At 36.8% G+C, this 72,089-nt stretch overlaps 4 protein-coding genes across 4 annotated transcripts; 3 read left to right on the forward strand and 1 right to left on the reverse strand.

Annotated features, from left to right (window-relative positions):
• Nucleotides 1-17,208: 17,208 nt before the first annotated feature.
• Nucleotides 17,209-18,657, reverse strand: LOC102227508 (CCAAT/enhancer-binding protein beta-like). Its single transcript, XM_005798896.3, has one exon. The coding sequence runs from the start codon at nt 18,603-18,605 to the stop codon at nt 17,616-17,618; it is 990 nt and encodes a 329-aa protein (XP_005798953.2). The 5' UTR covers nt 18,606-18,657; the 3' UTR covers nt 17,209-17,615.
• A 9,085-nt stretch (nt 18,658-27,742) lies between these two features.
• On the forward strand, nt 27,743-34,426 carry LOC102227768 (transmembrane protein 189-like). Its single transcript, XM_005798897.2, has 6 exons — nt 27,743-27,950; nt 30,310-30,429; nt 30,508-30,599; nt 31,369-31,513; nt 31,620-31,832; nt 33,512-34,426. Exons 1-6 carry the CDS (start codon nt 27,815-27,817, stop codon nt 33,625-33,627), a joined length of 822 nt encoding a protein of 273 aa, XP_005798954.1. The 5' UTR covers nt 27,743-27,814; the 3' UTR covers nt 33,628-34,426.
• A 4,263-nt stretch (nt 34,427-38,689) lies between these two features.
• ube2v1 (ubiquitin conjugating enzyme E2 V1) lies at nt 38,690-44,483 on the forward strand. The gene is made up of 4 exons (XM_005798900.2): nt 38,690-38,767; nt 40,335-40,483; nt 41,447-41,572; nt 43,559-44,483. Exons 1-4 carry the CDS (start codon nt 38,746-38,748, stop codon nt 43,703-43,705), a joined length of 444 nt encoding a protein of 147 aa, XP_005798957.1. The 5' UTR covers nt 38,690-38,745; the 3' UTR covers nt 43,706-44,483.
• Nucleotides 44,484-48,487: 4,004 nt separating this feature from the next.
• Nucleotides 48,488-57,715, forward strand: slc52a3 (solute carrier family 52 member 3). Its single transcript, XM_005798901.2, has 4 exons — nt 48,488-48,640; nt 49,304-50,338; nt 54,612-54,735; nt 54,886-57,715. Exons 2-4 carry the CDS (start codon nt 49,338-49,340, stop codon nt 55,096-55,098), a joined length of 1,338 nt encoding a protein of 445 aa, XP_005798958.1. The 5' UTR covers nt 48,488-48,640; nt 49,304-49,337; the 3' UTR covers nt 55,099-57,715.
• The last annotated feature ends 14,374 nt before the right edge of the window (nt 57,716-72,089 follow it).

The following is a 72,089-nucleotide window of genomic DNA, read 5'->3' on the forward strand; positions in this document are numbered from 1 at the left end:
TCCATTCTCAGACGAGTTACCACAATTACCACAGGCTTCTTGGCTGATTCTCAGATTAATGCTTTCCTTATTCAGCCTGTGAGCTTAAGTAGGAAGTCATGTCTTGGCAGGTTTGCTATTGAGCCATTGTTTTCTAACCTAACCCTTTTAAAACTCTTCCACACCTGTATTCCTGACCTGTCTGTCGTGTTCCTTGGTCTTTATCGTGCTGTTTGCTCACTAATAAACTCCGTACTCCTTCACAATACAACTGGATTTATACTTAAGGTGTTTTCACACCTGATAGTCCGGCAGATTCGGTTCAACTGGGGACAAGAGTTGCAACATTTGTTACATTTTCAGCTGCTGTGGTTTGTTTTCACACTGCACTGTCAAACAAACCAAACTAATCAAAAAACCTGTTCACTCCTTCACCTGTGGTGGCACTGCACCAAGAACTACAGAAGAAATCGACAAAAAAAACCTCTGAAGAAGACAAGAATGCAACTTCCTTTTTCACAAAATGTAAACAAAAATGGAGTGGCCTCAAACTTTCGAGGTTGTAGGATCTCTTTTTTGTTTTTGGCAAAAGACCACAAGCCAATTCTCAACCTTACGCTAGATTTGCAAGTTTGTCTTGGTTGTATTTACCCAGAATGCTCGCTGCTTCAGTCCACTTCCTGTTTTTTAGTGGTCCCTGGTCCACTTTGCGTTGATGTGGATTCAAACTGCACTAGAGTTCACTTCAGGAAAAGACCAAAGTTTTTAGTTCACTGCCAAAACAAGTACTTTTGGTTTAGTTTCTAAAGCAAATATCTTAATAGACTTGAAATAGGACAAAACTAACATACAAGTAACTTCTCAGCGAGAAATTGTTTTAAGTCAATAATTCATTATTATTGATGAAAAAGGACTAGTTCCACTAGGAGATTATTTCACTTATAACATGAGAAAAATGTCAGGTTATAAGCTAAATAATCAGAAAGTGGAACTAGTACTTTCTCATCAATAATAAGGAATTATTGACTTAAAACAATTTCCTGCTGAGAAGTTACTTGAAATAGGATGAAACTAAGATATTTGCACTAAATCTAGACCAAAAATACTTGGTAAGATTTTGTGTTGTTGCAGTGCTGGTCCGCATCGGAGTTTGGTTTCACATTCACACCTCCACAAACAAACTAGACTTTGATTAAAGCAGACTAAACAGGACTGTTGTAAAATAAAATGTGCCTTACTTTAAAGTACAAATCTGTACATCTCTTATCTATACTCAATTGACTTCATATTAGTTTTTGCTGATATTTCCCTCCAGCTCTGGCAGGAAGTTTGGTGAATTATCCCAACTACTAACTACACACCAGTCTGATGACGGTTTATGCTAGCTCAGCATAAGGGCATCATGATTAACGCTACAACATGATGAGCTTTTAGTCACGGGAAACATTTTTCTGCAAAACAAGCAGGCCGGGCCGTTTCTGAGCTGCGATGGAAAAGCACTGAGCTGTTCTCATTGGGCTGCAGTTTCAGATACCGATGTCTTTGGTTTACGTCTGTTGAGACATTCACTCGTGAGCAGTTCCTGTTCCTGTTCCTGCCCCCCTCTGGTTGCTGCTTTGAGGACCAACCGTCACACACGCACACACGCATACACACAGACTGCCATAGCATATGCTATCGCCTGTGACAAACTAAGTTCATGCATGTAGGTCAAAGCATAAATACTGACAGACTTGAGCTGGTGGTTCCCCGTTTCGAGCGCACAGCACACCGATGACGTTTGTCGACATGCATGTAAACAAAGTTTGGTTGACCTCCATGGCTAACCGCAGATGTCATCACTGTGTTCTTTTGGTTTGGTGTTGATGTTTTTGACTCCAAACAGCGGTAGAAAGTAAGGCAGGTAATGGATGCATTTCTTGTGACGACTTTGAGTTTGATTTCCTGACGCACTACAAGCACGCCAGCTCCGAGTCTGAACCAGCTCACACCTTGGAGGACAAGATTCAGCGAACGTGAGGATGGCCACATAGTTTAAAGAGTGTGGGTGGTGACATTTTTTTCATTGTTGCCACCCGCAACAACACACCCTGCTTCCTGTTGAGTAATCTGTACATGCCTAATACTGAACATCTCTTACGAGTATTTTATCTTTTTGTTCTGTGATTTCATAAGTAAATGACTAAAACACAGCTTCCTACCGCAGTAGATCAGCTGCAAATGTTTGACGTTTTTGTAAATATTTTCCCTCAGGTTATGATCATGTAATCACAAGATGAAATCGGTCAACAGTTCTTCCTATAGAAGGTATTGGATTACAAAATCCATCTTTAATCTGCTTGTTTATCAACACCTTCCTTTGGCTTTAAGAAGAAAAGCTATAATTTATTATAAAATATCCAGGCATTATCCATTTTCCTCTCCAGGTTTTACAGCTGGAGGAAGTGTTTCTTGAAAGTAATTAGAATAGCAGAGGACAAAACTCTCACTTCCATAATATTCAAATATTGAGGACCTGGTTGTCAAAATAAAACGGGATGTTGGCCTGATCGGCGCAGAGAGTCAGATGTCTGGTAATCTAGGAAAGTTTTGTAGGCAGAGCTTTGAGGAACAGAGCAGTGGGTTGAACTTTCAGTATTGATAGCCAAGCGGCACCTTGAAGACGTTCTGTTTCTCATGAAGCAGGTGATGAAATTAAAGGAAAATATGACCTGTTTGATTTACGAGCATTTAAAAGAGTAATATTACCATTTACTTGCTGAGATTTACAATTAAATATGAAATTTATGCATTTTTTCAATGGAATTTCCTCATAGTGGGACAATGAAGGAACTTCTATTTTATTTTATGTTGTACGAACGAACAACTCAGATCATCCAACCGTTTCGCATTTGATGTTCCTGAGATTTTTAACAGCTGAAAATAGATATTTACATACACCGAATAAAAAGACTTAACATTTCTTTCCTCACTTTCTGAAACGTTTGCATGTGACGTCACGCTGTCCAGAACTCCGCCCACTCCGCCATGACAGACGTCAAACCAACCAATGCGCTCCTTTAAAGTTAGCCTAAAAACAGACATCTGTATACTTAGTATGGCTTCTATTTAGTTGATTTCACTTTAAAAATGGTCACAGGATGCTAAGCGGTCGGCGGCACAAACGGACAAGGACACAAACCAAACTTGTCGTTTTATTTTATAACTTTCAATGAGAAAAGATGCGGCAACGATGGATAGCTGTCAATCATAGTGACTGTCAGCTCTCGGTGTAATCGCGGATTTGCAGAGAACACTTTTTACAAAGTAAGAAGACTAACGTTCATATAATTTATAAAGTAAGTATGATTAAAAAGATATCAAATATCGCATTATGGATAATGGTTACTAACCTTAGCAACCATGGAGACAGTGCCGCACAGTCATGTAGCCTAGCATATAAGGAAAAAACTGGTTAGCATCTCGTCTTTCGTACGTTTTTAAGTCCGATACGGTTTAAGGGGAAACGCCGTTTATGACATAGTGATATAAATCATGTGGTGTGAATTCAGGAAAAGTCGGTAATTTGATCAACACACCAGGAGTGAGGAGGTACGGCTCAGTTTCTAAGCTAGCCATTTCCTACGTTTGTAAATACCGCAGTCTACGAGCCCCAACCAGGTGTGTTACGTTCACAGACAAATTAGCTCGACTCAAACAAGTAAAATCCATAAATTAACTGGTCAAAAACGACTTTGGAAAACTATTTCAGTTGCTCTGTTCAATACTTCCGTCTCTCACTTCCAACGTCCGTCATGGCGCCTGGAATGATTAAGTGACGTAGTTGCAAAGAGTTTGGGGTAAATCTATGGAATGGATTAAATGGTGAGCTGAGACATAGTAAAAATACATGGACAATATGTTGTATAGGATGGCTGCTGATATTAATGATGTGTAAATAATTGTAGTTTCAGTGATGAAAATGTCTGAGCGTCATTTCACATGTGAGTATTTTAAGGGTTTATCTGGTGTGGGGATTTCAATGATTATATGTTGATGTGTATCAGAGGGACAGGAAATTATAAGAGCTTTCATTTTCTACCTGCTCCTTTTCAATCAAATTGTATAAACTAGCATGTCAACTGCCATGACTATTTCTCTTTCCCCCCCGTTTTTTATTGTTCGAAATAAATTTCAATAAAAATAAATTGGGTTCAACTTTTCTTGTTTTAGGTTAGTTAGAACTACCGAAATTATTATAAACTTTCTTGGAATTCAGAAGTTTACATACATTTAGTTAGCCTAGTCGTTTCCATCCTTCGCGATTCTCATCTCCGTTCGCTGCTCAGTCTGGGATTTCTCCCATTCACTTGGATTCCTGTGGTAGAATTTCAGCCAGGCCAATCAGCGAACAGAAGGAAAAGTTGAGTGATGATGCTGATTTTCTGTAATTTTTATAATTGCAGTTTGCCTGTAGTTTTAGTAACAACAACTGAGGAAGTAAGAAAGGCAATGCTTCCAAATGTTGTATTAACATCAACAGTTGTTAGCAGCTAACAATTATTTTTAGTAAGCGAGAATTCAATCTGACAACTAATTGAGTAATTGGAAAAAAACATGTGTGTGAGGCTCTGCAGAAACTGCTTAGGCTTATTCTGTGAGTATTACAAATGCATAAAAAGCACATTTAACTAAAACCATTACTTCCTTTTTTAAATAGACATGTTATTGCTTAAAATGCAACAGCAGCATATCAAACTGGGTTCCACTGGCAGATCTTTTCACTTAAAACGCGAAAGTAAAGTTTTAAAAAATCCAGTTAAACTTGTATTTTTTTGTCAGTAGTCAAGAATTGTTGACTTGAAACAAACTAGTGTCTTGCTATTACTTGTACTTTAGTCTTATTTCAAATATTCTAAGATATTTGCACAAGAAATTCTATGAAAAATGAGATACGAGTAAGATTTTGTGAATTTGCAGTGGAGTTCTGTTAGTGTGCAAAATGTTTCTTTAACACTATTTTGAATTACGCAAACAGATATAATCTTTAGGTCAGCGAGAAAAAAACCCACCAGTTATGTGTGTTTATGCAGTGCGTGTAAATATCAAGTTTCTTCTGTTTCTGCTTTTTTTGTCGCAGCTAAATATTTCAGATCACTAAACAACCTTAAAGTCAGACAAAGATACAAAAAGCAGTTTTCATAACTTCATTCTAGTTATGAAGGGTTTCAAACAAAGAGCGGCATGTTTAAGGTCACATGATTGGGTGTTTAAGAGCAGAATATTGTGTTTAAATGCTTTTTAAGCTGCAGCATGGTGTCAGCAGGTCAAACAGTTAAAAGTTCTTTCTCCTCTGCAGAGCATTTCCTAAACCATGTGGTGATGCAGAGCTGGTGAAAACACGCTCCATTGCATCGAGCCTTTTCTGTCTCCCAAAGAGGTGAAGACATTCCTACATTGTTTTGACAACTGAGCTGTTTTTGGTGCTCCAGGTACGGCTGATGGGGAATAGTTAAAGGGTTTCAACGTTATCATTATCATTATGCTAGGACACAAGTGTCAAACTCAAGGCCTGAGGGCCAAATTTGGCCCGCCGTAGCTTTTTATGTGGCCCTCTAGACTCCAAATTACGTCAATAAGTTTTTCCAGTTTTTCACAAATCTGCAAAATTCACACAAAATCAAAAGTTTTTTTCTGATTTTACTGCAGATTTTCTCAAAATTGGTCAAAAACATTGAGTTTAAGTGACTGCTGCCTCAGCCTTACTTCATGTCAAGTTGTAGTCCATAACTGATACAGCGGGTAACAAAAAGTGACATTTAACATTAGTGCAAATATTACAACAATTCCTTACTAATATTTCTAAATTGGCACCACAAAAGCTGAAATTTTGATTGTAAAAAAACACTAAATCGAGGAGGACCTGCTAATTATTGATATTTTAACAGTTTAATTGGTTTTATCAAGATATTCTGGCACAACTGGCCCTTTAAGAACATTCATATTTTTAATATGGCCCATAAAAACGAGGTTGACAGCCTTGTGCTAGGAGGTAAAAAACAAAACATTGTGTTGCAGTGGCCAAATTACAATGGAAGATTAGAGCCAAGCTAAGAAAGAAAAAGTTAATATTACAAGAACAAAGTCATAAAATTATGCCTTGATTCTTGTATTATTTCCACTTTATTCTCATGCAAATTTATTCCCTAAATATTGTGACTTTATTCTCCAACAACTTTATTCTTATATTATGACTCTATTCTTGTAATCCTATTACTTTATTATCAAAATATGATTTATTTCTCATTATTATTTTGACTTTATTCTCTAAATATTATGATTTTATTCTTGTAATATTACAACTTTATTCTCTAAATATTATGATTTTATTCTCGTACGACATTATTCTTGAAATGTAACAACTTTTTCTTGTAATACTGACTTTATTCTCATACTTGTATGTCTTTATTTTTGTAATTTATTTTAATTTCTTATTTTGTCTTAGTATTGCCATAATGCTCTGTCGTTGAAAATAAAAGGAAGTAATAAAAATTGCAATCCAGGTTAAAGCTAATAATGCTGTTATTATTAATTAAAGGCAACTATGAAGAAATTGGGTTTTTAGCCTTGATTTAAAGGAACTCTGTGTTTCAACATTTCTGCACTTTTCTGGACGTTTTCTCCAGATTAGAGGAGAATAAAAACCGAATGCTGTTTCTGGTCAACAGTTCTCGGTTAACTTTGTGCTCATTTCAAGGCGGGTTGTAGTTCAGGCACTAGCTCACTGGGCGTTCCTCCTCCTCTCTTTGTGTGGACCTTCGTCATTATCACCAGTGACAGACGGCAACTTTATCGGCAATCTACATTCGGACTATGCAGGGTAGTAACGAGTGACCAGCAGGAACAACAGAGTTCTTAACACACAGCCCTGAGGGACACCTGTACTCAGCATGATTGCATATGATTTTAATCATGCTTTAGGTTAATCAGCATGTAAATTTGTCAAAAGTCACTCCATCCATTTTTTAGACTGATTTTATACATGATGGATGGATGATTGTGAAATTGTAGTCTTCTTGAATTGGTCTTCTTGAATTGGTTTCCTCAAAAGAAAAGACGTGTTGCCAGTATCAATGTCTTACATGTATGAAAAGGAAATCACACCAAACAGATTGGACTTCCATGGAGAAGCAGCATTCAGCTTCTATGCACCACAAATCTGGAACAAACTCCTAGAAAACTGCAAAACAGCCAAAACACTGACTGTCTTCAAAACTGGACTTAAAACCCACCAGTTTGAACATTAACCAACATTTTAATTGGAACAATAATGGCTCCTGACAATTGTTCCAGTGTTCTTCAGCTTTCTTTCTTTTGTAAATGTGTTTTTATGATGTGAAGCACTTTGAACGGCCTTGTTGCTGAAATGCGCTATACAAATACACTTGATTGATCCCAAATCTTTAAAATACCAGAGTAAAAAGTGACCAATGGCGTCCAACGATGGCCATCAACTCCTGAAGACACTTCAGTACGAAAAGTGTCTTCAGGAAAAGCATCAAAGAAATCCTGCAGGAAGTACAAGGATGGACAGCAAAGGATTTCCTCTAATTAATATATATTTTTTAATTATTTAGGACATATAAAATATTATTTGTTTGGAGAATGAGCAGTGAGAGCCACCATGAATCTGGTGTTGCACAAACAGTTCAAATGTGGGGCGGCTTCTTTCTCAGTTTTACCACTGCTGCAAAAAACCCTCCAATAACGGCACAATTTGGTGACTAACGTTTGATTTTCCATTATGACAGAGCCCAGTGTTAGAAGGTAAAAGGGATAACAAAGAGCCTCAAAGACCAGAACACTGACAATTTTAACCCGTCCAAGAAACTTTCCAGGTTTTACCCGCATCAAGAACTTGTGGTTAGGTCTCAAAAAGCAAGAAGAAGAATAAAAGACAGGAAGTTGTGATCAACTATAAGGACTAATAAGACGAGAAGGAGTCACCATCAGGCAGAATTTATCTAGAAGTCAACACAACCAGAGACTCTTCACCCAAATTTAATGTATATGGCAACTAAAGAACCTTAAAACTCATTAAATATTTAGATTATTTTTCAGTTTACAAAAGAAACCTGCAAAGAAATGAGAAAAGAAGAAAAGACCTAAAGTAATGCGTTCAACACATAGTCAGTATATCCTCTACCTCTGCCTGCTCTTATTTGCATTATTTTTGGTTTTGTTTCTAGTGCAAATATCTTTATACACTTGAAATAAGATGAAACTAACAAACAGTAACCTTTCAGCAACAGCTTTTTTAAAAGTAAATAATCTCTTAATATTGATGAAAAAGTACTAGTTCCATTGCTAGATAATTTCACTTATAAAAAATAGTTTTGCCTTGTTATAAGTGAAATAATCTGCCAATGGATCTGGTACTTTTTCTTCAATATTAAGGATCTACTTATTTAAAACAGGCCGTTAGATCTGATGAAAGGTAACTTGTAAATTAGCTTTGTGTACTAAGATATTTGCACTAGAAATGAGACCAAAAATACTTGGTTAGATTTTGTGTTTTTGCATTGTAAACAAGACGTGTTTGATCAGAAAACCATGAATAAAACTTTTCTGCTGATAATGAAGTTGACATTTTTTTAAGCTTTTTATTGTTTTGGCACGAAAAGGAGCTAAGAAACGCCACCACACTGACTCAAATTGAAATTAATAGGAACATTTTGTGAAGTTTTATCAGGTGTAAACCACATATTCATTTGAAAGTTTTACTGCTCTGCTTCACTCTTTTGCTCGAGGACAAATATTCCTCCCATAATTAAGGCAGCGGTCGTTGTGCAAAAAGATGGCGTGGCGTTTCACAACATCTGGCCAGTGATACTTGCTGCGTAGTGACCACAAGTTGCTTCCGCACGTCAGCGTGTTTTTTCACAGTCATCTACGGCGAAATAGCAGAAGTGAACCAAGATGTTGAAATTCTGGTTCACTTTAAGGCAGATCATGTTCTAGTCGTCTTACGGTATTTCAGCCGGCCCGGCTTCCCGTCAGAGCCAATGGTCCGGACATCCGGCGGGCTTTTCCTTTAATGGAGGAGCTGGGCGGAAATCTGAGGCAAAGTGGCACAAAATGGCCTCTGGTTTTAGGACGAGTTTGGCAAGTTTCAGTCACTGCATTGCAAAAAACACAAAATGTTGCCAAGTATGTCTGGTCTAGTTTCCAGTGCAATATTTTTTTTTAGTAAATTAGAAATAAAAGTTGAAAGTGACTTTTGAGCAACATATAGGAGCTTGTTTTAAGTCAATAATTCCTTAATATTGATTTTAAAAAACATATTTAGAAATGTGTATTTTTTCCATTGCTATAAGTGAACAAGGTATTTTTTTCCATCAATATTAAGCAGTTATTGACTTAAAACAAGCTTACATATGTTGCTGAAAAGTTACTTTTAAATTAGTTTTATCCTATTATTTGAGCTCAAAACTGGACCAAAAAGAGATTTTGTGTTTTTTCAGTGTTTCTGGAGAAGCTTTAAAAAACAGTTAATCTTTCTAATTATTTCCTAAATTTACATCCATAGTGGCATCTGTACAACTTTACTGTTGCACAGTTTTTATTGTCTGCAATTGCAAATAGTCTGTCTATTAATTCACATTTTGTACATTTCTTATTTAACCAACTCATTTATTTGGACCAGAGGGAATTTTTTTTTATATAACTAAACGATATTTGTGATGAATTTTTCCAGTTATAATACAATATTTTTGTTCTGAATTCTGTTTTATTTTTACATTTATTTTGTATTTTACCTCTGTGTGAGTCTATTTCCTGTGACTCTCTGTCACTCTGCTGCTGCTGCTGCACAGAAATGTCCAAATTCAGAGACAATCATTCAATTCAGTTTATTTATATAGCACCAATTTTGCGACATATATCTTCAGTAAAGGATATTCCTAATGTATTCTAAATAATAATTAAAAACATGCATTACAACATATGTGAAATTTGAAAAAAAGTTAAAATACACGGAGAATAGAATAAAAATATCTTATTGTTCGACAACATGGAAATTATGGTGTATTGAGGTGTGTAGAATTAAAAATGAATTTAAAAAGTATTTTAAAAAAATATAAAAACAGACGAAAATTAGAATAATATCTTGTACATTAAGGACGTAAAAATATATAAACAGATGAGTAGGAATATCTAAAAAGTGTGCATGTGTTTTTCTGCATTTTTTTATTTCATCCATTTGTTTCTAATAAAAAAGCATAACAGTATTCTGCTCTTTATCCTTTCATTTTTAAGGTACATGCATGTGCAACTATCAGACCTAAAAACAATTTTCTTGTTTGATTTATTAAAAAAAGAGAGAATGCGAAGTAACTGGTATTTTAGGATGTCAGTTTTTAATCTTGAATATCGAGGAACTACCAGAAAGTTGCTTAGGTTTAAATGTATGCAGATGATGCAGCTGAAAAAACTCCACAGCAGAAAAAGTCTTTTTTATGATCAGGCTCTAAGTTTGTAACAGTATTCCCTCTTTCCAAAAGGCAGAAGAAGTGAAATATTAGGACGCTGTCTTGGTTAAATTCGAGGCTGAACCTGTGGAAAACCTCCAGCCTCCGGAGGGAAATGAGCTGGAAGCCGGGGTTAGCGTCGAGACGGTTTCAACACCACCTAAATGGTGAAGATCATCCCCTGGATAACAGGATGGATTATTTACAGCTCTGAGTACGCACGTCGCATTTACACCCACGGGCACCAGGTTGTTTGTTTTTTTATTTTGGGCCGTTTCCGTAGAAACAGCTGGTGGCTGACATCTTTCCATGTCAACGACAAAAACACTGGGGTCCGCTGCGTGACATCCTGGTTGCTGTGGCACCGATTTGGGTCACAAACCCAAAGAACCGATAGAGAAAGCGGAGACTTCGGCTGCTGGTTACCATGGATACGGAAAGCAGGCCGGCAGAGAGACGTTACACAGACTTGTCATCCTGTTGTTATCGTTAGAAACACAATGAAACATATCGTTTCTGGTACAGCTGGGGGATAAATTGATTTTATTGATTAATCAAATTTTTGGTTTTTGAAGACTTAATTTTTGGAAAATCTGGATTTTTTCCCCACTTCTTCGGAGTGATGTCAGTAAGTCCAGAGCAGCCATCTTGTTTGACAAGCGTTTTTTACACCTTCTATTTATTTACACTTTGAATTCAGGACGCTGTTTTGGTTAAATTCGAGGCTGATCACAGTTAATCAGTGTTAACTATGATTAAATATAACACAGTTAATATAATGTTACAAGAATATAGTCACTGTGTTTTGACCCAGCATGAGAAAAGTATTTTTGTCAAGGTGTGTATTATGTCTTTTATGTGATTGTTTAATTTTGATGTTTTTATATGATGTCTGTTCAGCACTTTGGTCAGTTTTGCTATTTTAAAATTAATTATAAATAAAGTTGGTTTGGTTGGTCATAGTAACATAAGAATAAAGTTGTAATTTTAGGAGAAAGAAGTAATTTGATGAAAACTCAAACATGAAAAAAAAAACATCATCCAAGCTCTTTTCCTGACTAAACCAACTTTTTCTCCTCATAATTTTAAGATTTAAGTTTTTATTCTGCTAATATCATGGCTATATTCTTGTAACTAAACAATAATTCTCGTAGCCTGGCCCTAATACTCATAGATTGAAATAAAGGCAAATCTTTGAAAATACTTTGTCATCTATTATTTATCTTTTAGTAAATAATAAAAAAATTAATTGCAATTGTAAATGTTGTAATTTCAATTCCTATAAGCATAACCGGGGACTGAGTTTACTAATTAGCCAAAAGTCCTACAGGACAACCGTTACTTTACTCAATTTGTAGCAATTTTTATATTCAGTTCCTGTAAGGGAAATAATCTGGAGGTACAACTAAAACTTTTTCATCAAAATTAAGGGATTATTGACTTAAATTAAGCTCCTATGAAAGATTATCTGTAAGATAGTTTTGTCTTATTTGAAATGTACTAAGATATTGCACTAGACCAACTATACTTGGTAAGATTTTGTGTTTTTGCAGAGTAAATACAAAAGTGTCTGTTTAGCTTGAGATAAGGAAGCATCTCAGCGATAATCTTCTTCCAACTGAAGCCCACAGGTTTTGAAACAACGTGCCGCCATGCGAAAAATAAAATAACATCGCAAAAAAAAATCCCTCTAAGATGTTAGATGTGCTTAAACCGACTGACTGCCACCCAGCAAATCTGAAACTGACTCAAAATATTTGGAGTTTTGTAATTATAATAGTGCTGAATTACAATAAATAATAATAATAATAATAATTTAAATGGGACAATATAAAGCTCAAACATAAATGTCACCATCAGATGTGCAGTACCAGATTATAGCATAAGCTAAATCATATCTGCAGTCTGCATGGGTTATAAAAATAGATATGAATCGAAAATATGACACTACAGGTTACTTTATAATCACACACACACACACACACACACACACACGCACACACACACACAGTTAATGATTGCATATCTAAGTTGATTTTAACTGATTTTTCAAGTTAGATTTTCAAAAATGTAGGAATTAAGATACAGACTGACTTGAGAAAAGAGAAATATTTGGCTTTTGTGACACGTCAGATTTCAAATATATTTATAAAGATTTGTTTTTAAGGCCACACAAGTCAGAAAGAAAGATTTAAACTTTTTCCTGGCATTAAACGTTAAAATTTGCTGTTTCTAACAAGTTGCATTATAAGTCAGTTTCAACATCGCTAACTTTTTAAAGGATGCAAAATACATATTGGTTTTAACACCTGGATAGGCAGATATTTACCAATATATTAACCAGTAAGTAAAATTGAGTCGATATTAATTAATAATATGTAATATGGTATTTGTTGTTTTATACGTTATGAAAGATTCTGAATGTATTGATGGTTTTGACAATGGCACTCGTCCACATGATGTTTATTATTTGGTTTTCTCATTTGTTAACTGTATGGAGTCTTTTATTACTTTGTGTTTTTATGATGTAAGGCACTTTGTACTGCCGTTCTAGTTAAATGTGCTACACAAATAAACGTGATTGATTGATTGATTGAATTGTCTAAAACTCAATATTTGAGACTAAAAACAGGAATCTAAGATGATGAAGTCAGCAAAGCAGACGCTATGATGATGCATTTTTTGGAGATTTTATTCAAAGAATTTTGAAGAAGACAACTGGCTCTAGACTAATAATTACAAGATTATGAAACAGTTCAGAAAGAGGAGTTTGGCTTAAACGTTTTCCCTCGACGTGAGGCAATACATCACGAGATGCAGAAACATTGCAGGCGGCTCAATTGGAGGCCTGTATTACTAAACAGAGCAGGGTGTTATTCTGTCTTACCGTATGTCAACAAATCCAATGTGGCAACCGACCAATTGGTGTAACAAGTTATATCTGTGCAGCAACGCTCCAAACAGTCGTGTGTGCAACGCTTCCTAAAAAATAGAGCATGGGTTACTTCATAAAAGTTTTTTTTAACACTCCAGACCCAGATATTTTAATTTCTCTGTGATTTTTTTTATGTCAATTTTTAGTTAAAACACTCAGTATATAGGTTCATACAATGTTTTCTCATTGTTTGTATGCTACAAAGAGAGAGAAAACTATTTGTACAAAGAATTTGCACTCAAAAATATCAAATGAAAAGGAGAGGTGAGCAAAAAGCAAAACAAAACGGGAATTCAGGAACCAACTCTTCTTGCTTGTAGCAACTTAGATTAGCTTCTCGGTTTTACATACACAAGGGCCGTTATAAAAGTAAAAGACATTTTAATTTAGGGTTACCTTCAATAAATTCAACATTCAATTTGCATATTGTTTGTTTTACTTCAGCTGAAACAAATTTGTAAAAATAAAGTTGAAGAAAGTAAAAGTGCATGAAAGTCCATCTGTCTGAGTACATTAAAAAGCACAAAAACGACCAAATGACAAACTTAGTTCTTGATGGACAAAAACGTAACATAATTTGTATCAATTATCTAAAATTTTCTTTTCAGATAAAAATATCTTTGGCAGGAGAAAAGTGTGTCTATTGTTTTTGTTTTCATAGGTATGCAAATTTTGATGTTATGAAATGCATATGTTAGGAGTGATGTAGTTAGATGGTGAAGGATAAGTAGGTGTTGATGATTTGCCAAAACAAGATCCTGATGTCATCTATAAGACTAATTCTGTACAGAAACGTTCATGCTCATGAATCCGTTTGATTTTGCTCCATTTCCTTCAGCTTCACAAAAATATTATGCAGAAACAACATGTTTTACCTGTGTATTCACATTTTAAATTAAAATAAATACAGCTGATGAGGACAAATAGTCTGATATATCGTTTGTACAATATGGATAAAATGATCTCTAAGAAATAGCCTTCAATGTAGAAGCACTTCTGTAGTTTCTTTCTAGAAACTACAGAAGTTTATATTATATATATATATATTATACATACATAATCTTGAAGCTAATCTCGTTAAACCAAAGCATGAGTCATTTGTTTCTTGTATTATATTTGCTTGATGTTTTTAGTCTGTTTTAAAACAGTCAAAAGATGCTTTAACACCTGATAGTCCGGAAGAATCGGTTCGATTGGGGACCAAAATTGCAACATTTGTTATATTTTCAGATGCTGCAGTTCACTTTCCCTGTGTTGTTGATCCAAACCTTCTGAAAAACCTGTTCCCCTCCTCGCCTGTGGTGGCGCTGCACCACAAAAACGACACAAAAACCTCAGAAGAAAATATGAGTGCAACTTCCTTCTTCAGAAAATGTAAACAAAAATGGAGCAAATGTCTTTGGTGAAAAACAACAAGTCATTTCTCCCACTAGCGTTAAACTAGCGTGTTTGTTTTGGTTGTATTTACCCAGAATGCCGTGCACTACAGCCCACTTTATGCTTCTGGAGGGATCTCTGGTCGGCTTGGTGTTCACATATGCATTTGAACCGCACCAGAGTTCAATGAAACCAAGCTGAGGGCCAGACTTGTAAGTGGTGGGCCAGAGTTCACATTTTTTATTTGTAAAAAATGTGTTCGCTCCTCTTTCTGAACTGTTTCATAATCTTGTAACTCGCAGAGTTCGCAATTTTGGTTTGTAGTCAGACTGGAGTTTGCATTTCTGGTTAGTAGGTGGACCAGAGTTTGAATCTTTGGTTAGTAGTTGGACCAGAGTTTGAATCTTTGGTTAGCAGCTGGACCAGAGTTTGCACTTCTGCCTTGCGCCGGAGTTTGATTACGCATTCTAGGAAAACAACCAGAGTTTGATTAAAGCGGACCAATCAGTGTGAATGGACTCTTTTTCTCATTTGATCAGCTATCTAAAACCATCTGAGGGTTCATCTTTGTGTAGATACAAGGGATTAATGGTGGATGTTTCCTTAGTTAATGATAACAATAAATCTAGTTGTGGTTTTATATCATCTGCCTGAACAATGTGTTCCTAAATCAGCACAGCAATGTACGCCAAGGGGTTTTGAGGAACAACTTATTACATGATGTTGTGACTCATAGGAGGAAAACTCTCCTCCATTTCACAACTGGCACAGAGACGACCAGACAATGGGTTGACAGGTGTGTGTGTGTGTATGTTTTTGTACTGGTTTAACAGAGGAGCTTTTAGCAGCAGACCAGTTTGAAGGGGATGTGATGCAACAAGGAGTTTTTTTTTTCTTTTCTTTTTTTACGGACAGGCACTGCCCATTGACGGTAAAACGAGGAAAGAGGGACGGACTGAACTGAGAAGAAGAGAGGTCATCTTGTGTGGGAATTTCCCCCTTCGGCCTGTGAGCCTGAGGAGGTTTGGGGGGGAATGGGATGGCTTGTGGCTGCGCTGGGGGGGGGTCATCGAAGAAAGAATGTGCAGAATGTTTCCAAGAACCTCCAGACTGCGCCGAGGAGAACTTGGAGAGGCAGAAATCTGACTCTAAAGAGGGGTTTTAATGATACATGTCATTCGTCTTGTTTCGTTTCGTAGCGGGCCTGGAGCCAAACCACAGCTTCTTGCAGCTATTGTTGAGCAGGATAACAATGTGCTTTTTAAATGTGGGTGGGTGTAGCATTCTTCTAGTGGTGATGAGTTGGAAAAGGGAGGACGTTGCACAACTCATAAAAGCTAACCAGATCATCATTGACTGTGTTGAAACATCCAAAGTGTAATCTCCCACTGCACAAACAGCAAAGCATTGCTTTTCTGACACGACTTTTCACTGCAACTGTAGTAAATTTTCACTCCCCACAGTGGCTTGTTGAAATCACGTCACACTCCTCGTCTTTATCTGCCCTGCCTGGGGTTTTGCTTGCTTTTAGATACGATTCAGAGTAAAACTCAGGCTGAGGAGCTTGGTAAATTCCACCATGAAGCTACTTTGTCAGCTTATCTGCTGCCTCCTCTCCGGCTTTAAAACTTTTAGCGTCTCGCCTGTCGGCTGTTCAGGTGTGACCTCAGCAGGTAGTGCGGTCGGGTTAGTTGCTGATTAATTTCCACGCGACCTTGAACCCCTCTCTAGACCAGTGGACCCAGCAGACTATTGACAGAGCCGTGTGCTAAAGATAAAACGACCATTTCTGTGCTGCGTGCAGTGACCGAGTCTTTTTTTTTTTTGTTTGCTTTTTGCTGCTCTCAGCAGTATCATTTCTGTATAAATTGGCTGGATTTATTTTGGGATCAGTGCACTTTATGTCAAATCATTAAGTCAAACAGAAACTTGGCAGTTAGAGTCTTTTTTTTATTTTACAAATGGATTGTTCTAACTGTATTATTCACATAAAACACATGTGCACAATGCAGGATGAAATGTATTTCTTTATTATTAATGTGTGAATTTTTTATTTTTATGTTGCACACTTTCTTGGTGTGAGAGATTGCTGCAAAAGCGGTTCTCTACGTTGCAATCTGAATTAAACTCTTATTCTGTGCAATGTGCCACTAAATCTACATTTATTGTCCATTTATATCCAGTTGGAAATGAACTGGATCTGGCATTTGATGTTTTTTGTGAATCGTCTCCATATAAATAAACTCAATTTTAAAATTGCACATTTTCCTTGCGGTTGAGCTGCTTGTGTCACTGCAATATGTTGTAACCTGGAACGTACTGTTACACAGTGCATGATGAAAATTAGGCAAGCATATAAAGCGTTGTGCAAAGAAAAAAAATTATAATAAAGAAAAATGAGTGAAAATCTTTAAACAAAGTATAAATCTGTTTAATTCAATAAAATATCAAGTACAATTAAAGCATTTCACCTTTTAATATTAAATAATTATACTTATTTCATTCATTGCCAATACTATTACAAAGAGTTGCATCATTTCACTGCAGCACAACTCTTCCCCTGACAGCCATTGCTGCAGACACAGTGTACACAAAATGTAGAAATTCACCAGGAATGGATGTAAAACCTGCACAGAAATACTGCATACACCAAAAAAAAAATTACATCTGAGAATAAAGCTAAGGTGACATGTTTAGGAAGAGTCGTGGATGGCCACCCCATGCGCCCACTCTGTTCAGTCTCATTCAAAGCGTCCTTGTAAACCAGTGGGTGTAGTAGTACCCTGTATTTCTGTAAAGTCCACCAGGTGAGCGGCTCAGCACTGTCCGGTGGCGGACAGCAGGTTGCGCAGGGTGGCCAGCTCTCTGGACAGCTGCTCCACTCGCTTCTGTAGACGGTCGTTCTCCACCGCCAGCTCCAGCACTTTCTGCTGCGTCTCCAAGTTGCGCATCTTGGCTTTGTCCCTGCTCTTCCTCACGGCGAGGTTGTTCCTCTCCCGCCTCTGCCGGTACTCCTCGCTGTCCTTGTCCAGGCGCTTCTTCGACTTCCCGCTGGACGACTTGCCGCCGTGCGACGGCGACCTGCCGTTACCTGACGGCGCAGGTGTGCCGGGCGGGCTGGAGCAGTTCGACGACGCGGTGGAAATGTTCCCCAGACTCCCACTCGTGGACTGGTAGTGCAGGTAGGACCTCATGTCGAAGCCAGACGAGCCGTTTTCCATTTTCGCGTCTTCCTGGCTGTCTTCTCGGTCCGCGGGAGCAGCGGCGGCGGCTCGGTAGCGGCTCAACTCCGGGCTCAACACGCTGTCCACCCGGGTCTCCTGCAGCTCCGCGTAGTTCAGTCCGTACGACTCCCGCAGGTTCTCGCACTGACTCGCCTCCAGCTCGTTCAGCAGAGAGTAGTTCTTGTAGTTTTGCAGAGCCGTGACTCTTTTGATCTTGCTCTCCCCGAGGAAGTCTGAGAAAGCGTCGCCCGGCTGTGGCTGCGGCGGCTGCGGCGGGCAGTGCAGGGCTGAGTCCAGGTACGCGCTGAAGTCGATGGCTCTCTCCCGCTCCTCCACGCCCAGCTCCGTCATCGAGTCGCCGAGCCTCCAGTACGCGCCGCCGCCTATGGGAGCGATAATGCCGTCTCTGCCGTGGATCGCGAAGCCGCCCTCCTCGTACAAGCCGGCCACTTCCATGGATGTCAACACCCGCCGGACTGCAGGAGCGCGCAGGGCTGAGGTGAGGCGCCCTGACCAGAGTTGGGAAATGTCTCGGGAATGCGCCGCTTTTAAATCCCACTCTGCCCCTGCCTGTGGTAACATGCAAGTAGTAAGTTTTTTTGCGGAGCCTCTCACATTGACAGGTCTTCCTGTCTCAGGGGTTTTTTGTATTTAGAGCAGCCGGGGTGGGCGTGGCCTCGGGGCAGGTGACGCAAAGCCCCGAACCAACCGAACAACCTGTACCACTTCATCAGGTTATTTCCCGTACATAATAAATTAGCCTCACTTACACCGGAATACTAAAAACACACGTTTTGTGCATCGAAATGATTTAGACTATGACCAAAGTGGTAATTCAGAAAGTGAAACTCCTATTTTACACACATTGTGGTATATTTCTGTTAATTCTTAAGTTTATCAGAAAAAAATAATGTTATAAGACGGCAGCCCTAACCGCCTTGTTATCAGAGGTTGGTAGATTATCCAAAAATGTACTCAAGTAAGAGTAGCACTACTTTAACATATTTTTACTCAAGTAAAACTAAAAAGTAGCCAGAAAATACTCAACAGTAAAAAAGTATTTGATGAAAAGGCAGCTAGAGTACTAAGTAACTGTTCAAAACAAGCATTTAATATTTCAAAAAAGAATAAGCAGACAGACCAAAATACAAGGTAATGTGTAAATTTGGGTATATTAAAAGATCAAAATGAAAATAATTCATTTAAATAACAAAATCAGAAACAACTAAAGTTTTTTCAAGTCAATTTCTATCAATATAATGAAGCTTTAACAAAAAAACTACTGCTGTATGTCTGGTGAACAAACTTTTATTCATTCACTGAGGGGAAGAAATCTAACTCAACAGTAGCGATACTTCATAGTAAAATTACTCAAATAAAAAGTAAAAAGTACATTGTAGTAAAAATACTCTTAAAAATGAATGTTTTCACAAAAGTTACTCGAGTGAATGTAACTATTAAGCACCAAACTGTTAATAGAAGGCCATAGCTTGTTGTTCTCAAAGTACTGTATCGCTTATATGTGCGCAGATATATGTGTACATGTTATATTCTTTACACAGTTTTAGCATATATTTAAAAAATAACATTCAGAAGATGTGGCGGTTTTTGTTTTGCAGTGTAGGAAACCCTGTGCTGCTATTGATCCACTGTGTTTACTCAAAGTCACAGATTTTTAATACAGAAATGTAAGACGACTGAAACATACTGTATGTCCATGTACTGCAAAAAGTATGTGCATAATACTGGGTTAAGGCAAATTTTATATGAATTAATGCGATAACGGTAAAGCAGGCAGTCACCTTCTCTGCTTCAGCAGATGATCTGGTGTTTAGAGTTTCTTCACAGCTACCTCTGTTGCATGCAGTTTTTCCTTCCACTAAACCTTATGTTTTGGATGCAGCACTCTGAACAGTCAGTTTCTGGTTTACACTGCAAAAACACAAAATCTTACCAAGTATTTTTGTTCTTGTTTCTAGTGAAAATATCGTAGCACACTTGAAATAAAACAAAACTGACTTACAGGTAACTTTTCAGCGTTTTTTAAGTAAACAACTCCTTAACATTGATAAAAAAGTATTAGTTCCATTAGCCTATTATTCCACTTATAACATGGGAAAAATGTCTTGTTGTATGTCAAATAATCTGCCAGCACAACTAATATTTTTCATCAAAATTAAGGAATTATTGACATAAAATAAGCTCCTATGTCGTGCTGAAAGGTTATCTGTAAGTCAGTTTTATCTTATTTCAAGAGTGCTGAGATATTTGCACTAGAAACTGGACCAGAAATACTTGGTAAGACTTTGTTTTTGCAGTGTAAGCCACCTCGCATATGATGTAAATAGCTACTAAACTGTCAATTCATCGCCCTTCCCCTTGATGGTGCAGGTTCTACACAACAATTTTACACCAAAAAAAAATATGTTTGTTGGTTGTTTGTAACGTTTAAGTAATTTTTTTTAGAACGTCATTGTTTAATCCCTAAAAAAAAGTATGTAAGTCCATGATTTTAAGCCTAAATATGTGAAAAAAGGGACTAAAAAAAGAAGCATGAACTGTATTTTTCTGTCTTAATGCATGCATGCAGTAATAAAACAATGCATCGTATTGCCATACTTTCTTCGACTTTTAATTTGCTCATTTAGTATTAAAATTTAATTTGTGGAAGTAAAAATTTTTAGCTCTGAGTCCAAAACCAAAGCTAGGTTTCCTGCATGCTCTGTGGTTTCCAGCCTCATTTGGGTCAAGCGTCAAAGTCACGGCATCAATAAAAAAAAACTAAAAAAAACTGGAGAAACATGTTAAAATATTTAAGTGATTTATTCTAAAATGAAACTGAAATGCACAACTGAAATCATAAGAGCAATACCAACTACCTCATTTTCTCTGGCAAAAAGCGTCTCATTCTCAACAACGCGTCCACTCACGCCCCCTGCAGGCCACTCAAGATCCAAACAACAACCAAAAATACGTCGACAGTGATGGAAAAAAAGAACCCTTTCTAGTGACAAGGTGTTTACCATTTCTGTTCAGAAGTAATGAGGTCGGGACGGTGACACCATCTACACACGGCTCGCTCCCCACAACTTCCACTCGCTGTTTTTGATCTGCAGCGAGTGGAAGAATGTGATCTTGATTGGGGGTTGGGGGTCATGCACAAGATGATAAATCTCTAAATCTGTATAAAGGTCAGAGTGGGTGTGATGGGAGATTCAGACGGTCTGGTTTAGGTCTAACACAATTCAGAGCAAAGGTCTCTGTGGCTGTGAATTTGTTGTGTGTATTTATATTTAGCTTCCCTAAATCAATACGTTGTTGAGCTTTTACTCCAGTTTCAGCTGCTGGTCGGTTACAGCACATCTCACAGACAATGATGTTTTAATTTTATGTGAAGTTCTGCTCCCATTTAAAGTCTTTTTCAACCTCAAATTAATTATGATAACCGTTTCCACCGATACCATAATAGAATTATGACATAATTTTACTCATAATCGAAATGCAAGCACACATATTATATCATCAACAAATTATATACAGCATATAATTGAAATATTGATTTGTTAGTGACATTATGAGTGATGTCAGTGGTATTAACATGAAAAACATATATGTTTACATATATCACAATATGAATCAATTAATGATATGATAAATTAAAATGAGCTCATTATTTTACATTTGAGTGATTTATTGTTTTTCTGTTTCTACCAAAAACTGGATGAATAAAATCTTCAGTCTGGTGATTTGGTCTCAACTAGCCGTTTTTTTAAGGACAATTTTGTTTCCAGAAACTTCATAATTCATTTTATTTGTTTGTTTCTTTTGGATATTTAAAATGTCTGTCAGTTCCAGTGGTAAGTGATCATTAGCGTTTAAAGTTTATTGATCGTTGATTATGTGTTCTTTCCATTACTATTACATTAGTCAAAAATGGTCTCAAAACAACAATATTATCGTTTATCGCAATAACGTCTGGGACAATTTATCGTCACAAAAATGAATAAATATTAAATTACACTGGCAATCACATAATAAAAAGTATAATATAAATATATACAATAAAAGATTAAATGCATTCTTGTTTACAGTATTATCATATAAAACATGAGCTGGATGATCAAGACAATGTCTTATCCTGACTCCATGTTCCCGTATATATTTATGTATAAGTGAATATTGTCTTTGTTTCTTTTTATTTATTAAAGTGGTATAATATGCATTTTTCCTTTCACATAGTCCAAAATAAAACAATAAGTACTAATAACTACTCTTCTGCCACCATTAAGTTTCCCAAATGAGACGTTTGAAGGGCTGCAACTTACAATTATTTTAGTAATCGGTTTTACTATTAATTATTATGATTATTATGATGAAAAATATGCCACTTTTGTCATTTTTTATTTAACCACTTAACTTTTTCTTGCATAATAAACACATTAAATGCAAAGAAACAAATTCCTTTTATTATTTGAGCTAAGTAGACAGACATAGACATGCTGCCCCCTTGTGGTCTGATGTAAAACTGTCTTTTCCTTAACTACAGGTTACGTTTTTGTTCAGAACTGTAGAAATCAGTTTTTATGAACAAAAATGGACTTTAATTTACACAAACCAATGCTACTTTCCCTTGATGTCTTTATTTAGAAAATAAATATGTATTTATCTTGTTTATTTCCGAATCTGTTGTCATAATAAGACAAAAATTTCAACTCCCCGTTTATGAAACCCAACCTGGTTTTACAAACCCCCAGAACTATTCTGCTTAGAGTGTTTTTTCTGTAATCACGTCCAAATCTTTTGTTCCCTGTTTTCCATGTTTTTAACATAGTTAACTTAAAAAAAACTCATAAGATTTTCCAATATCAAGGAAAAGAATCCAGTGTCGCGGAGTTTGTGTCTGTTTTAAAAGTTTCTACTTCTATAATTTTCATAATAGTGTCTCCAGTTCACAGAGATTTAATAAACTACCTCATAAATGCGTAATTAATCCCGTTATCTCATCTGGTGAAGATGCAGAGCTCCACCCTAACCTCCCACTATAAACCTGTTGTAGATGTAATTAAACACTTTCTAAATTGTTTGGTTTAATCTAATGTCAGGGATAATTACACACTTAATGATGGTACATTTAGATGTTTGCTGGATCCGCATGTGTGAACAGATCCAGACTTTAGCATGCAAAGTGCAACAGAGCTTTACATGCATGCAGCCTTTAAGAATGTTTCACAAAACTCTGCTTCTTAATAAAAATAATAATAAGTTTATTTGTTTTTTCTGTAATTTTTAAACTTTTCCATTCACAAGTCAAAAGAAGACAATAAATACAGAATATTGGGGGGAAAAAACAAGATGAAAGTAGTACAGAAATAGATAAACAATATTGAAATTGTAAGAACACGGGTTAACTTTTCACTCAACTTGGAATTTTTCCACATTTATTGAGCTAGAAACACAAACTTTAATTTATTTTATTGAGATTTTATGTGATAGACAAAGTGAAATATAACTGTGAAATTAAATGAAAAAAGTTACATTTTCATAGTTCATACAAATTGAAAAATGCACTGAGCATTTTGTATTTGCCCTCTTTAATCTGATGCCCCTACATAAAATTATAAAGAAGCCATCTAATTAGTGAAAGTTTACAATAATGCACACCTTTGTGTTGCATAATTAATTATAATTCTATGACTCCCAAGAAAATACACGGACGTTTGTGACTGAAATGCGGAAAAGATTCAAATGTGTGAATACTTCTGTACTCCAATGTGTTGAATAAAATCATAAAATCTGTGTGCTGCTCTTTTTTCTTACTCCAAGTCTTATTTAACATCAAAAAATTTAAATTTACGTTTGTTACTAACATTCAGTCATTATTTCTGATAACATAAAAGTTTCTGTCAGATTTAATGAAGCAGTAGGATCTAATTGCTGAAAAGGTAAACTCTTCATTTTAACTAATGTTTCTGCCTAACAGATGGACATTTTAATCACTACTGTCCTCATGATGGATCAGTTTCATTTTGAGGTTTTTCTGTTTCTAATTAAATTCATCTACAGGAAGTATTGCAGCATTTACAGTAAACTGGTAAAACAAGAAGAACAGAAATAGCATCTCAGTGACTCAGTCGTATCCTCAGAAACGTTTATGTAAACATTGTTATTTACTAGTCATGACCCACAAACATGGCTGCAAGAGGAAAAAGAAGAGTTTACTAAACAGACAGTTTGTTTTAGCCCTTGAAGAAGTTTTTAACTTTTTCTTTTTAAAGGTTCAAAAACCTTTGGGTTCTCATAAAACAGTTGCATCATTTTAAAGTGTGATTAATTAAATTTTACAGTATTAAACTTTTGTAAAATCAGACTTTTCAGTCTGCAGATGCGCATTTGATTTGTGGAAATTACTCACCATTCGTGACGTTATTATGTTCATCTGATATTCTCTTCATCCTTCTTCCTGAACCTCTTTTCTTTTTTCTCCAGTTCTTAGAGAAAACAACAGAAAGATAATTACTGTAATTTGAAAAAAAGATACTCAAATGAAATGAAAAGTAGGGCTGCACAATATTAATAGAACATGTAGCTGAAATAATATTGCACCACATTAAGATGCAGATAGATTTTGATTTTCTCTTCAATTTTTTTCTATTTACTCACTAGTCTTAGTGAACTTTAGCAACTTGGAGGCTTAAAATACACATAAAGGACAGCAGTGAAAGTCTGTCAAACAAAACAAATCTATTATTGACATGCAGAATTTGCAGGTATAGCGCCGAAAACACAGCAGACTACCAAATATTGAGATGTGAACCCTGAATCTTCTTGCTACAGAGCAAGCAACCGTGCCGCTGTGCATTACGGGACGATGATGTGATCTTATATGTTGTGCAGCTCTGTTTTTTGCAGTGTTGTAATAAAAATAAAAATAATTTTTAAAAAATCACTGGGGCAGCTCCTGACCAAAAAGAGAAAAATGTGTCATATCTCAGAGGTCCTTAAATCACTCCTGTTTGTAAAAGGATATATTTTAAAACAGGCATGTCCAAAGTCCGGCCCGAGGGCCAATTACGGCCCGCGGTCAGATTTCATACGGCCCGCAGCTTCGGTCTTATAATGTATTATTTATGGCCCGCCTCCACTGTCAAACAGAATAAATAAATCATAAAACTTGAAACTGTAATTCCTCCTTTCACCAAATGGTGGCAGCACCACTTTAATACTATCAGTCTCTGCCTCCGTGCAGCGAACCCCTCTCCACTCATTTCTGCCATGGCCACTGCAAAGAAAACGAGGAAAGTTTACAGTGAGGGCCGCCGCTTTCAAGAGAGATGGGAATTATAATACTTCTTCACTGAAAATCAAGCCAATTGTGCTTGTCTAATTTGTAATGAGACGGTTGCCTTGTTTAAGGATTTCAACGTAAAGAGACACTACCAGACTAAACATGCTAACACATACAACAAGCTAACAGGAAGTGACCGTGCTGAAAAACTGAAGCAGCTCCAAGCTGCACTGGCATCACAACAGCGATTCTTCGCGCGGGCCTGTGAGTCAAAAGAAAATACCACCAAAGCAAGCTACGAAGTGGCCATGTTAATTGCTAAACATGGCAAACCTTTTACTGGAGGTACATTTATCAAAACTGTGTTATGAAAATGGTGGAGAACATTTTGCCCTGAGAAGAAGCAAGAATTTGAGAAAAATGTTTGCCCGGCAGTAACAGTGTGGCACTGAGAGTTGAGGACATGAAATTGAGTATTTTGAACGGTAACGTCTGTCACTATCAGCAGTGAAGAGCCAAAAGAACATTTATGGCACTTATTTTTATTAAACTCTTGAGTAAGATTTGGTTATTACTGTTGATGTTATGAACCTGTAGATGTGACAAACTATTACTTTCTGAAATATATTGTAAATGACGAGCAAAATTCACTTGTTTTAAGATTTAATAATAATAGACAACTTTGCATTACTTATTACTCCTGTTTAAAATGTTCTTGAGGCAAAGATATTTTTAAACTCATGTAAATTTAAGGTATTTCATACAGTTTGTTAAATGTTATCTGACTCTCCAGATATGAATGAAAGGCAGAATTTGGGTTTTTAGAGTTATTCTCATCTGCCTGCGTGGCTTATATTTGGTTATTTTGTCATTTGAAAAATAAAGATAATTGTGACAATGAAAATTGTTTTATAATGGTGTGTATTTGCATTAAACTTTTGTAGTTAAAAAATGTCCAAACAAACTATTGGCCCCCGGGCATCTTCACTTTATCAAATCTGGCCCTCATTGCAAAAAGTTTGGACACCCCTGTTTTAAAATCTTGTTTGTCTATAAAGGATAAATGATCTTGGGTGTGAATGGTTCTCAGAGAATTCAGATCCTTCAGGTAATCAGAAATCTGGTCATTAAATGTTTCCAAATTCAGGCCTTAAGGTCCGAAGTTCTGCAACATTTAGATACGTTTCTGCTTCAGGACACCTGAGTCAAATGATCAGATCATTAGCAGGAGTCTGGAGAACTTTACTGTGTACCGAGAGGGAAAATAACTTAGTTATTTGATTCATGTTGAACTAAGGACACATCTAAAAGTTACAGAACATCGGCCGCTTTGACAAGAGTTGAAGAAACCCTGTTTAAATGCACCTCAGCAAGAGCCACTTCCTGAAAACCCGCCATGTGTTTGTTCCTTTAACAATCAGAAACATAATGTTTTACTACACCTCCACTCTAAAAAATAAAATGTTTATTTTATTGGGTTATTTAATCAGTAGTTGTCATACATTTGCAGTTTTTATATTTCACTTTTTCCAATTTAATTGTTTGTGTAAATCGTGCTTTTCAAATAAACACAATAAATTCTACTATAGCATTTATACACTGCAAAAAACATGAAATCTTACCAAGTATTTTTTGCATATTTTCAGGTGCAAATATCTTAATACACTTAAATTAAGACAAAACTAACTTACAAGTAACTTCAGAAAGTTATAGGAGTTTGTTTTAAGTAAATAATTTCTGAATATTGTTAACAGTACTACTTCTACTGGCATATTATTTCACTTATAACAAGATATTTCCCCATATTATAAGTGAAATAATCTGCCAGTGGAAGCAGTACTTTTTAAAATCAATATTAAATAATGATTGACTTTTAAAACCCTCCAATATGTTGCTGAAAAGTTGCCTTTGTCTTATTTGCGGAGGCAATATATAAATGGCGCATAAATACTGCATTTATTTCACCAACCTGAGCTGTAAAGACGAAAAATTGTGACTCTTGCTTCTTTGAGAAAATAAAACTTAACTTCTTCTTCTTAAGTTTTAAAAGGCAGCTTGCATCTAACAATATACTTAACTCCATCTAAATTTGTGTTATTTTGCTTTTACAGCTCGAACTAATTCGATGAAAAACAGCTGGCATTTTTTAAAATGCTGATGGAACGACAAATACGAGGGGTAACGAATGTCGCTACAACACCAGTTCCGTCCGTTTGAAACGTGCCATACGCTCACAGCGCCATCTTCTGGTGAGTTTCACATCTACGGCTGAGGAAACAGCACGGGTGGGGCCAGGAAATGAAATACTCGCAATATGCCTCCCTATTGGTTGCTCTAAAATTACGGAAACATTTTCTCGCGCTGCCATTGGCTCTTGCGCTCATCGATTTGTGTGTGATTGGTTGAAAACATTGCCATTTCCGTCGGATGAGACGTTCACGATTCCTTTGGTTCCCGGTGCTGCGAGTGGAAGGACCGAAAGGGGCCGGGCCCACAGAGGAAAGAAATGGCGAGTATGGTCACCGAGGACGGGTGTGGAGTGGCAGCGGAGACCCCACAGCCGCAGGGTCCGGGTCGGGGCGCGGTCAGATGGGGCTCACAGCACGCCGGTGCCCGAGAACTGGCTAGTCTGTACTCGCCAGGTGAGTCGATCAGCGCCGTTTGTGGGTCTGGTGCTGCCAGCTTGAGAGCTGAAGAAGAGGGTGTAATATATGACGACTGGCTGCCTAGTTAGTCACCAGCAAACAAACTCCGGTGAAAACCTAACAAATGGCTGTGCGAGCGACAACAGAAATGCCTTTGATGACCGGAACCAGTCGGCGGCTGCTCCTGCCTCTGTGTTTTGTCCAAGCCACAATGCTTTTGTTACACAATAGGGATCATGTGAGACCGGTTACATTTGTGTGGAGTTTGTGTGCAGCGTTGACATTTTCAGCACTGAGGTTATGGGAATCTTTTCTCCAACAGGGTTGACGTGCAGACCGTGACCTAAAACCATTAAGCTCTTAAACTATGTCAGGATTCCTCGTATTACAGTACAGGTTGGACTTGAGTCACAAAGTAAATCCTCCACACCCTTTATACAAATGTAATGGTTCGAGCTCTGTTCAGACCAGCCAGCATATGACTAATTTGGTTGTGTGCGGTAAACAGACCTTTTCCTTCCTGTGTCCTTTTTAAGATAATTTTATTTATATTGTAAATAGGTTAGGGTTTTCTCGTCCCCCGATCTTCTTGATTTGTCTTGTCACGACCAGAAATACGAGTGTATTTTATCTGGTTATTATATCATAGATCTACAAAATCATTTATATTCAGCCTTCCTTACTCTTAAGCCTCTAAATGAAATCCATCTCAGCCAGTTACCTTCAAAAGTGAAGCTTAATGCAGAGGTAGATTAGGAAACAGTTTGTTGACAGAGCATACATTAGCTGTAAACTATATAAATGTTGATTTTATGGGAGAGTGGCAAGAGACAAAAAAAATCATGGTGGGAATTTTAGAGAGGGGGATGACACTGGGTCTGTCTAGATCCTTGTAGAAACTCTTTCTAAAGGGGCAGCATTATGTATTTTACAGGTACCTATGTTGCCATCATTTATAAATAGTCTGAATATCAAAACTAACTTAAAAGAAATCACAAGTTAATGGCTTGAAATTGGGCCCTTTTCTCTTTAAGAAGCTTCTGCTCTTTCCGACACAACCTTTAGCTACTCCATTAAGCCGTTTACAAACTTTCTTAGGAGTGTTGGGCTGAGAAATGGTTTGTTTGAGCTCTGCAGACTCTCAGCTCCTCCAGGTGTTTGCTAGTTGCTGCTGCTAGTCTGGAGGAGCTGAGTGGGGAAGGCTTGCTCTGTCAGGCGGTAGCTCAGCTTGGAAACTCCAGTTTTGTGTAAAACAAGCTGTGCAAAACAAGCGTTTTGCACAGTTGACTGGTTGCCACGGGTGATTAAAAAGATCACTCAAACATGCATGAAAAATCAAAGCAAAACTCCAGGTTTGTTTTTGATAAAGGAATAACATTATAAAATGAGGAAAAGCTAAAAATGTATATATATATTTTTTACATGTCGGCCCTTTAAGAGCCTCGAGATTAAACATACAACCAGATCCATAGTGGACTGGTTTAGATCAGTGTTGCCGTCTTTCATGGTTTCGATGCGTTTCGTCTCCAGAACACCAAATGATTGGATTTCTGTTCATCAGCCTTTCATTTCAGGTGTGCAGTAAGACTGGAGACACAATCAAATTATGTTTATTTAAGTGTATGCAGACATGTTGCAAAAAACAATAAATCGCACGATAAATTAAATGAAGCTCAATAATTTAAATTTGCATGATTTATTATTTTCTCTTTCCACCAAAAACTAGATGACAAAAATCTTAAGTCTGGTTCTTTGGTCTCAACTAGACCATTTATTTGTTCTTTTTATTTTATTTATTTTTCTTGAAGGACAAATTTGTTTACAGAGACTTCATAATTTATTTTATGTTTTCAGTTTTATTTATTTTGGACATTTAAATTGCTCTCAAAACAACAAAATTATTGTTTATCGCCATAACTTCTAGGACAATTTATTGTCCAACAAAATGTCATTGTGGCAGGTCTACGTGCAAAACAGACCTGAAGTGTGTTGAAACGGCCTAGTTGAAGTCCAGACCCAAATATGATTGAGAATTTGTGGCAGGTCTTGAAAACTGCTCAATATTAAATCCAAATGATCTTAAGTTGTTTTGCAAAAGTGAATGGATAAAAAAAAAAAAGAAGAAACAAGTTGTTATCACATAAATTCCAGTGAAATAAAATAAAATTCGTTGTTGCCACTTTAAGCAGGAATCTGATAAGTTTAACCTTTGAAAGTTTTATTTTTGGACGACACGTTATCACAAGTAGGTCAGTGAATCAGAGAAGAGCTGGAAACTCGTTTGGACTGTTAATCTAATCAGGAACATTTCGCTCTTTCTTCATTTTGTCAATTTTGTTTCTGTATTTCCTGGCAGGCAAAAGATGTCAAGAATGGATCAGCGTCATCCTCTGCTTCTCTCTCATGGCCTTCAACTTAATTCACCTTCTTGCCAATTTCCATCTGGGACACATGTGGTACATACAGCTGGGCATCGGTAAGCTCTGAATCCAGAATTACTCAAGGTGTGGATGTTTTTATTAGTTTCTTTTTCTGATCATAACTTCTTCCTCAGTGGCAGGAATACTCACCGCTGACTTCGCGTCAGGACTCGTACACTGGGGGGCCGACACATGGGGATCAGTGGATCTGCCCATCGTTGGAAAGGTAAGATCTCAGGGTTTCCACCAGAGCTAAAACAATTAATCGATTGTTAAAATAATTGCCAACTAATTTAGTAATGGATTAATCATTAACTGGTGTACACAGACTCCAAAAAAAGGACGCTTTTCCTTAAAGAACAGCATTCTTAGATGAGTAAATGAGCCAAAAATGTGCAAAAATGTTTGCATTTAAAAACAAAAGAAAGAAACAAACTACTTTTGTCTGTAAATATGTGGCTTCGCTCTGTTAAAAACCAACTTGTAATTAACTTTTCAGCAAGATATACGAGTTTGTCAATAACTCCTTAATATTTATTATAAATAGTTGTAGTTCTATTGTCAGACTATTTCACTTATAACAGGGAAAAATGTTTTTGTCGGACAATTCAAAATCACAAAATCTTTTTAAGTATTTTTGGTGCAAGTTCTGGAACAAATGTCTTGAAATAAGACAAAACCTACAAGGAACTCTTCAGCAAGATGTGAGATTTTTTTATGTCAATAAATCCATAATACTGGTTTTTAAACGTTAGTAGTTATATCAAGATGTTTTCTCCATGTTATAAGTGAAATAATCTGCCAGAGGAACTAGTACTTAAAAAAAAAAAACAATATTAAGAAATTATTTACTTAAACAAGCTCTGGAAAGTTACCTATAAATTAGTTTTTTCATTTCAAGTGTACTAAGATTTTTTCACTAGAAGCTGCTTGGTAAGATTTAGTGTTTTCTGTTGAGGTTTTCACTAACTACCTGGATATTTTCCCTCCTGCAGGCGTTTATTCGCCCGTTCAGAGAGCACCACATCGACCCCACGGCCATCACCCGTCACGACTTCATCGAGACAAACGGTGACAACTGCATGCTGACCATCGTCCCTCTTGCAAACATGGCCTTCAACTTTCTCATGCTGTCCCCTGGTGAGCGTTTCTACCAACAAAAATTACATTTTGTCTGAAAATATTAGCACAGACAGAACCCAACGGACGGTAAACACGAATCGTCTCGGTTTTTCTGTGACTGCAGCGGACATTTACCACATCTACCCGTGGTACTGCTACTTGTACGCGCTGGCCATCTTTGTGACGCTCACCAACCAGATCCACAAGTGGTCGCACACGTACTTTGGCCTTCCTCGCTGGGTGGTGTTCCTGCAGGACTGCCACGTCATCCTTCCTCGCAAGCACCACCGCATCCATCACGTCTCCCCTCATGAGACGTATTTCTGCATCACCACAGGTTCGTCTCTGCCGGCCGAGTCCCAGAACGAATCAGTTAACCACATAATAAATTCAAATTAAATGGATCATTTCAATTCTGATTTAATATTTATTAAAGGGTAGAAGACTTCATAATCCATGTAATTTATGTTTTCAGTCATGTGTGGTTTTTATTGACATTTTATTCATTGTTTTTGGTTGTTTTATTTTGGTTATTTAAAATATCTTCCAGTTTCAGTGTTTAGTTTTCTTTACAAACTTAAAGCAAATTTAATCTAGCATAATTATGCCATTTATTATTATATTACTTGAAAATAGTCTCAAGAACACAACATTATCATTTGTAGCGATTATCTGGGACAACTTATTGCCCCAGAAACTTATCATGACAGGCCGATTTAAAACATTTTTTATTACTACAACTGTGGCTGTCTTAATGGGGGGAAAAATACACAATTTGGTCAAAGTGTGTATCTAGGATAAAATTTTCCCCTTATTTCTTCAAGTTTTCCATATATTCTTTTTAAACTAAATGCCTGATTCTGCATCATTGGCCTCCATTCTGAATGTTTTTTATTAATTCACCTTTGAAATCTTTTTTCCTTGTTTCATTCCCTGGTGTTCAAATCCCTTCAAAATCTTATCTTTTATTGTTTTCTATTTGTTACAGACACATTTAAATGTAGTAAAACCTACCATCTGCCACATGCAGGATGGGGAAAATTTATATTTTGATGACTCTTCAATGTCTTTGACAAATGGAGATCAGAGTTAGTTCAGTGTTGCTGGTGTAAAAGTGGATACAAGAGGAGTTAAAAGTCCTGAATATTTCTTGGTTTGGTGAGAACTGAACTTTGTTATGCAATTAATTTTATAAAGTTAAAAGAAAGATTACATATATGGTAATTTTTATAAAAATGTTGAGACTCAAATTTCTTTGTGTCGTGACACAATTAAAAATTTTAATTGAGTTAGTTTCAGGGTCTGTAATCAATCACAATGACATTTTAATTGTAAACCATATATTGACAAAATAAGCAATCTCAAATCCAAAAGGCCTTTTTGCTTTCCCGTTAGATTGTTTTTAAAATTAACCCTTAGTGGGCCAAAAGAACTCCTTTGTCGTCCATTACTGTTTGCTGCTTGTGCGTAAGATTTGCAGGCGTACCAGAAACACGATACAAAGGTTCCAGCTTTTAAAAAAAAAATTTACTAGGAAAAAAAAGAGAATGCGATCAATTGCATTAAACATTTAAAGCAGTTAGGAGGCAAAGTGGCAAAACCTAAAACTGCTGATGTGCAAGTTACTGAACAGATAGTTGCTAGGTAACCACAAGTTACTTGACATTGTTGCTAGGTAACCAAAGAGAGTCAGTTACTTGATACCACCAGTCTTGCTTACCCTGAAATTAGTGAATAATCTATCAGGCGTATCATCTATTGATATTATCATATGTCTTTCTCAATATACTGTGTGTATTCCAGATTTATTGTGAAACCTATTTATTGAGGTATATTTGCTGTTTGAACTATTAAAAATAGGAAGTTATAAGCGTTTTTTGTAGGGCTATTCATGGATGTAGTGAACATAATATTTGCATGATAATCGTTGGGTTTTATTCCGAGGCAGTCTGATGGAGCACTAAAATATTTTTTTTCCCCCCAGTGAAGTTGATTTTCTCTCTCTCCTCTGTCCAGGTTGGTTAAACTATCCTCTGGAGAGGCTCGGTTTCTGGAGAACCTTGGAGGATCTCATCCAGGGCGTGACGGGAGAGAAACCCAGAGCAGACGACTTAAAATGGGCTAAGAAATGAAATAACTCTGAAGGCTAACTGCATCCTACCTCAGCAACCCCTGGCTCTGCCCAGGCTTCACGTTGTGTTTTCTTGCCTCACTTAAAAACTGCAGTTCACAAGATGAACGGCTAACCGTTTCTGATGCCATAGCTTTAAGTCTTGCACATTTTTTTTTTCTCTTTCACCAAGCGAGGGCTCTGTTTCTGGGATTTTATTTTATAGCTTTTCTACACAGATACATTATCTAAACTGCAATATGTTATAAGCTTTTTATTTCTAACACAGGTCATCATTTTTTAAAGGTTTTTGCAAATAATGTATCACTTTCCAAAGGAGGTGAGACTATTACTCTGATCTGAACCAGCGCTGTGGAGAATGATCACACACTCGATCAGGAGAGCTTGTATTCACACTTTTACTCGTCACCGCTTTATTTTCTGTTGAATGAAGAAGCTCTAAAGAATCGAATTTGATATGAACGTCCTAGAATCAGTCAGTTACATAGGATCTCTCTGGAGGCGATACCATTGTTGATAGCTTGTGATCAAATTTCAAGTAGCTGTTACATTTGCTCTCTACTTGCACATTTGGGTTTGCACACTTTTTGATAATTTTATAGGATAAGTGGAAACGAAGTGAGGCACAAATATGTTTTTTGTTTATTTTTTTGTCAAGAATTACGAAATTCCTATCTTTCCTTCTAAAACACAGCCATATTTACTAGTAGTTTAATAAATGGATGAATCTGTTACAGAGGGAGAACCAGTGAGCTACTAAATAATCAAAATACAAAGTCAAAATCGAAGTCTGAAACTGACAGCTGCTCTCTCACTTCCTTATTGATAGCTTTGCCTGTTAAAGTTACTTTATACACCCAGTTTTAATAGTTACACTTACATTATTGATGTCTATACTGGATTACTTCAAATCTAAGGACTGCGGGATTTCTTTTGCTTTATTTTTTTCCACTTTCAAGCTGAACCAGAGCAAAATGTCTCTGGCCGACAAAGGGGACATCAGAAATATTACACACAGATTTCAGTCTGTAGAAGTAAAGATTCATGCTCTGGAGAGGAATACCAAGAACAACCCTGGTTCAGCTCAACGAATAACTCAAAACAATGACCAGCTCAGTGTTACACAAAGACTTCAGTCAGTAGAAATGAAGATTCAGCGGCTGGACTGGAAATGAAGCAACTCTTCTTCAAAACAAACGGAGAGTTTCTCACAAACCTCACCCAGAAACTCTTTGGGAGCTAAACTGAAAACATAAATTCTCACACTTCGAATCAGATGAGAATAATAATCAGCGTGATCAGCTTTGAGCTGAAATATTCCCCCATCATCAACACTTTAACACCGACTGCACCAACGAAAAATAAACATCACCTTCAAACACCAACACGAGCTGTGAGGCAAGACAAACGCATTCAGCCCCCAAAGTGAACACCAAGAAATCTCAATATGTGCCAAAATTGCATATTGCCAGAGATGATCAATGAATGCATTTGGTCATTTTTCCAATAGTAAAAGAATGAAAATACTCGTTCCCCAGAGATAGTGTCTGATATAACATAGAAAATACTCTCTCTGATCTGGACAAACAAAAGTCTTTACCATTCTTCTGAACGCTATTGGGAAACTAAAACTGGAGTCGTTTCTCAGTGGTCCCATCCCATCAGCTCGATGGGGGGATTTGAAATACTCCAGATTGCTCATGATAAACAAATGGCTGCTAAACGCTCGTTCTGACCTTCATTGACAACCACAGGATATTCTGAGACCGCTGTCATCTCTTCGGACGAGGCAGATGATGTCTTAATAAATATGGGACAAAGCTACTCACTGCAAACCTCTTTCATTTTTATCAACAATGTGATCACCGCTTCGGAAGAACAGGCTCAAGGACGTTTGATAAGGATGCAACCCGCTGCATATCAGGAACAACTGGAGACGGAACGACTCCTTCATTAACGACCCAACACACGTGTTAAGTAATGTCTTCTCCTGGACCTGAGATTATTAAATTCACGGATAAAAGAACGACCAAGTTCTCAAATATACAACTTTTCTTAATGCTCACAAAGCAGACTTTACTTCATCAAAAGTAAATCTCTGATTTTTCAGAGACAGGCCCGTTACAATAACAATTTTTACTGGACGATAAATTGTCCCATAAGTTATTGCGATAGAAGATAATATTGTTGTTTTGAGACCAATTTGAAGTAATATAATGGTAATGCAAGAATACATCCTCAAAGATCAATAAACTTTAATTTCTATTGAACATTTAACACTGGATCTGGAGGACATTTTGAATATCCAAAATAAGAAAAATAATATAAATTACAAAGTCTCTCCGTAAACAAAATTGTCCTTCAAAGAAAGAGGCTAGTTGAGACAAAAACACCAGACTGGAGTCTTTTATCAGAGAAAAGAGAAATGAGCTTGTTTTAATTTATCATGCAATTAATTGATTTATTGCGACAGGCCTACCCAGAGCAGCTGTCATCATTTTGTGAGATCGGGTTCGCTTTACACCCGTCCTCCTCCAGAACGCATCTGGCTTCCCGGCAGTACAAAACAGGGCAGTACTGTCCGGATCACCAGAAGAAAACTTGGAAAAACAAACAAAAAAACCCCAACAGAAATACTAAAATCAAACCTCATGAACTTTCTGCCACTAAGTCACTTAAACAGGCTCTGCTAAATATAAGGTAATTAAAAGGACTATTAGTTACTGACTACATCACTGAGCATAATGTTGATTTCAAGCGTAGTAAGATAGTTGCACCAGAAACTAGACCAAAAATATAAGATTTTGTGGTTTTGCAGTGCAGTTTTAAGGATGTCTTGTGCTTCTTGTAAATCCGTAAGATATAGGGTAATGACTATTGGTTATTGATAGAAAAGGCTTAAAGAGACTCATTCATTGGTAATAAAGACTCGCATGACAGAGAACTTTGAACGGAGGATTTGTGGTGAGCTAAACGGGAACCCAAACCACTTTCTCTCTTGGCTTTAGGTGCTTTTGTTATCGATTTATTGCGCATAAATGTTCTCTCCAAGTGCTCTCAGGATTGTAGTTAGAGCCATTTAAATACTTTAGTGGGATTTTCTTGTGTGGGTAAAAACAACCACTCCATTACAAGAGTTAAGGATATCATTTGAAGTATTAAAACAAATTTGAGTTGAGACAGATTTTGTTGGGTAAAGCAGGCAGTTGACTGACGCATTCCTGGTTGTTTTGTGGCCGTGAATCAATACAAATATCTTCTGTCTGTTTGTTAGGAAGGTATAATTAGTTTTTGTTTCCATTTCGGAGGACTGAACGATCAGAAATGGATCAGAGGTGTATTTACACACCATATAAAGATGATATAACCTTGATTTCTGGAAGTTAATGAGCTAGTCATAATGAGTCCTAGGTTTTTCAAATTAATTGCCTTATGCTTTCCTTAAGGATTTACAGTAAATGTTGCCACCGTTGTTGGAGAAAACGGTCTGAGTGACTTTATTTTGCCTGTCATATGACTCATTTCTCTCTGAGTTGGAACCCACATGGATGTCGGTGTTGGTCGGATGCCCTTGGAGACGAAGCTTAGATATCAGAATAATGCCTTGATGCCTTTTTGTTGTCTTCCTTATGGGAGGCTTATAATGTACATATTAACCTGTATTTATAAATAAACTAACAAACACCAACTTTTTTGTGTGTGTTCTTTGCCTTGAAGACGTTGGATACTTTAACCATACATCTGAAAAGTATTAGAATATCAATAAAAGTTTAATTCACCGTCCAATTCAGTGGCATCCCATTTTTATGCAAAATTGGGCAGTCACAAATTTATTTGAAAATAAATTTCACAAAGTTGAAAAGCTGTCCTGTTTTTCCAAATTAAAATGCAAATTATTGTTATTTTTTTAAATCTACTCAGCAATAAAATAAACATGCAATATTTTTTATTGAAGCAAAGTGGCAATGGAGAGTTTCCTAACTTTTTAGCAATTTTTTCAGTTTTTTTTTAAAGCTTTTAATCTATTCTCAGCAATAAAAACAATAACTTTCTTTTTTAAAAATCATTTTATAAGCCCAGTTTAATAAATGCATAAGCTCTGTTTTTTATTTTATTTTTTTAAAAGTCTACTTACTATGAAATTAACCTGCTCCAATTTTCTGAGAAACTGAAATTTTAGACTTCATTTGGTGCAACACATAATGTAAATCAGGGGTGTGAAACTCAGTTTAATTTTAGGTCACATCATGAAGCATGAATGTCCTCAAAGAGCCGGTTGTGGCAGAAATTATTAGCTAAAACTACTGTTAGAATATTGTAGCTTTCTCTGCATTCAATGAGGATCTCTAGAAATTTTATATTTAGCATCTAAGTAATTTGTACAAACAAAAACTCACTTAATTTGATTAAAATTACACAACTATTATTTTGAAGTTCTATTTCTGTGGCTCTTTGCAGTCCAGGGGGCCAGAGAAACATCTTCATAACCAATGATTTTTGAATCGATACTATGTAGCCAGATTTGGATCACAGGCATTAATTTTGATGCATTTGATCTAAATTAACTGAAAAAGGCTTAAAATATATATAACTGTATAATGAATATACGTGTTTTACTTTTTAAATTAAAGTAAAAAATCAACCATGAAGAGTTTGAAACTCTATTTAAGAGTATGTTGAATTTTTAAAACAGGGACCTGTAAACAACATTAGTTGTAACACTGTCTCTGGACATCCTAGAAGTCGAATAATAGACCTATTAATAATTAAAACGCAGCTGGTGTAACACTGGAGAGCAGCAGCTGTTGTTCCTCGCTGTTATTTTTTACATTTACTATTAACCAATCTGTCACAGCTCTTATTCACCTCACATTGATTAGCCTATATGAATATATAATCAATTAACTTGATGTATTTCAAAATAAAGCATGGACTTTATCTCCATCATTTTATTTCCTTAAAAAGATCAAGGAAGATCATTTTTATTATGGCCTCTGGGTTTTATTTAATTATTAAATAAAGCAGTAAGCCTTTTTTTAGGAGGAAGCAAAGAAAAAGCAACAGCTACAACGTGCGCGCACCACTGGGCACGTGCGCGTTCCCGCTGCGTAGCGACAAGATGGCGGTCGCCACCGGATCAGGTAAATGATGAAAAAACATCTTTAATCACCCAAAGATTGCCTTTTCTAATTCGCTAATGTATACATCTTCATAACCAATGAGTTTTGAATCGATACTAACTATGTAGCATAATGTGGAGGTGTGTTTTAGAAAAGATAAACGCGAAATAAAAGCCCCAAAGAATGAATAGGAAGCGATGGCAGCAGCTAAGCTAACCTAAATTTAAAGTTTAAATAACCGATCTTGCAGGATTGGCGAAAGAATTTCTGTACTGTCAGTTAGTGACTTTATTGTTCATATAATTTAGCTTAGCAATGTGAGCCTCTAAAGCCAAATGTCGCCTACTGGGACCGCGTTCCCTCCGCGTACTTATTTGCAACATTGCGATATTAACCGACGCTGAAAACGGATGTCACCGGCCGGGGTTTGTCCCCTCGCTGATTGTTGGTGTTGGCGCATCCGCATCCAGGCGTGTTGACGGTCAGCAGCGACGGGACCTGCTGCGGTGGCCCGGGCTGTGCCGATGCCGGTGGGCTGGAAACGTGGCTGAGTTTGTTCGGAGGGCGCAGCTCTGCCTCCGTCTCACTGCAGAGGCCAAGTGATGCAGCAGCACGGCGGCGGGACCACAGTAAATCAAAACAGCGGTGGTTGTAGGCCACGTTCACCAGGAAGGCACAGGACAAAAGAATGGAACAAAAACAGGGCGACATTTCATCATTTTAGATGATCAAAGAGCCACCTGGAGACTCCAAATGTAGCAGATGAAGCTTAAAGTGTTGCACATTAATTCTTATTTATTGATAAGGGAAAACCACATCTAATTCACAGAAGTGCTTTGATACCTATTTAATAGTCAAATCACTAGATTGGCATCAAAGCACTTTTAATAAAATCTTCCAAATCTCCTCCAGGGTCAGATTCAGCTTCACTTGGTAAAAAAAACCAAAAAACTCCTATAATCACTTTTTGCTATTCAATTATTAATCAGTTATAAAACAGTCAACAGATCACTGTACTGTACTGAACGTGGGATTATATGAATATATAATCAATTAACCTGATGCTTTTCAAAATAAAGCATGAACTTTATATCCATCATTTTATTTCCTTGAAAAGATCAAGGATGATAATTATTATTATGGCCTATGGGTTTTTATTTAATTTCATCCAAAGCAGCAAACAGCAGTATATATTTTTAGGAGGAAACAAAAATGAATACAAGCTGAAAAGTTTGACTCTTTCAGGCAAGCAGAAAGAGCTGAACCTTACACATGTTGATGAGCTACAAAGGATCCACTAAAGGAATGTTATGTTATTGCATTTCAGGCAATAAAATGTTTATTTTCCTATTTAAAAAGGAATAGTATTACATAGTTTAGTGTATTCGTAATACTGTATAAAAGGTTTAAATGAAAAATATGGAGAATGTGCCAGTTTTTAAAATCTGATCAATCAATTAATTGTCAGAATACTTGATTGAATACACAATTGCATTAACTTCAAGTTTTATTGCAGTAACTCAGCGTCTTGTCAACAAACAGTTTAAACGAGACGTATTTACACCTTTTTTTCTTTTTCCACAAACAGGCGTTAAAGTTCCCCGCAACTTCCGACTTTTGGAGGAGCTGGAAGAGGGTCAGAAGGGTGTGGGAGACGGAACGGTGAGCTGGGGCCTGGAGGACGACGAGGACATGACCCTGACACGGTGGAGAGGCGTGATCCTCGGCCCTCCGAGGGTTAGTGGTGCCGTTTCAACACCTAACAGCCTCGTAAGGCATTAAGCAGCAGAGGTTAAAGGTTAATGCAGTGCTGCATGACAGGAAAGGTGGGAGGTTTGAGCTGAACATGGAGCTTCAGAGAGCAGATCAGGGAGGAGAATTAAGACCAGCTTCCTCTAAAGGCTGGCAGAGTTTTTATCCTTAGGTCTCTGAGTTTAAACCACATCAGATGTAATCACAGGCCAAGAAATATCATTTCTAATAAGTAAAATCACCAAAAATGTAATTTTTTAAACTAAGCCTGAACTATTTTAATTAAATTATCAGATTTTAATGTAGGAAAAGGATTGTAGATCCAAAACTTCAAATGGTTTTTGCACCTTTTCTTTGTTGTTAAATGAAAAGCATCCTGTTTGTTTTATTTTGACCTCATTTTATTAAAACTGATAAAATATTTAATCTATTATCAGCAATAAAAACAGGATCTAGTTCAGTCTTCATTTAACTACCATTGTAAATAGGAAAAAAAGGAGTAAATTTCCACCCAAAAAATCAGAAATGTTGAGATTAATCTCAGAAAGTTTCTGAAAAAATTTATTAAATTAGGTGCACAAAAAACAAACATAAATATGGAGTTTCATATTTGAAAAAAGGAATGTAAGATTGTATTTGCTTTATAATGTATTTCTAATATTGTGTAAAAATAAAAAGTCTGCAAAAAACAGTTTTTCTTTAATCCGATTAACGATCAGAATAATCGATCACTGCAGTAATCATCGCAGAGCTACTGGACAGATTCTTCAGAAGAAGTTTTGTTTATTGTTACTTTACTGTGTTTACATGCTGTTCACTGTTTTTAATTGTACCATAAATATGCTTGGTAAACGTTTGTATTTACACATTAAATATGGGTAGAAGTTGCATCTTTTCCAGTTTCCAGACTCGGCCTGCTAACCTCTCTGTCTGTCTGTCCGTCCGCAGACGAGTTATGAAAACAGGATGTACAACCTGAAGGTTGAATGTGGGCCAGGCTACCCAGACTCTCCGCCGTTTGTCAGATTTGTGACCAAGATAAACTTGAATGGCGTGCACACGTCCAACGGCGTGGTATGTAAATCCCCAAAGCTACTAACTATGATGACTATGAATGTTATCTTCTGTGATTATCTTTGATTATTTGTTTAGTATTTGCTTCAGGAGTGGCTGTTTAAAACCAGAAGGGACTTTTTCCCATGTCTGTTGTGCAGTGATGAGATTCTGTTTCAGTTTTATGCTTGTAGGAAAAGAACTGACAGATGGTTTGCCTAAATAAATGTTTATAATTTAAAATTGAATGGCTCTATTATGATTTATAAGCTGATTTTGGTTCATTATAAAGTTAATTTTTTACATTTTTTCATGTTATAACGACAAACTGTAATGTATTATGAGATAGACCAGCATAAAGCAGCATGTAATTGTGGATTTTAAGAGTAATTATACATTATTTTACTTTTTTTTTTTGTACAAAGACAATCTGAAAAGTGTGGTGTACATCTGTATTCAATTCCCTGACTATATTTTGAAAAACCGCATTTCTGTGACAAGCTTTTCACGAAGAAATGTGAATTTTGTCTCATTCTTTGTAAAATAACTCCAGTTTACTCATGTTGGGTGGAAAGTGTGAATATCAAGTGGTCTGGGCTTTAACTAAGCCATTCTTACAAACCAATCAATAAGGTTTGATTCTGTTGAAACTCTGGCTGCAGAGTCTAAAAACACTTTTCAAGTAAATTGGTTGCATGGGATTTTATTTAGTGGTGTTGTAGGAAAGGGGGTTTAATACAAATGCTGTTTGCCAAACCTTTTAGTAAAAAAAAAAAAGCGCTAATCTGAGTTGGTCGATTGCATAAAACGTCAACATAACTTCATTATGTAATAAGATGTGGCTGTAAAATGTAATAAAACATCATTAAAACTGCATTATGTAATAAGTGTTATAAAATCTTTTAACACATTTTGAATTATTTGTAAACATGTCAGTTAACGAGGATTCTGAAATGGTGACTAAATGACTGAAAGTTTGGACTTTATTGACCAAAGTTTCAATTTAAATTGAAACTTTGGTCAATGTTGTAGTATCTACAACATGATCGTTATTTGAAGAATAAAGATCAGAGTTTGTTCATTTATCGCATAATGTGCCACATTATCACATAATTTCTAAAAAAGAGCAACCTCTGCATTTTGTAATTATCAGCGCAAAATATAATAATGTCATTACACTGCAAAAACAGAAAACCTTACTAAGTATTTTGGTTTAGTTTTTAGTGCAAATATTTTAGTACACTTAAAATAATAAGAAACTAACTTATAGGTAGCTTTTCAGCAACATACAGGGGCTTGTTTTAAATCATTCATTCATTAATGTTAATGAAAAAGTATTAGCTTCACTGGCAGATTATTTCACTTATTCTGTGGAAAAAAATCTTGTTACAGGTGAATTAATCTGCCAGTGAAATTATATCTTTTTACAATCAATATTATGGATTTATTGACTTAAAAAAAAGAGTTACTTGCAAGTTTGTCTTATTTCAAATGTACTAAGATATTTGCACTAGAAACTAGGCCAAAAGTAAGATTTTGTTTTTAAAGTGTACTAAAAAAACACAGATTTCTCCCAAGTATTTTTGTCTGATTTCTTGTACAAATATCTTGGTACATTTAAAATAAGAAAACTTAGTCTATAATCCCTTAATTTTGGTTTAAAAAGTTCTAGTTCCACTGGCAGATTATGTCACTTATAGTGTGGGGAAAATATCTTGTCATAAGTGGAACTAGTACATTTTTATCAATTTTAAGGAATTGCTCACGTTTTGCTGAAAAGTTACATATAAGTTGGTTTTGTCTTATTTCAAGTGTACTAAGATATTTGCACAAGACCAAGAGTACTTTGAGATTTTGTGTTTTTGCAGTGTACATATGTGGCAGAAAGAATTAAAAATGGGTTCTGTAGTTTTATTTATTGACGTTTTATTGCATATTGAACCCTGATATTGCGTGTCGCGGTATTGGATCTGGAGCTTCACCTCGTTGACGTCTGGCTCTCCGCAGGTCGACATGCACGCCGTGACCCCGCTGGCCAAGTGGCAGAACTCCTACAGCATTCGCATGGTGCTGCTGGAACTGCGGCGCCTCATGATGTGCAAGGAGAACATGAAGCTTCCTCAGCCGCCAGAGGGCCAGATGTACTCCAACTGAGCTTCTGCTGCTTCTTCCGTCATGTTCTTCTCCTTCTTCCTCCCTCCGATTTTCTCTCTGTTTAGTTTTAATCCCTTAATCCAAACGTCATGCCATGAGACACTCCACCTTCCACCTACAAACATGCACATAAGCAGCAGGAGACGTAAAAGCGCCAGAGCAGAGACATTAAGAGCTACTCAGAAAGCACTTAGATTCTCTTCATTAGTCATTTCAGGCCCTGGTCTTTCATTAGAAATCATCCAAATACTGTACATTGTACTAATTATTATTTTTTCCAGTTATAAATGTTAAAAATGCTGATTGTATAATAACAAACTTATTGAGTGTTTCTCTTTGTGTGCTGCCTTTTGTATCATAGAAAACATAGGAAACTTTAACATGCATCACCATACTTGGCTAAACGTGGCTTGGAGAAGATGTACATAAGAATCCCAGTTTTTCTCTTTCTTTCTTTTCTTTTTCTATTTTTACTGCATTCCACGTGGCAATAAGAATGTCTTTATGTGTTCAGATAAATCTAGATGTGTTGCTGTGGGCTTTGCAAAAATGTTTTTGTACAGGTGCTTTTGTAAATGCATAATGTTTAGAGTTGTAAACATTGTGTATTTATCTAAAATTATATCCTAAGAGGCATTGTATGCAATTAGACCTGCATTTATATCATGCTTGAAAAGAAAAGTGAAATCAGCTACCTCTTTTGGCCCAACTCGATGTGATGTACTGCATTATTGTGTTTCTCTCTCCATTTTCTTTCATAAATCTCTATTCATGCGTCTCTGGTGAAGATTGTTGTGTATTCTGCCACCACGTGACACGTTTAATAGATTATTATATCGATAACCTGGAAATAGCTTAATTTTTAAAGATGAATGGAAAAAGTCAAAGTATTTTTGATGATGCTTTTCCCACCTTTTCATCAGTCTTAGCTGAAAATAAGCAAAAACATATTCTAAATTAAAGAAAAACAATTTTAAAAAGCACATTAGATAACATATAGATGCATCTAAATTCATTAAAATTAAAGGTATGGCAGGCTGTTTTAACATAAAATTGAAACTGATTTTTGACTACACATATTAAGATACATATATTTTCACTTGAGATGCCTTTAATTACATTCTAACTTATATAAATGTCAGATTTATCATGAAGTTGTATGGAGGCTTCAATTCAAGATTTCTGCAATGAATTACTATCTCACTGGTTGTGCAGGAGGCTCTACTAATACTTTTATAGACTTGGGAATAGTAAATTAAAGGCCAACTGACATTTTAAAAATATATATTAAGGATTTTTTAGGATCTTAATTTTAGAAGAATTCAAGACACTAAGGATGTGCTCACATCCAGTACTGATTCTGATTTTATTCACATAAATTATAAAAAACGCACTAGATATAATCTGAAATGAAGCTGTATAATCTACATCTAGAGCTTTCTATAGCATATACTAAGATGGAGGCTCAGCGTTTCTACTGTATCAGCTTATAATATTTTACCCATTGCATCTTATTTATAAATGTTGACAAAATACTAAAGGTACAATGCTGCAGTTTGCAAATATTAGTGGTGATGGTATATCAGACAAATTACACGGCAGAGATTATGGAAAAGATGACTGATTTTAGCTTTTTTTTCTCTCCAGATAATATTTAGGAAGCATTGCTGCTAACTTAAACTAAACTTTATCATAAATATAAAGTGAAAAATGTTTCACAATGTTTTTATAATCTTTTCAGAGAGGAGCAATAAAATGGCTAAATGGACAGAGTTAGAATTTTACGTATATAAAAATTAGAGGAAGTTTTGACTGAAAAACAACATTAAGCTGAATTCAGCAGAGCAGAGAACATGTGGAGGAAGTGTGACACATGACCTTTTCCTGAGCACGTAATGCTGACTGTTACTTTGTGTGATCACATTTTTAACCCAAAAAGCTTCATTTTCTTGTTAGAAAGTGGAAGCTCTATGTCAGATGTCTGTCCAGTTAAAATAAAGTCACAACAGCAGCTTTGACGAACATAAACAGAGTATTAAAGCCACATTTTTAAAACTAGTTACTATCTAAATGTAATATATTCACATATTTACATCAGTTATTTAGTTCAAAAGGGGAAACTCAAAGAGATTAATTGAAAAGTGAACAGGTCGAAATGAGAATTTATTCTACATTAAAAAAAAATCAAGAGTTTGTTACTTATTAGTAAAATAATTTATAAAAGTTAAGCGAGACTTTCTTACTGCAGTTTTTTTTTTATTGGTGTTTTAGTTTCTCTTCAGTGATAAAAGACATGTATGTGGCTACATCATGAGTTTGTACCTAAATATCTCCAGAAATACCTCAAACTATCACTAGATCCTCTTTTTTTATTTTTAAACTTTTACTTCACCAGATAAAAATTCACAAGAATCACTTGACCAAGAAAGGAAGCAGCACACGTTACAATAAAGACAGAAATAATAAAAATAAATATTAAAAATATATAAAATATTAACAATTTGACAGTAAAGTGTAAAAAAACCAAACAGTGGCAAGATAAGATTTGGAAAACTGCTGACATCTGTAATAGTTTATTTTTGCAGACTGCTTTAGATCGAAGCATCTGGAAAATATAAAAATAAACAGTTTGTTTTCAGATGCTGCTACACTACATGAGTCTTTATTCAGAGCAAAGCAGCCTCTCGCTTCACTCTGGATCGACTCCAGCTCCTTTCTCAGGGGACTTGATCTCAAGACGTTATTGATTCTCACAATCAATGGGATTTTTCTGACCTTCGAGCTTAAAACTGAGCTTAGTTTTTCTTCTTATTGATCTTAACTCACAGATCAATAAAACATCTTGGTTGAGGCATTCACATCAGACTTTAAATTAATTATATTTTAACAAGTACTAATGACTTAATGATGTACATGACATTTATTAATGTTTTTAAATACAGTCTCATGCTATTGGTTGGATGTAACATGTTTAATTTAAATGTCGATAGGAAATGTTTCATACAGTCTTACATTTTCAGTTTTCTAACAACCCAGTAAGAATGTTTATAAGTGCGTTTAAACATTCACCTGGAACTAAAATGTTTTTACATAACCTGTAGTTTTACAGTCCTTACAACCTGGTAAAGTTTGGCAGGCATTATGGCTCGAGATGCAGCTTCTTCTAAACCAATTTATGGTTTCCTTCGAGGTCTGAACTGCTGATCCTGATTTAATGGGTAAGAACTAGAACAAGTGCAAACATATCTGTCTAAACTTTAAACGATTACAAGCGACAAACACTGACCGGGAAAGAAAAATGTGCTGCAAGTTAAACTGTAACATGAATAATACGGTTTAGTGATGCATTTACTGACTGAATAAAATTGACAGATTTAGTTGTGAGGCATTTAGTGAACCTACAAAAAAAAAAATCTGACTTTCTGTCCAAAAACTAGTTTATCCAATTTTTAATTCTGTCTTTGGGAGAAAAACTCAAGAGATTAAAATGCCATCTAGAGTTACAAGACCAGCCGCAGTGATGTTTTTATGACGTCAGGGTTGTTTAATTATTGACCTGCAATGACCTTTGTCAACATCAGGAAACTGACGCTCCCAATGACGTGCAAACAACATGCTGTAGTTTCACGTTACGGCCAGTAGGGGGTGGTGAAGGTTAAAGGCTTACTGTGTGACAGGAAAGTGGGAAATATTCAATAATCTGCAGTTTAATACAAGCTAAAAGCTATTATAGAAGCAAATACACCTAAATTCAGTGTGTAAGTGACCATAAAAAGAAAAAACAATGTTTTTTTGGAAATAATTAACTTTTAATGTCTCTGTGTTGCAACAGAGATAGCGCTTAGGTTATTTTGTTTGTTTTATTATCTGTGCTGTTTATTTACTTTCTTTTCTTTTGTAATTTATATTTAATTAGTCTGTTTTAATTTCCTGAAGAAACTTAGTCAAGGGATTTTTTTTGTTGCTTGAAATAAGAAATTTTTACTTCTTTACTTTGTAACTATTGATATTCTAGTTTCTAGACTATATTTATAATCAGTAATATCTTATTAATATCAAGCTTTAATATCCTACTGAGACAATTAAGTACAAAAACACTTAAGAAAAATATTCTAAAAAATTATCTTGTCAGAAAGCAAACATGCATAAATCTCTTTAATATAAGATATTTAATCTTAGATTTCTGTTTTTGCATTGGGGATTTGGTTGCTGACTTACTTTATTTATTAGTTTATAAATTGTGGATTACTTATTTTTATTCCTTAGAGAAACTCCTATTAAGTTATAATAGTACTTTTGCTGTAATGTTTCCCTTTTGCTTCTTTTTGTTTTGTTTGTATTTCTTCTAATTCAAGGAAAGCGCTTTGAAATGCCTTGTTATTGAAAATGTGCAATGTAAATAAATGTACCTTACTTCCTAATGTAAACATTTCAGTGAATATAATGTAAAAAACAAAAAGTCACATTTAAGTACAAATACTGCAATTTTTTTTGCAAATATTTCAAAATTATCTCCTCAAAATCAGTGATTTTGATTGCAAAAAAATCACAAAATCCTGAAGGAATAAATGTTCAATATTATTTAATTTGAAAAAGTACTTATTGAAAGCAAACATAGCTTCCTAATGAATATTCTAATAGCTTGTTGGTGGGTTTTATTGGTATGTTTTGGCACACTGGCCCTTTAAGAACATTCAGGATCTTGACCTATCCAAAAATGGTTCTGATTTTGACCCAGAGTGGTTGGACTTCCTTATCAGCAGTGAATAAAGTGCAGGTTTAGGCCCGGCCCATGGTGCAGCGGACTCTGACCCACTCAGCAGCCGCGCTGTAAGTCCAGCATGTCTGTGCAGAGACAGCCCGTCGCCAACCTCTTTGTCTCCTCATACAATGACAGACGGTCCAGTGCGGCGCTTTGAGGAACTGCAGAAACTTGTAAGTACATTGAAACACCCAGCAGTCGTCTGAGTCATTGATTTCCTGAACTGATAGAAAATCAGAGCACAGAAAGTTTTACTCTGAAGTTTTTGTTGTAGTTTTGAACATTTTAGACCAAAGGGATGTACTCTACTTAAATCAATAAATTAACCTGTGTATGACACAATTTCCTCCAAAACTTCAAAATAAGAGCCCTGAGGTATCTATTCTATACTTTTGACTTAAAAAACTAATTGTAAAGCTAATTAAAATAAGCTGCCAGTGTCCTGTCTGAACGCTGCAGACTGTAATTAGACTGGATAATATTAATAAAGGGTAGATGTCAGAATTCCGAGATTAAAGATAATTTGGAGGAGAAAAAGTCAGAATTCTGAGATTAAAATCTGAATACTGAGATTGAAGTCAGAATATTGAGATTAAAGACATATTTTGGAGATTAAAGGCATAATTTGGAGGAGAAAAAAAGTCAAAATTCTGAGTAAAAGACAGAATTCAGAAAAAAAATCTGAATTTTGAGATTAAAGTCAGAATATTTTTTTCTTCAGTAGCACTAATCCTCTTGCCGTCAGTTCAGTGCGTTGTGTTAAAGTAAAGCCTGAACAATAACCAAATGAAGCTTTCAGCTCTATCATCTTGATGTTTCTGCGTTTCTTCCCGTAGGTATGACCGATCGTTAGACGGATCCGGCTGAAGCATGGCGCTGCGGGTGCACCTCCTGGCCTGCGCCTTTGGCCTGGGCTCCTGGGTGGCGGTGAACGGCCTGTGGGTGGAGCTTCCCCTCATCGTCAACGCTCTGCCTGAAGGCTGGGAGCTCCCCTCGTACCTCACGGTCATCATCCAGCTGGCCAACCTGGGCCCCCTGCTGGTCACCCTCATGCACAAACTGCGTCCCGGTCGTCTCAACGAGCGCGCCGTCATTTACTCCGTCCTCTCCATCGGCATCGCCTCCTGCATCCTGCTCGTCTTCTTCTGGGACAAAACTACGGTTGTGGCCGGGGCGTCGCGCAGCACCGCCTTCTTCATCATCACTTTCTTCCTCTCTCTGGTGGACTGCACATCTTCAGTGACCTTCCTACCTTTTATGATGCAGCTTCCAGCTAAATACATCACCACCTACTTCATTGGAGAAGGGTTGAGTGGTTTCATCCCCGGTGTCATTGCTTTGGCGCAAGGCGTCGGCATGGCCAAGTGCGTCAACAGCTCTCACACGTCAGGAAACCACTCAGACGAGGAAGTGTGGTCATTGCAAACACAGTATCTTCCTCCAAACTTCTCCACAGAGGTGTTCTTCTCCTTCCTGGCGGCCATGATGTGCATTAGCTTGGCTGCGTCCATTGGGCTGAACAGGCTGCCTCGGACATACGAGCTGTCTACTGAAAACCTTGTGCCGGACACGGTGGGCCCAATCAGCTCTGGGCTGGACAACCCAGCAGCAGAAACTGATGGCAAGAAAAATGAGCAGGAAGGAAAAGAGAAGAGCAAACCTCTGCTGGCTGAACCACAATACTCCATTCCCGAGCTGGTCTTCATGTACCTCCTTGTGGTTTGGGTCAACGCTCTGACTAATGGACTGCTGCCATCGGTCCAGACGTATTCCTGCATGTCGTATGGGAATCTTGCCTATCATCTGTCTGCAGCTTTGGCCTCAGTGGCCAACCCAGTGGCCTGCACTATTGCAATGTTCTTCCAGAGCAGGTAAAAAAAATACTCTTCACAGAATTTAAGTCATGAAACTCATGAAACATGAAGCACCGCAAAGCGTTGACGCTACAGTAAGTGTGTACAAGCTTTTTGTCACGTACGAGCCGGCCAAAAAAATATCATTTTAAAAATCCAAAATCACCAAAAATACAAGGTTTTTTTAATCTACTCAGCCACAAATTATGCATAAATTATTTTAATTAAACACATAAAGTAATCAGATTTTTTTCTTTAGAATCAGGATCATAGATTTTTGGGTTTGATTGAAGAAAACTCAACAGTAAAAAAGGATCATTTGAAAGTCTTCATTTGAAAACACTTATTGTATTTATCCAAGTTTTAATACAGCGATGAAAAGCAGTAATCTAGAGCAGTCGTCCCCAACCACTGGGCCGCGGACCGGTACCGGGCCGCGCAAGAAATAACGAACTACTTCCGGATCTTTTATTTTGAAAATCCCAAACCGGATTTTACCGATTACGTCTTGCACGTCAAAATTGAGCCAATTGAATGAGTAACAAAACAACATAGGAGTACTGCGCGCACCACTCCCCCAAATTTCCCCCATACTCCACTTTAAACACCCTTGCTCTACAGGTAAAGTAATTAGAAATGGGGAATAGCAAGAGGACCCTTGCTGCTTGTATAAAATTTCATAAGTCAGGTGCTACAAATCAACTTCAGTTGATTAACAAGCAAAACAAACCAGCAATGAAAAAACTGAAGCTGCCAATCAGAAATGATTTGTACATGGATAAAAAAATTGTGCAAAAGCAGAAAACATTTAAGACATTGCAAGCATGGATATTACAGCAAAATCTGGGATGCTCAGAAGAAAATAAGAAAAAGACTGAAAGCACAAGATGGCTTATTATTTGGAAAAGTTACCAAAAGACGTTTCTCCATAAAGGAATTTGCCAACTTGCAACTGGAACTTTAAGATTTCTGGTTCACTGACATTTGGACAAATTAGACCAATGTAGAAAAGTTTGGCCATATTACACAAATTGAGGTGATGATTTGGGCTTTTTATAATCCATATCCAAGTTGATCTGGTAGGGTCACAGGCTGTGTGCTTTCAGAGCCACCAAAGTGAAGAGGCTCATGACTTTCAGCATTCACTTGAGCAATACGCTGATGAATCGTTTTGAGGGGATTTCCACTGTATCTGGATGATCCAAGTATCATGCCTGTCTTGCAAGCTGCCTGAATACATTTAGTACTTCAAACCCTGCTGAAGTTGAACCAATTTCCTCGTGGTATGATCTACATCAGAGTCATCTGATCAGATAATCTAATCAGGCACAAATAGACTGTGCTCCTGCTATTTTGTGTCATTATGTCACAGTAGAAATCCAGATTTAGCCTTAGAGCTCATGGTAGTCACAGACCTATGATTAGTCGGACGAAAGGAGTCATTTTGGTGGGTTGACTTCAACCCCTCATCCTGTGTCAATGTCCCAAAGAATATCAGCAAAGAAGAAAAAGGAAAGCAAAAGAAAAATGAATAATGGCGCGCATTTTCGTCAACCAGATGGAAATGCTAACTCTACTGTAAAAGCATAACAGTACAACGGCATATTAGGGCCATTATAGATAGAAAAAAAGTTAATTTATGCCAAAAAAAAAAACTCAGAAATGTTGAGAATAATTTCTGAAATTTTCTAAATAGATAAATAAATAAAACATCTACATTTTTTTTACGTTTTTCTAGAAATTTTCTGAGGTTAATCAAAAAAATTCTGAGCTTTTTCTTGCAACTTCTGGAGCTTTGAAATTTCCCTGGTCTTTCTAGAAAATTTCTAAGATTATTCACAAATTTTCAGATGTTTTTGGCAGAAATTTAGCCATTTTTCTTTCAATCTACAATGGCTCTAATATGTCATTCTATAATCCTACTACCAGACAAATTAGAAAAATTCCATCAAAGTGGGTGGGGCCAATAGACACTGAGGGGCGTGGCCAAGTTTGGATGAGCAGAGCGATAATTTGTTAGTTGTGATTGGTTCTTTTTCATCCAAGGAATACTCCGGTATTAATGGAAAAGTGAACGCAACATGCTTTGTAAGACGTAGAATTTCACGTATTTTTGATCTTCTTGGTGTTCCATAGATGAGGAGCAGGAACATCAAAAGTGAATTAGCAACTGACTGTGAGGTATAAATGCAAAACACCACAAATTATTGTTTGTTTGCATGAATATATGTGCTCACATCAGTTTCACTTCACGATCAGATTGGTGGCATGAAGACAGCGATACAGAGATGCAGTTTTTGAGCAAAACTGCATGAAAAGTCACGGTGATAAAACATCCACATCCCCCTGTGTGTGACTCTTATGATTCAACTCAAGTAGGGCACCACTAAGCAAGAATTAAACAAGTTTACACAAAAGTCATTTTTACAGAAACACACCATTAAGGTCCAATTTCTACACTTTATCTACAAAAGAGGCTTATTTTTCTGGTTTAGTTACGTTTTAACATAGTTTTGTATAAAAATGTCTGCAAACTGAACAAGGAGGACTGAATTTTCCACTTACTGCAGCTAATGGTGGTGCCACAAGCCAGTGAATCAGGGAGTGTGTTTAATTTTTTCCCATGACTGTGTTGACAGCGCAGTGCATCATCAGGACATTAGTCATAAATTCCCCAGGCTCTGCGGGTTGTGGGGTTGCGTCTCTGTGGAGTGGGTTTGAATCAGACAGCTGTCTCTACATCACATCACATCGCTGTCTGGGGAGGTTATTTGGTTTCTTTCTCAGGTTTATAAAAAAAACTCTACAAAATTCTTTCTTTATCACAAGTCATTTAGTTTGAAAAGTCACCAGAAAAAATATCAATTTGTCACCAGGTTTGATTATAGCAACAAAAAATTGTTGTAGTGTATTGACTAAAAATATTCATACCCCTGGCAGGTTTAAATTATTTTCATTTAACTTCTTTTCTGATTGGAAAGGCAATAATAGAACATCATAAAAGGATTAATTAAAATAAAAAACATTTTTTGTTCAGATTTCAATAAAAATTGTTGTTGACTCTTTTCTGGCATTACACCAATCAAGCCATTATTATAAGCTTTCTGCATGTCTCTTCTGGTATACTGACTATTTATCTTTAGTGATGAGCTACACTTTGCCATCACCCTAATGTTTAGCTCAAAAACATCCTTCCCCCTCCCCAGAATCAATCCAGGATTTTGGCAAGGCGTCTCCAAAATGTTAGTCTGTGTATAATAATAATAATAATAATAATAATAATACTTAAAATGATTACTTTAACACAAACTTCATGCAGAAAGACTCCATGCAGGGATTCAAACCCAGGACTTTCTTTCTGTAAAGCAACAATGCAACGAACTGCGCTAACAATATACTCAAGTATCGTAACTTCAGATTAGGGCACCAGCTAACAATTATTTTTGCTATCAAGTAATCTATAAATTATTCTTACAATTTATCAATTAATCAGATGAGAAGATTTGCATATTTTTTTATTTTTCATTTAAGCCCTTTTCATATATTATAATATATTAAAAGATGCAAACAAGCAATCAAATTCCTTTTACAAATAAGAAAATAAACATTTACACAACATAATAGAGCACTGCTTTAATGCTTGGTCATTTGCTGCAAAGGATGTATCTACAATTTAAAAAAAAATACTTTTAACATAAAAATGTGAAAAGTTGAGTCATTTCTGCTTGGATTAACATCAGAAATAACCTGATAACTCCTTTTTTAAAATTAATTTATTAATAATTAGATGACCAAAGTTTTTTTTTTTTTGTTGCTGAATTTGAAGCGGTTGAAGCAAAAACTTGAGGAGTTTTGGGGAAAACATATTTACAAAGTTTTTTTTTTTAAATTTAATTGTAAAATGCATAGATTTTTTGTACAGTTTAGGTTTAAATACTGCTCTGACTTGTTCTTTCAACAAATGGCCTTTTTTGAGTCTGAATACTTTCAAATTCAAATATACTTTATTGATCCCAAAGGGAAATTAAGTGTTATTATAATGCATTAATTCAGAACTTTTAAAGAGTTACTGTAAATGGTGACGGCTGTTGGCAGGAAATATCTCTGGTAACAGTTTGTATCACAGTAAATCTGAAGAAGCCTCTGACTCTGTTTTAGTTAACGATTAATCTATTACTAAATTAGTTGACAATTATTTCTATAAAATCAAGGTGAAACTTCAAAAGATAACCTGCTTTAGTCTTTCATTTATATCAGGAGACTGTAGCTAACTGACTCTGTTTGTATTCAGGTCTCTGATGTTTCTTTGCGTCCTGACCGTGTTGGGTTCAGGCTTCGGCGGCTATAATATGGCCATGGCAGCTCTGAGTCCCTGTCCTCTGCTGCGTGGGTCTGCCCTGGGAGAGGCGATCATTGTGAGTGAAATCACTGTGTCATTATTTGTCCGTGTTTTTATCAGAAAGGTGATAAAGTTCAGTGCCTTCAAGGTTTAACTGTGTCACTATGTCCCCGTTTAACCACTGAGAGAAGCAGGTGAGTCCTGACTCCTGTTTTATCCCCACCAGGTGCTCTCTTGGCTCTTGTTCACTGGGACGCTGTCTTACGTTAAGGTGATGGTGGGAGTCATCCTGAGAGATCGCAGCCACAGCGCCCTCGTGTGGTGCGGAGCTGCAGCACAGGTGGGCTCGCTGGTCGGCTCCGTCACCATGTTCCCGCTGGTTAACGTTTACCGGCTCTTCAAGTCGGGAGACTTCTGCAACACTGAGTGTCCGTTATGACAGTCAGCCTGAAAGTCTCCAGAGTCTCAAGTACAGAAACAGATCTGGATGTTTGTGTATTTAATTACTTTATAGGAGCAAAATGCCAAAATGTATGACAGAGTGCTAGGGCCAGGCTAAGAAAAAAATTAAAATAAAAGGTAACACTTTATTTGAAGGCATGTGCATAAGACTGACATGACACTGTCATAAACATAACACCTGTTATGAATATGAAGGAGTACTCATTCATTTTGTAAATGACACTTTTAATGCAAAGCTGCATTAAAAGTGTCATTATTTACCTAATTACACTTCATGACAGCAGTCAAATATTCATGAAGACTCATTCATAATCATAAAAGTTGTTATATCTTGTTTATGACAGTCTCATGTCAGTTTTGTGCACACCAATTGAAATAAAGTGTTACAGAATAAAAAAATTAAATTACAAAAAAATGGCATGAAATTACAAAAATGTTAGAATGACGTTGTGTGAGAATAAAGTCAAAATAATAAGCAAATAATATGTTAATGTTAGGAGAATAAAGTCATAATATTAGCAAAATAAAGTTGTAGTAGTAATATGAGAATAAAGTCATAGAATCATATGAATAAAGTTATAACATTACATAAATAAAATCAAAATATTACGTAGATAATGTTGTTACGTTATGTCATAATATTTCAAGAATAAAGTCGTAAAATTACCAAAAATAAGGTTGTATTAAACATATCAGTGTCAGGTTATTAGAATAATTGTATTTTGATGTCTTATTCAGTATATCCCTTTTTGTAAAACCAATTATCAAAGTATAATTTCACTACACACCACAGTGGTAATAATAACAGCTTTTATGTGTCAGATTTATGACTTTATTCTAATAATGTCACTTTTTTTCTTGTATTATTTTTACTTAATTCTCATAATTTTATTTTATTATCTGTTCTTAAACTTGGCTCGATTACTCTGTCTCTAAAGGCTCCATGACTTCTTGTGCAACAATTTTATATTATTTTGTTATTATTACTTTTAGAAACACAGCCTTCAGTGGTGATAATCTAAAACCTAAGAACCGTCTGCCATCAGTTCACAGGACTAAAATCATGACTGTTGCCAATAATTTTCACTCTGCTACGTTTGTATAAATGTTTACTATTATACAGAGAAAATCTATAACCTTCAAAGTGAATATCTACTGAATGTAAGAATCCTGCATTGTACTTTTCTGACCAGCAGATGTCACAAACACACTTTTAAAACACGAATGCACTCATCAGTGAAACGCATCAATTCCTGTTTAACTTCCACCTGTAACCTCAACATTTTAATGCACTTTGCAACTTAATAACTGTATTCTTTTGGATTTTTGCTCCTAATTTTGCTTTTAATCTCAATCTCAATCGTTTTGTAGCCAGATTATAAAAGCTTCTTCAAGGTTGAATATGTTCAATTTAAAACCTTTTATTGCCTTTTAATCCTGATTAAAAGTTATGATCTGCAATAAAGATCAAAAATACGTTCAATTTTATTTAATATCTCATATAAAATGCAGCTTTGTTAATTTAAAATGTTTTTCAGCTCTGGGAATGATCTTACAGAAGAATAATTTCAGTACCGTAATACAGTGTAAAAAAGCTAAATGAGAACAATGGGTGAATAACATACACATTTTGGATATATTTAAATATAATTTAGGAACAATTACAGATCATCTGACCTTATTTAAGATTTGTAAGGCATGGCATTCAGATTTTTAAATGAAATAAAGGTTTTGTTTAGACTGTGGAGAAACCCAGTTAATCATAAACACTAAATATTCAATTAAATTCAAATTGAAAGATACTTTATTGACCCTAAAGTGAAAATTAATATTGTTGTAATTTTGTATTTCAAATATTTTAGAAATGCTCTGGAAAAATCTCCAAACAAACATGTGTCCACTGTACAGTGGTGCTAACTGCATTAAAATAAAATATATGACTTTATAATCTAAAACACCTGTGTAGTAATTTTGTGGTTGTTAAAAAATAAAAATAAAAGTTGTTTTACGGCAACGCCTCTCTTTCACAGACCTCTGCTTCTAACATTAAATAATCAGGCTGAAAATATACAATTTTATATCAGATTGAAAACTGGCCACCAAATTATATTCAATGCCTCTCTAGATCTACAGTAGTTAGCTGTGGTTGTTTAATCTAATCCAGGGTGATAAAGGTTTAGTCACGTGGGACAAAATCATAAAGTCAAAAGTACTAATGGGTCAAAAACTGTAACTTTTAGTCAGTTTTTCTTTCATTTGCTCAACAATAAACTAAGCATGCAATATTTTAACAAAACTAAGTAGCTCAGTTTTTCTTGTAGGAAAGCAAAACTTGAAAATAACGTCTGCATGTTTGCCTCATTAAAAGACAGACATCCAGTCTGCAAATAATTTGGGACTAATTTGGAACCAAATTTACAGAAACTGATCTATTCTCAGCACAAGAAAAGGATTACAGTCACTCTTTCTCTGAAAACACCTTCTGTATGTGGTCAAATTTAATGAACTAATTCAATAAATTAAAGCCTGCTTTAGAGTAAAAGTCACTGAACAAAAACATGGTGAAATTTAGATTTACGATGAAATTAAAGAAAATGGAAAAACACTAATATTTTGTGTTGTATCTAACTTTTTTGTCTCTTATTATTAGAAATAAAATATCACCATCTCCATCAATCACTTTTGTTGTGTAAGGAGAAATTTATCCCATTCTTAAAAGGCCATAAGTGGCCCCCGCGCCACACTTTGGACATCCCTGATCTAATCTATGAAGAAGAAATAGGCTCCAACATATGACTGCAGCATGTTGCTGACAAACTGTTGCAGCAATATATATATATATAAATCAACGTTTGTGATAAATCCGCTATTATATATTTCATAAATGATTTTGCATATTGCAAGTTGGACTAAAATTGTTTTCCTCCAACTTTACTACTTAAAACCAAGACCTTATTTTAACATTAAACGACATGCAGGAGAGATAACAAACAGTCCCAGAAGAGTAAAATACCCAATAATCAGGAATTGGACGACCCATTCCATGAAATATCTGAATGCCGCCGCCAGCGTTTTGAGGAGAACCACGAGGACCAGAGGGTGGTTTCCCCTCAGCAGCTGTTCTCCATCCTGACCCTTCAGATTGAGAGCGAGAGGTTCCCCGGCCGAGGTCTGTGGGGCGGGGGGAGGAGTCTAATTACTGACGCTCAGCGGGGGCCGATGGCTGTTGCTCCTGCCGGCGGTCACTTGGGAGCTTTTTTGACCCCAACACGGAGTAAAAACAAAAAGATAAGGAAGGCCACAATTAGCCCTACGCAGCCTGCGGGGCTCGGGATCAGTGGAGGAGAAGCACAGATGGGACTTTCTCACTTGGATTTGCTGAATCCACATTGCAGCGTGTATAAACCAAGCAGAAATCACTGCACACGACTGCAGATGCGATTTCGCAGGATAGGGTTGTGCAAAATCTTAAAGGCAACCCAGTGTGTCTACATGGGCAACACAAAACATGCTCATTACCCACCCAACTCAACGTTTACACTCACACATGAAAATGGCTGCAAACAGATGCGCAAATATACAACTGTTGAAAAGCAGAAGTAGAGCCTCCTGCACGGCCAGCAAGAATGCAGCAAGTGGTTTCTGGATGATAAATCAACAACAAAACACTTGTCTTTTCCAGCAGCGCATACAGTGGCAAAACCAGTTGACCAAACATGCTGGAACTCCATTTGGGTTGCTAGGTAACAGGGCTGGGCTCAGCTGGGGTTACCAAGTAATGGTGCAATGCCCATCAAATGTTACTTAACAATTGAGATGTTTTTGAAACTGATCATTTTCCAGACATCAAAAATCATTCACTTACTGCCTGGGTGTTTTTTTAAGAACTTGGGCAGTTTGTAGAAGAAAATGGACAAATGAAAATTTGCGTGAATTTTGCATAACATTTTTTCTGTATTTGAGAATTATTCTTATTGTTACAGCTACACAGTACTAGAAAATCTAGAGATGACGACAATATTAGTTTGCCCTAATTCAACTCAAACCGATTTGTAGTTTTGGTCTAAAAATGAGAGCACAGAATGATCAGCTTCAGTGTTTATCAGACCTGCTCCTCTTCAGTGAACATGACCTTGGATGCTTGCATGCAATCAAAAGGGTTTTCTTTACGCTTGATTAGCTAAACTCCTTGATTGGCTCTGGGCTTTTGTGTGTGGGGAAATAACAAAGCAGCAAAAGAAAAGTGTATCATTTCCCTTGGAGTGTCAGATGGTCCCATCGCTGCTCCAGCTGGTCAGGAGGGGCCGTGGCCACCTGGACGCTGCGTCGCGGTCCTGTGAGATCCTGCAGTCTCCTCTGTCATGTGAAAACTCCACTTACTACGCCACTGAGAAGTCCATCTGCTCAGGTCGACACCTCCCAGAGTCCCCCCGGCCCTCGACACAAACACAGCTCCCCCTCAGCCCTCCTCTCGCCGTCCTTCCCTCCCGCCAGCCACAGAGCCTCTCAGCTAAATGAGCAGCATGTCGAATGGAAGCAGGATTTACCCTTCCTTCCACTGGGTAAGGGAACAAATTTGCAGCCGCGTGATGCAATGGATGGAGGAACCCACCTGCACTCCTGCAGCATGGCTGCTGAATCGACAGATGTGTCACCGGTGCGTGACTTTGCACGACTGCAGGGTTCTGCTTTGAAGCACAGCTGCAAAGAGAGATATTTGTTGTAACTTTCAAACAGAGCTGCACAGTGTTTCCAATCATAATCAGCGTAGCAATTTCAAAGTCTGCCATACTGTAACTGCAAAAGATCGACTGTAGAGCCGCAACTAACGATTATTTATTTTATTAACAGATTTTTCTGATGATTAATCAAAGATCTGCAAATTCTGGTAAATTTTTTGTTTAACCACTTACATCTTTTTTTTAAATATATAATTTAAAAAATATATTAAATGATGCAAATAAACAAATATTTTTTTTAAAAATAGGAAAATAAATATTTTATTTCCTAAAATGCAATAACAAAGCATTCCTTTACCAAGTCACTTGAGGATTTCTGGATAAAACATTTTTACAAACCACGGTTTTAAATTCAAAATTTATATATATTTCTATAGATGTAGTGTAGTTATAGGAGGAGAAATGGCTCTTGGTTTTTTTTTTTACAAATGACAGAAGAGAAATCCTACAACCGGTAAAATCTGACGCTGTTCCATTTTTGTTAAGAAGGATGTTGTGTTCATGTCTTCTTCAGAGGTTTTTGTGTCATTTTCTTCAGTGAGTCATAGTGGAGCGCCACCACAGGTAAGGAGAGGAACAGGTTTTTGAATTAGTTTGGATTGTTTGACACTGCAGTGTGAAAGCGAACTGCACCAACTGAAAATGTAACAAATGTTGCAATTTTGGTCCCCGAACGAACCAAGTCTTCCGGACTATAAGTTATGAAAACATAGAAGAAGATATGAGAGCAAATTCCTTCTTCACAAAATGTAAACAAAAATGGAGTAGCGCTAGAACTTTAGTTAAAAAAGATCTAACAAGTTTGTTTTACTCGTATTTACCCAGAATGCCTTGCTCTATAGTCCACTTCTGGCTTTTGGAGTGGTCTTTGGTCTGCTTGGTGTTCACATACGCACATATGAACTGAAAAGAGACAGGTTTTTAAGTGGACCAGAGTATGTATTTTTTTTAATTAACTTTGCATTAGAGTTTGATTAAGCACCCTTAGTAACCAAAATGCTAAAGCTTAAGGAGAATAATGGGTACAATGTGATGATAAAGAAAGTAGGAAAAGTGAGGAAAAAAATATCATCATTGCAAAATTCACCAACATTGTTACAGTTTCATGTTTCCTTGTAATGGATGTCTTGCGGGTCCCATCTGAAGCGCTAAGGAAGTAAGGAAATGTGTTTGGTTGTGCCACAGGGCGGCATATTCTGGCTGCTGATGGGCAGGTGAACAGCTTGTGGGTAAACCAATTGCTGATGCATGCAGACAGGCTCGGCTCAGACAGCATCTCAACGCCTCTCTCCCATCAATTTCCACACACACTCGCTTTAATAAACGTCGTCCATTTATTTGAAATTAGATGTGACAGCCCCATGTCATTTCACTACGGCGTCTCGGAGCAGACAGTGATGCGCACGGGCCCTCGCCTCGTTTTCTATCAGCAGGTATTGATGTTGCTTTAATGAAGTGCCTAGCACTCCACCCTAGGAAGAGACAAGTCTGTCAGCATATGTAAATGCTTCCTGCCTGTCATTGTTGTGGTGGGTTCAGCATGGGTCAGCGTAGATTCCCCCTCTGGGAACCCTTTGTTCTGGGGCCTGACTGTGCCACATGAGGGAACCAATTACAGAGCTGCGCAGCAGGACGGGGGTGCAAACTTGTTACCCCGCTGCAGTGAGCTAATTATTACCTCAACACTGTGGATAGTACAAAGCTAGTCCATCAGGGTGGGGAGTAAAATCAAGGTTGCTGCATGAACATTTTCGAGGTGACTTATTATGCTTCTTTGAACGGGTTGGGAGTAGTTTATGGTCTATACAAAACATGTTCACCACAGTTTTTGCTCAAAATCATTCTTAGATATTGAGATTTTACCCTGCTCAGTTCTGGTTATTTTGAGCTCCTTTCAAAATGAGCTGTTTTAAGGCATCTTGTCACTTTAAATACAAATAAAATGCTGCTGGCCACGCCCCCAACTCAACATTTACACTCTCATGTGAATATGGCTGCAAATCCACAGAGCTTGTCTGGTGACATGGAAGAATAATATAAATAAGTAACTTGATATCTTGTTGGTACGACTTAATTATTACAAGTCGTGGCCTACATGTACATGTTTGAAAAGCAGAAGTAGAGCCTCCTGCACAAGCAACAAGAATGAAGGAAGTTGTTTCTGAATGGTAAATCAACAACAAAACACTTGTCTTTGCCAGCAGCAATTGTAAAGCACACATAGCGGTAAAACCAGCTGACCAATACTGATTCAGTCCGCTTGGGTTGCTAGGAGACAGGTGGAGCTCAGCTGGGGATGCTAGGTAATGGCACAATGCGACACAATAATCAGGAGGTTTTTGAAACGGATCATTTTCTAGATACCAAAAACGGTAACTTATTGCCAAAAAATTTATGTTTTTTTTTTTGTTTAAGCAAATGTGTTGTTTTTAGACGCAGTAGAGACCCAAATGGAAATCCAAAAATGTGCAAAATGTGAATTCTGAGTAATAGGTCCCTTTTAAATAAGTGGTTTACAGAGTTAACACATTTCTGTGAATATATTTCAATTATCAAAGTTCAGGAAAAATATACTTATTTTTCAACCATAAATAGCAACAGAGCTTCTTAAGTCCCAGCAGAGCTCTCTGTGTTTTGCCAGAGCAAGCACAATCCACATGCAGCAGGCTGCCAACCACATCACCTTGATTTGGTGTCAGGAAGTGATTTATGAAAACGCTTCCTGCTCCCTCCGTCTCGACAGAGACCTCAGTGGACCCTGGGTGTTGACACAAAGCCCAGATGGCCGAGCAAACATATTCGCAGCTCAGTGGGCTTTGGTTTCCAGCTGCCGGGGAGACTCTGGCTCTCTGCTGATGATCGAGGGGCTCAAAAGATTTGCAAGAATTCTACAAGAGATAAAATTTCAGCTGGCGCTCCGATCGATGCTTTGTTCAGGACTGCAACACGTCTTCCATGTCAAAATCCCACACTGTTCCACAGACAGACTTCCATCGCTTGGCTGCCAAATAAATACATTTATGGGAGATAGTTCTGATCATCCATCTAGACTGGATGGATGGATGGACGGTTCGTAGATGAACTGATGGATGGATGGATGGATGGATAAACAAAAGCATGGATGATTGGGCGGACAAACGGATGGATGTACGGATGGATTTATTGGTGGATGGATGGATGGTTCAGAGATGGGTGGATGAATGAGCAGACAGAAGCATGGATGGATGGACGGATGGATGGACAGATGGATGGATGAACAGATGGATAGCTGGCTGGATGGATGGATAAACAGACAGACGGCTGAATGGATGGATGAACAGACAGATGGTCAGAAGGATGGATAATAGACGGATGGATGGATGGATGGATGAACATACGGATGACTGGATGAAAGGATGAATGGGAATCTGATGACTGTTAAAACCTGACAAGGATTAAAACCCAGACTCCTTGTCGACTTCTGTGTTTCTCTGAATATGCATTTTAATAATTTGATAAAAAGTAAAAGCAATTTGTTGTTGGATAAACGAGCCGCCACGCCTGGAGAGCATCAGAGTGTTTTTGTGGCAAATATCTTTGAACCAAACATATAAAAACAAACACTGTGATGTGTGTAGATGGCCGTCTTATCTCGCCATTAGCTCCCTCCCCTTTTATCAACCCATTCATCTCCTTCCCCCCACCCAGCGGCCAGAGCCGCCCAGCTGCTAGGGGCTACCAGTCCCCCTTGGTGTGTGGGGCCAGTCAAGTGGAAAATGGCTGCCACTGAGAGAGCCCACTTTAGAGAGCCATCATCCTTTGAAGGGGCATGATGGCCTTTGACAGCCGCAGTGTTAACACAGAACCCACACGAACACAGCGCTGCTATTACTGCGTTTACTAAAGCAAAAGTAGAGGAGAGCGGATCAAGAGGAGACACTAATGGTCGATGTTTGAATCCAGAGATAGAGGGGAGATGGTCCGGGCCCCAGCGGTGGGGAAACATGACATAGGATCACTCACAGACAGGTGGAGATTGTGTTTCAGCACGTCAGCCGAGCCTTTACCGAGCAGGTCGTTCACTGTGTTTGTGTGTATGTGTGTAGCGATGTCTGCCCCATGTGTTCTCCGTTAGCAGCAATGTGATTACTATCGAACCATCATCCAGTTCCAGACCGACACCGCTGCTACAAACACTCCAGCAGAAACAGGTTTCATGATTTGTTTGACAAAAATAGAGTGAAAATCTCACTTCCTGAAAACTGAGTTAGCATCAGAGATCCAATTCATGCGGCTTTACGCATCAATCAAACGGGAGTCAACAATAAATCAACCAATATCTGACTAAACTGAATTTCATTCATTATTCATTCATACGTCTGGCCATCTGCAGCTTTCCCAGGGTTACCTTTAGCCCCAGACTGGGCAAACCCTCGACCTTTAATTGAAACAACTAATTGAAGTTGTTGAAACATTCCCTATAAATGGGATGCCACTTTAAAGAAGCCAATAGTTAATTAGTTGTTATTGACTCCTTTTATGTAAACTGATGAGTTTTTGCAAAAACGTCTAGCTTGTCTGTAGCTATAATCTCCATTATGAAGAGATAATTGGCATCTTTTTAAGTTGTTTTCTGCTGGCATCCTGCTCTTTATCTAATCTGTTTAAGAACAAACTCTTTATATCCAAGAAAACAACTAAAGTCAAGGTAAAAAGATAATGTTTGAGGCAAGTTTAAATCTAAAATGATTTGATACAACGGCTCAACCAATCAGAGAACAGCAGTCAACTATGATTAAATTACTTTAACTATAATAGGCATATTACCGCAGTACAGAGTTTATTGCATTAGTGTAATTTTGCTATATTGACTGTGAGGAAACTCACAATGTAAACATTGCTTTTCATGCTAAACAAAACTGAGAACTGTTTTGTTTTTATTTGGTTAACAACCCAACAAGTTTTATAAGTACAACCACAAACGTAAATGTATGTCATTAGTATCTGATATGATAAGCCAACAAAAAGTAGTGCATAATTTTCAAGTTAATACATTTTAGTATTTTGCTTTACAAATAAACGTCTAGACTCACACCTACAGCTTATGTTAAAGACTTATGGCTTGTAAACAAGTTTTGTTTTTCTGTTTTTTCCTATCTGCTGAGGCATTTGTGCCATTTGGAGATAAAAAAAAATACTGTATATTATTACCATAATATACAGGAGTACTTTACCCTATTCTACCTTGAAACTATCAATTTTCCTCCCACTTTAATAACTATTTACTACTTTGTGTTGGTTTATCACATAAAATCCCAGTAAAATACACTAAACTTTTTGTTTTTTGTTTGAATAATTATGCAAGGCACTGCAACATGCTATTGTGCTAAGTTATGTAAATTAAACATAAAAGAGGAAGGAAGACTTGGGATAAATCAAACTTTTGGTTTTGAAGATTTAATTTTTGGAAAATCTGAATGTTTTTCCATCAATGCACTCTTTGTATTTCCTGGACAGTGATGTCATCACGCTCTGGGTCGCCATCTTGTTTGACAAACACGTTTTGAAGTTTCTATTTATTTGCGCTTTGAATTCAGATAAACTCTATGAGGAAGTATTAGGGCCAGTCTATGATTTTATTTTTTAATTATGAGAATAAAGTAGTAATTTTATGAGAACTCCAACATGAAAACTGAGGAATGTTGAGCATTTTTTAAAGTTGTACTTTGGAATAAGTTTTACAAATAATACTTAATTTTTTAACAACAGAATCAAATAATTATCATCAGCAGGACTTTGAGCAATCATGCAAACAACTTTCAGTGTTTGTTTCTGTTTTTGAAGAAAGAACCACAAACTGAACTTATGTCAGATCCTGATAACAAGCTTATGTTGGTAAGCTTTTTACCAACAAAATAACTTTTTCTTATAATTTTAACATGTTTTTTTTGTAAAATTGTGCCTTCTTTCTGCTGATGTTATGACTTTATTCTTGTAATTAAAAAAAAATTCTCATAGCCTAATACTCAGTCGTACAACTCACAGAAGGGATGATTGAAATAAAATCCACTTTTTAAAAATATATTCTGTCATTCTTAACTTCTTTAAGAAAAGAAGGCAAGAAAAAAAAATTCTTTGAAATCGGATCAGATATGAAAAAATGTAAAATTTTATTTCTAAGCCATGTCGCCCAGGGCTAACAGCATATTTTGGGAAAGCCTGATTTATAGAAGCCACATAGGTTAGCTGTAGTGCCCAATGTCACCGTTTGGATGTGAAACATCACAGAACACAAAGAGATATATTTTTCATCATGAAGGTGTTTGGAATCACCATCAGTAATTCAAATGTTAAGGTGACAATAAAAACAGATGCTACGCTGAAGGCCCCGTGAACACGATTCTATTTGACCGTTACATTTTAAAAGCAAACGGCAGTGAAATGTAACGTCTCAAGAACCTTAGCATTGAGAATCAACCAAAAGCTCCTGCAAAAAGGACAGTGTTATTTATTGGCTGCGGTGTGCTCGGATCAGCCTTTGACCTCATGCAACGTGTGCAGCCCACAATTTATGGACGCGAAAGATAAAAGCAGAAGCCATTTCATCTGGCTCTAGTCTCGCTGGCCCGTCTCCAACACTGGCTGACTGCTGATGTATGGCTGCAGCTCGGCCGGGCCGCTCACGCAGCTCCGGCACATGTTGCTGCAGGACACACGTGGAGCTTCGAGTGAGCAACAGTGATTTTAACTGCAACAAATGGTCGAGGTATGTCATTATCCAGATTTTTGGAGAGGGGATCATTACCTGCCACAGATGCCACTGTTGTTTTGCGTCCCCATTTGTCCTGAGGCTAGCAAACCACCATACTTGAAAAGAGCAGAAGGTGCCTTTGTGTAGACGCGCACCTGATCTTAGAAATCAACCGGCAGCTCTGCCCTAATGCAAGTCTCCCTGGCTCTGCCTCAAGGCCGTCCATCTGTTGCTGTGACGAAGCGCGGCTGCAGGTGAATGTGTGTGGCTGCAAGTCGGCATCCGTCTGGGTGTGCCCTGAGTGGAGCACTGCAGATAACATGTCGATTTTATTCCTGTTGACACCTTTTGGTCATGAAGTTCATATTTAAAGCAAAGAGATGAGGAATTAGCTAGAGAAATCAAAAAAGCAGCACGACGAGCTGGAGAAAACACTCATATCTGTTCAGTCTATGGCTGAAACGTTTAATCGAATTAATCCAGATGAATTGATTATTGAAACAATCATCAACTAATTCAGTAATTGATCGTTACTGGAGTATACAGCTTCAAAAAAGCCAATTGCTGAAAAAATAACACATTCAAAACGGGACGAAAATTTTTCATTTAAAATAATAAAAAAACCTTTATCTATTAATATATTCTACCTAAAAATCCTTTTGTGGCGTAGTTTTACCTTCATCTGGTTCAAATTCTGTGGGAAAAAATCTATTAAACACATTTTTTACACAATTACTAATTACTTACTTGAAAAGTAATAAACAGATTAACCCTACACTTTATGCTGACTGATGTTAAGTCAAGAAGGAAGTGTTGAGCTTTTCACAAGTTGATGTTAGAAGTATTTTTTAGCTGCAGATGCATCATTTGCTACAAATGATCATGCTATGTTATTACATTTTAGCTAATAAAATGTTTATTTTCTTATTTGAAAAAGGAATTAAATTATTTGTTTATTTTGAATCTTTGAATATATTTCTAATATTGCATAAAAAGCCTTAAATGCACCATTTTTTTTGTCTCATTAATCATCAGAATAATGAATAACTATAATAATTATTGGTTGCAGCCAACCTGTATGGAGACGGTATTCAAAGCAAAAGGAAGCAACAAATTGAGAAGTATGTTGGATTTAGAATTAGTCAGAAAATCAAAGCGCTCAGATCTGTGCAGTCTAACCTAAATGACATACGTCTCATTAATATTCAGTAAAAACGCATGTAAATAAACACAAAGTGTCACTGTATAGAAAAATACATGGAAATAAATAGCATGACATTTTCTTTTAACCGTTTATTTTTCTGTGTTGTATTTGTTGCTGTCTTTTGTCCAGGACTCCCTTGGACAAGGTTTTATTTTATTTGATCTCCATTTGGTTTCAGTGAAGTATTTTTGAATTTGAATCTCAATGAGATTTTTTTATCTTGGTAAAATAAAGGTTAAATAAAACTTAAATAAAAAAAATAATCTGCTCGTTCATGAAGTGATTTAAGTAAAGTTTGTATTGATGTAGGTGGAGAAAACCCAACACTAACATATGTAACACTTTGTTTTCTTCTGTAAATTTCAGTGTGAATGTTAAAACTTTTAATGGATCTGATGGTTTAACTGGAAAAGAATTATAAAGTTTAATTCCCTGCTGGCGTCATGTCTGTATTTTTACCAGTGGATTCTCAAGTGAGTGCCGTAATTCATCCAAGTCTGGTTCTGAAATGTCTGTCTATTTGTCACTGTGGTTGTACGTAGAGCTTTTTTAAGAAGTGCATGTATGGTGATGTACTGGAAGGAGCTTTTAGTTGTCAAGACCTGAAAAGTGTATTAAATAAATGATTCACCATTTGCTGTTTTTTCATAATGATTCAGGTTGTTTACAGAAAAAACTACGCTGCTTTCCCAGGAGTCAAAGGCATATATTTTAGATTGCGTAAAGATCATTTCTGAAGATTTTTGCTCATTATTAAGTTAAAATAATGAGACTGCATCACAGTGTTGGAACTGAGGATTTAAAATTATTCTTGTTCTTTCCTTTTATTCTTTATCTGTCCATTTGTTGTTGAAACAATACATAAAATGATACTATAAATCACATGCTTTTAATTTTTATGCTCATCGTAAAATTTTCTGACCTGTTATATTTGACACATTTAAGAGAATTTGCTGGGATGTACAATAAATTTTACCAAAAATAAACTTGCAAACAAATAAAGTATAAGCCAAGGCTATTAAAGTTTAATAACATCACCAAAGTGAAACAAAAGTCATGTTCAAAGTACACTTTACTTCCAGCCATATTTTTTATTTCAGGTCTTTATGTGAAAGGCGGAAACTTTTCCTGTAACCAGCTGACTTTTATGGGTCATAATGTAACCGGGCTTTGCATTACAGTAAGGAATATCTGTCTGCAAAAAGCCCCAGGAACGTGATTTTTGATACCACTGACCTTGTGATTATTGAACCTTGCTGATTGATGCGCGATACATAACCCGCTGCAGGGGCGTTACGTATTGAATCTGTTATATTTGATGTACATAATAGATAAGAAACTGCTAAATAATTCATTGATAACCCAAAGCAGGCATGTGTTGCACAGCTGCTTTGCTCTGAGTTGTTTAAATTTGTGGTGTGTTAAACCACTTTGACATTTAGAGCTTGTATTTCCGCATAATTGGTATCAAAGGACTTGTTATTAGTTTGGCTGCGTGGCGTCTTAAAGCATTAATGATACAGATTGCTCCTTTATGTATAAACGGCTCCTCTTTAAGCAGATGAACATCAGAAACAGGTGTCTCCTCTCTTTGTAAGCTCCCACTTTAACATGATTTACTTCTTTGTGGGGATTCTGTGCTGAAGAGAATGTCATATGCTAAGTTAACCTCTGCATGGCTCGCTGGCTTGCCGCCATTTTTGAAAGGACACCAACACAGACGCACTCTCTCAGATGATGACAACTGGCAAAGTCCCCAACCTTTAAAACAGCTCGAGCTGCGGCTGCGGGATGAATCCGACGGTGTGAGTGCACTCAATAAATCTGCAAGGGTCTGATTCAGACTCCCACACATCGCCATTCAGTGTCCTTGAAACCAGCTAGCACCTATATCTGTTCAAAAAGACAAGATCCATCTGCTCTGCCACAAGTCAATGAGTCACTGAGAGCACTTTTATTTGCGTGGATGGCGGCTGAGATCCATTTCATAAATATATTGGGTAACATGCTCACAGATTATTTCAAACCGGTGTTGTGGGTTTGTCTTTTCGTTGCACAGCGGACTGCGAGGACAGCCAACAATCCCATTGAGAAATTAGCAGGGTCCCCTGTGCTTTCCTCTGCTTTAATAAATAATTCAGCTGTCAGGGTGAACGTGGGGCGAGAAGACCTTGTCACTGGTGACTGACTCAGCAGTCTGCAGCCTGAGGGTGACACTAAACCTGAGAAATGCATCCTCTGCCATTCATAACAGGTTGTGACGCTACATCATCGATGGACACAACGTCATCTTCCAAGTTCAGTTCAGGAAGCCTTACCCTGTCTGAATCAACTTCAGCGCGTCGTTAGAGGTTTTTGTGTGATGCACCAAAGTAGAGTAGTTCATATATTGACAAGGAAGGAAAATCATACAAAGTATTTAACATCCTTTACAAATAAAAGATCTTAAACGTGAGCTGTGTATTTTCATTGAGCCCTAACAAGTCCCTTAAAGTCTCGACCAGCTTTGCACACTTATGAGGCGTTCAAACCAAACGTGCTTCACGTTTAACGTGTGTCCCCTTTGAAGTCAGATGCTTGGCGTTTTGCTCTAGATGTGTGTCAGATGCATTAAAATCGCTGTAGGCAGGGATTGAGAGGAGACTCCTTGGCATATGTGTCCCTCAAAGCTTCTACTATGCAGAGCCTCCTGCATTTTTTGTCTAAGTAAATACAACGTTTATTTAATGTGACTCAATGTTTTTTCTGGACGGATTTGGATAGCTCAAATGTGGGGAAATATTTTCAAATAGTAAAAGTTATAACTTACTCGACATTCCAACTTCCTCGCTGATCCTCTTCAAGGAAGAGGTTCCTGTCTCGTTAGTCATAACTTGATTGGTCGTAGATTATAGGATGAGAGCAAACAACGACAATTAGTTTATCCCCCATAGTTTTTTTTCTGAGATCATGTCGGAAAATGTACCACTATGTACTGGGTTAAACTCTGCATCGAGCGGCGAAAGTTCATGAAACGCGCCACATAGCACCGCCACATAGACCTTGAATGTAAACCAGATGTGCCTGGCGCTCAAAACACATTTGGTGTGAACACACTATTAGAGTTTAAAATCTTAGCCCATATTTAAAACTAAACATTTCTTGTTTGTTTTCCTTATTTCTTGCCATATTAATTAATTTATTGTCTTTGTGTTTTGAATTTCTTTTGTTGTTTTGTTTTTGATTAGTATTTCGATCTATTTACGGTTTATAATAGGTCCAAGTTTCCTTTCCACTTTCATTCTCTTAGCTCAGTTTATCTTTTACCTCACCCTCAGTCAGGACTCTGCAATAAATTAATAACAATAAATACTGCAATACGAAATACTTAGGATGTTCAATAATTTCACTCAACTCTGATCTAGAACAGCACAGCATTCTGGGGGATGTCGGCAGAGGAAAGATTTCAATTGTAGCTAAACAAGGTTGGTGGAATCGACTAACTCTCACTAAATGGTTACTTAGCAACAACCTGCTGAGTAACATGGGCAGTTATGTCCAAATTCTGCTATACAAATACAGATTCAGGGACTTACATACTTTTCCAAATCATAAAACAACAACTATGAAACTAATACTTACAGTCGGTAATACTGGCTGAACAGGGTGAAGTACTTCTAATGCCAAGTAGCTTATCAGGTAAAAAATAACATCATAAAAAACAAACTGTAGGTATGTGTCTGTATCTCATGAGTTCTTTGATTTTTCTTCGTTCAATGAAGTTACTCACAGTAGGATATTCATAAATTTCACTCAATTAAGAGTAGCAATAATTTATAAAAATGTTACTCAAGTAACAGCAAAAGGTACAGTGTAGTAAAACTAACTCTAAAAGTAATTTTGTTTCGAAATAGTTACACAAGTAAATGTAACTGAGTAGATGTAACTATTTACTACCAATTTCTGCATATAAACCAACTGAACTGAACGGAGTGCAGTGTAAACCCTCTCAGTTCTGCATCAGGCTCGGTAAAACCACCTGCTCGCCTCAGGAATGTTTTGTTTTCCTTGGTCTTGTTTTGTAACCCAGTCATAACCTGCTGCCATAACGCCTGTCTGCTTGTAACCTCTCTGTAAAACAGCCATCTTGTTGCTCGTCTCTCAGGCTGGTCTCATCCGATGTCCAAATGCAGAACAGTTTACTGGCCCAGTTTCTGCTCAGAGAGCCTTGGTTTATTAATGTACACTCTGGATCCAAATCATAAAGCTTTACAACCTGCAGACTGAAATATTTATCCTCCTAAACCATGTGAACA

The sequence above is a fragment of the Xiphophorus maculatus genome, chromosome 1 (genome assembly GCF_002775205.1).
Source record: "Xiphophorus maculatus strain JP 163 A chromosome 1, X_maculatus-5.0-male, whole genome shotgun sequence".
NCBI classification, from domain to species: Eukaryota; Metazoa; Chordata; class Actinopteri; order Cyprinodontiformes; family Poeciliidae; genus Xiphophorus; species Xiphophorus maculatus.

Coding starts and splice junctions, on each gene's coding strand:
- LOC102227508 (XM_005798896.3), bottom strand. CDS start 18,605: ATGTTACCACAGGCAGGGGCAGAGTGGGATTTAAAAGCGGCGCATTCC.
- LOC102227768 (XM_005798897.2), top strand. CDS start 27,815: ATGGCGAGTATGGTCACCGAGGACGGGTGTGGAGTGGCAGCGGAGACC. Junction 27,951..30,309: donor GGCTAGTCTGTACTCGCCAG/GTGAGTCGATCA, acceptor ATTTCCTGGCAG/GCAAAAGATGTCAAGAATGG. Junction 31,514..31,619: donor CTTTCTCATGCTGTCCCCTG/GTGAGCGTTTCT, acceptor CTGTGACTGCAG/CGGACATTTACCACATCTAC.
- ube2v1 (XM_005798900.2), top strand. CDS start 38,746: ATGGCGGTCGCCACCGGATCAG. Junction 40,484..41,446: donor TGATCCTCGGCCCTCCGAGG/GTTAGTGGTGCC, acceptor GTCCGTCCGCAG/ACGAGTTATGAAAACAGGAT. Junction 41,573..43,558: donor TGCACACGTCCAACGGCGTG/GTATGTAAATCC, acceptor GGCTCTCCGCAG/GTCGACATGCACGCCGTGAC.
- slc52a3 (XM_005798901.2), top strand. CDS start 49,338: ATGGCGCTGCGGGTGCACCTCCTGGCCTGCGCCTTTGGCCTGGGCTCC. Junction 50,339..54,611: donor GCAATGTTCTTCCAGAGCAG/GTAAAAAAAATA, acceptor GTTTGTATTCAG/GTCTCTGATGTTTCTTTGCG. Junction 54,736..54,885: donor CCCTGGGAGAGGCGATCATT/GTGAGTGAAATC, acceptor TATCCCCACCAG/GTGCTCTCTTGGCTCTTGTT.